Raw genomic sequence first — 70173 nt, 5'->3', positions numbered from 1 at the left:
CACGAATATCAAATCATGATATTGTATGCCTAAAACTAATATAATGTTACCTGTCAATCAGACCCCGATATAAATAAATAAATAAATAAATAAATAAATAGTAAGTGCAAAGGACTGTCAAAGTTTTGTTTGCCATATACTTACATAGCTTACTAGAAATCAAAAGGGGTGAACAAGCAGCCCTTTGCCTGGCGTGACTGTGTTCTGGGTGCAGGTGGGGAAGTGTTGGAGACCTGCCATGATGTGCAGCCTGCTGGTGTTTAAGGTCGCAACCACACTGCATGATGCTCTGGGGCAGCCCGCAGACCCTGTCCCAACTGAGTGTGGCAGCCAGGGTCCTTGCAGGAAAATTCCACACAAACCGGGGAATCCAACGTCTGCTGAGGCCAGGAAGCAGTCAACACACCTCATCTCCCACAGCGCCCCCTCTCCTGGCTCTGCCTCCTGCTGCAGCCACCCCACTCTCTGGAGGCTGTGTCCAACAACATAATTGTTTAAAACTAATTGCCTCCTCTGAGCCGAACTCCTCTGAGTGAATTTGGTGTCGTTAGTAACTGGGATAGACTTCATCACGCTCATGATGATGCCCTAGAGTCCCAGGTCCCACATCTCCCTGTGCCTAACAAGCCAGAACCACCCAACTTGTCATCAGCTGGGGCCTGAGAAGTCATGTCCCCCATTGGCTGCTCAGCCTCCGGCAGCCCACCCACCTTCTTTTTAATGATGCCCCTGGGAAGACAGTACTTTGGTCTCCCAGCTGTTAAAACTTCTCCCATCAAAGTCGGCTGGAACTGTAAACTTTGATTGGGTACCAAGAGGTTTATTAAGGAGTCCCCAATTGCCTGAAGAACACAAACTTTTTCTCAGAAACAGGGCTCAAGCTAAAACACACCCCCTTGGGTGAAGCAGGTCAGGCAGGGGGCAGAGGCCGGGCAGACAGCCCCAGCTCAGCATGAGCTGTGCTGTGTTGGAGAACAGCCCAGGAGGCACAGAAGTGTCACAGACTCAGTGTGCCCAGGGCCCTTGCTGCCTACGAGGAGCTGGCATCTCCTGGACAGCATCCTCCTGGGGAGGAAGCTGCAGCCAAGCTCCAAACTCAGTTCCAGCCAAGCTGTTCATTCTAAGTTCCTCTTGAGGGTGAGCACAGGAACTCTATGTCTACAGATCCAGGGTAGACAGGCCCCACATTGCCCCCTGGTCTTCAAAGAATTACTGAAATAGCCCCAAAGCCTCAAAATTCTCACCTTCAACCTAGGGCTTGAGTGATCCAGGATGCCCCACAAAGCACCTCTTCTGATGGCCACTCTCACCTGATGTGAGGTCACTCCAGAATTTACCTTCTCTTGTTCCACAATACCAGGCATTTTCCATCAAATGTGATGCTGTCCCCATAGGTTCACCTCACTTCCTCCTTCAGCTGTTGCCACCTCCTGGCTCCTTGATGGAGTATCAGTGTGTACTCTCTGCTCACCCTCTCCCAAGCCTCTGTCCCCACCACCTCACCCAAATTACTCTGTCACAGCCATGTGGCCTCTCCCACAGTGAAGCCAAAGGTCCAGATGAAGGTGGGAAGGCACTATCAGTAGCACCTGGCTCTCTGCCTCCCTTGTGCCTGCTCTTCCCGGTTCCCTGGGCTGGTGCCATCACGCTCTTGATCTCTTAGCATCAGAAGGGCTCAGGCTCATCATCCAACTTCTCTTTTCTCTCCTCAGCCCCTCCTCTGGGGTCTCACCCAGTCTTGTGACTTCTGCTGCAACATTCTCATATAAGTACCACTGTCCAGGCTCTCCCCGGAGGTCCAGATCTGTGTCCAGCTACTCACTGACCATCTCCACTCAGACATCTCCTCATCTCACAGACTTGCTGTGTCCAAAGTAGAGCCCCTGAAATTCCCTCCAAAATTGCTCTATCCACAGCTTTTCCCACCTCTACTGATGGACTCTATCCTTCTAGTTGCTCAGGCCAAAACCCTGAGTCACTCTTGGCCCTTCTTTTTCCCTCACATCCCAACAGCAGTTGTATTGGATCTACTCTGAGAATATATCTAGACCCCAGTGGCTTCTTCCTCCACCGTTGCCATCACCACCACCTCTCACTTAGATTATTGCAATGGCCTCTCAACGGCACTCCCTGTTTCCACACTACAGTGTCTCTTCTACATATTCAAAATCTCATCACTCCTCTACTCAAACCCCTAAGAGCTCCCAGCTCATTCAGAGCACAGTTAAGGTCCTCATCAGGACCTGCAAGGTTCTGCATAACCTGGATCCCCTCCATTCCTGATATCACCTTCTCTTACTACACTCTTCTATCACCTCACTCTAGACACATAGGCTCCGCAGCTGCTCCTCAAACACCTTGGAAACATTCCTTCCCTCTGTGGAAGAGGAAAGGGGGGAGGGGAAAGGGAAGGAATCAAAAAGTTGGAAGAAAAGGAGGGCTTGGGTGGGTCAACAGATGTATGAATATATGGGTGAATGGATGGTAGGCAGATGGCTGGCTGGATTAGTGGGTGGATGGATGGATGGGTGGATGGTACGTATGTAGAAAAATGGTGGGTAGATAGATGGTGGGTAGACGGATGGATAGTAGGTGGGTGATTGGACTGGTGAGTGAGCAGATGACAGTGCTAATGGTAGGGACACAGATAATAGCCACTGGCCTCTGTTCTCAAGGAGCTTACAGTGTAGGGGGAATCAACACTGACAGATAAACACTACAACATCCTTTTGCCAGGAAAAGGTGGCTTAGGATGGAGTCAGGAGTCACCTGAACAGCTTTAGGAGAGAGTGCACCTTAATCACAGGCTCAGAAATGGCCACCATGACCAGATGGTTGAAATAAAAACCAAATCCAGACATAGCCAAGTCCACAAGGCAAAGAGTCCAGCTCAAGATCTGGGTCACCCAAGTTGCATTTGGGTGGGGCTTTCCTCAAAAACCAGTGGAGTTCTACAGCCACAGGCCAACCTTTAGGGTATCCCAGAGGCAGATGGCATGCCATGAGCATGAGTAACCCTGATGTGTTAAGGGGCAGCTGACCCTGAGGCTTTTGGTTGCCTCGGGTGCCCAAGGAATGGACATGGGGCTCCTGAGAGCACAGGATGAGGGAGACAACCCAAGAGCTGAGGCCTGAAGAATATGGAGCCAGCACAAGAGGAAAGGGTGCTCCTGAGACTGGGGACAGCACATCAAGAACACAGAGAGATAAGGAAACACAGGTCACAGAGAGGAACCAGGACTCAGAACAACCACACCACAATGTTTGTACATATTAGTGTGACCAAGGTGATGAGAAAGGATGGGTTTCCAGAACTTTTAACTAAATTTGTTTGTTTTCTAGAAGAGGAAGGAGTAGTGAGCTAGGTGATGAAGTCTGAGGGTGAAGGTCTGGGTACAGCTTTGCAGACTGGCTGGCTGTGGTGACCTCTGCCTGGTCTTACCTTGTGTGGAAAACAAGATGATAAAACCTTACCTGGTCTACTTTTCAAGGAAGCCATGGGCATGAAATGAGATGATGTGATCTATAAAATGTAGTGACCAGACCACATGTAAGGGATTTTTGTTGTTCACATTCACTGGGTCGATAGCACAGCACAGGAGACAGACCCGCTCACACTGTGGGGTGTAAACTGACACAGCCTTTTGATGCAAGGCAGTAATTTGGCAAGGAATCAAGCATGGGTGCAAAGAGGCTCATTCGGGCACGTTATTTGCAGTGTCGTCTATAAAGGAAAAACATGGAGATCCTCTAAATGCCAATTAGTAGGAAGCTGGTGAAATAAATTATGGTATATCATTTACTTGGATGATAACTGCTAATTAAAAATAAGACTTAGAACTGTTATTTGTTGATATGAAAATATATAGTCATATATATATTAAATGGAAATTTCGGTTGCAAACTTTGGTGTCCTGTGATCATATTTTTATAAAAGTGAGGATATACTTAGAAAAGCATTTTAAACAACCTATACGAAACCATGGATATGGTCATTTCTTAACCACCCTTACAATGAGCATATATGCTTTACTAATAAGGAGAAAAAGGAAGGTTATTTGTCCCCTTAAAAATGTTCATATATCTATTAAAGAAATTGAATCAATAATTAATAATCTTCAAGAAGAAAAAGCCTCAGACCCAGATGGTTTCACTGATAAGTTCTACCAAACACTTAAGAAGGAAATGATTCCAGTTCTCTACAAGCTCTTCCAGAAACTAAAAGCAGAGGGAAAACTTCATAACTCATTCTATAAAGGCAGCATTACCCTAGTAACAAAACCAGACAAAGACATTACAGGAAAGAAAAACTATGGAATACAGGTCATGAACATAGGTATACAAATCCTCAAAAAATATTAGTAAATCAAATCCAACAATTTCTCTTTTAAAAAAAACTATACACCACAATCAAGTGGGATTTATTCCAGGTATGCAAGATGGAACCTCTAAAAACCAATTAACGTAATCCATCACATCCAAAGGCTAAAGACAAAAAGTCGTATGATCATATAAATGGATGCAGAAAATGCATTTGAAAAAATCCAATATCCATTCATGATGAAAACTCAGCAAACTAGGAATGGAAGGGAATTTCCTCAATTTTCCTACAAAAAAAACTACAGCTAACGCCATGCTTAATGATGAGAAACTAGATATTTCCCCTCCTGAAACTGGAAAAAAGGCAAGTATGTCCCATCTCACTACTTAAATTCAGCATCATACTGAAAGACTAAGCTAATGTGATAAGATAAGAAAAGGAAATAAAAGTATAGAGATTGGGAGGGAAGAAAGAAAATTTTTCTAGGATGACATGATTGTCTTTGTAGAAAATCCCATCCAAAAAATGACAAAAAACTCTTGTAATTAAACAGTAATTACAACAAAGTTGCAAAATACAAATTCAATATACAATTCAGTTTCTTTTATATATTACTTATATATCAGCAATAAACAAATAGAATTTGAAATGTAAGACACAATAGCATTTCCATTGGCAAAAATGAAATACTTAGTTATAAATCATATAACATATACATATAACAAAATACATATAAGATCTATATGAGGAAAACTATAAAGCTCCAATGAGAGAAATCAAAGAAAATCTAAATAAATGGAAAGATATTCCATGCTGATGCATAGGAAGACTCAATATTGTCAAGATGCCAATTCATCCCAATTTTAGTTATAAATTCAATGTAATCCAACCAAAATCCCAGCAAGTTAATTTGTAGGCATTAACAACTGATTCTAAAGTGTAGCCATCACAATACTGAAGAAAGACCAAGTCAGATGACGGACACCATCCGACCTCAAGACTTCTGTGAAGCTGAAGTAATCAGCACAGTATTGGTGAGAGAACAGACTAATCAATCACTGAAACAGAACAGACTCCTGTAAGTACAGGCAACTAATCATTGACAAAGGAGCAAAGACAATACAATGACGAAAGGACAGTCTCTTCAACAAATGGTGCTGAAACAAGTGGACATCCACATGCAAAAAAAAAAAAAAAAATGTAGACAGTGACCTTACACCTTGCACCAAAAAACTTAATTCAAAATAGATCCTAGAACTCAATGTAAAATGCAAAACTATAGAACTTCCAGAAGGTAACATAAGAGAAAATTGAGGTGATCTGGGGTTTGGTGATGACTTATTAAGGTATAACACCAAAAACACAAACCATGAAAGAAAAAGTTGATAAGTTGGACTTCATTAAGATTAAAACTTCTGCTCTGTGAAAGACATCCATTGGATAAAAGACTTGTATCCAAAATGCACAATGCACAAAGAACACTTAAAATTCAACAATAAGAAAACAGACAACCCAATTTAAAAATGAGCAAGAGATATGAGCAGACACCCCACCAAAGAAGATACACAGATGGAAAATAAATATATGCAAAGATGCTTATTAAGGATTGCAAATTAACCATGAGATACCACTATACACCGGTAGAAAGACTAACATCCAAAACACTGAGAACACTAATGCTGGCAAAGATGCAGAGCAGCAGAAACTCTAGTTCATTGTTGGAAGGAATGCAAAACGGTACAGCCACTTTGGAAAACAGTTGGCCAGTTTCTTACAAAACTTAAAACATGGCCTTACCATACTATCCAGCAATCACACTCCTAGGTATGTACCCAAGTAATTTGAAACACATCTAACAAAAACCTACATCTAGATGTTTATAGCAGCTTCATTCATAATTGCCGAAATCTGGAAGCAGCCAACATGTTCTTGAATAGATGAGAATAAGAAAACTGTGGTCCATCCAGACAATGGAATACTATTCCGTAATAAAAAAGAAATAGGCTATCGACTCACAAAAGGAGATGGAGGAAACATATGCATATTGCTTAGGGAAAGAGGTCAATCTGGAAAGGCTCCATCCTGCACAATTCCACTTATATGACATAAAACTATAGCGAAAATAAAAAGATCGGAGCTTGCCAGGGGTTCAAGAAGGAGGGAGGGAGGACGAACACGTGGCACACAGGATTTTAGGCAGTAAAACTGCTCCGTGCGATTCTGTAATGGCGGACACATTACAGGTGCGTTTGCCAAAACCCATAGAACGTATAACACTCAGAGTGAGCCCTGATGTAAATTATGGACTTTAGTTAATAATAATGTGTTAATATTGGTTCATCAATTGTAATGAACGTACTCAACACTAATGCAAGATGCTAATAAGGAAAAACTGAGGGAGGGGTATATGGGAGCTCTACATCCCTGGTCGATTTTTCTGTAAACCTAAAAGTGCCCTTAAAGTCTATTATCTTAAAAATCATTAAAAAAAAAAAAAAACTTTTCCCGTAAGAAGAAAGGAAAGGATTAAAAAGCAGGAAATGTTAAAAGCTGGTTCTCCTTCACTGACTTACTGAGGACCCTGAGACCCTCAGAGCCAAGACCGGCCGGGCCCAGAGGGCGGGGCTTCTGTCCGGGGCACCCTGTTGTGCTGACAGCGGCGCGGGTGAGTGTGAGCAGGGCGGGGACCCTGGCTTACACCGCAGCACCCGCATTTCAAAGAGCTTCAGGTTCAAACTGTTCCCTGAGCTGCTCTAATGTTGCTCCCTGACCCCTGCCCCCCTCCTGCTGGACCCCGGTTTTGAAACCCAAACTCCCCTGAGGAAGGTGTGTCCAGCACCAGGTCACTGAGGTGGCCTTGTCCTCGCGTGACTCGTTGGGTCACAAAAACTGCACAAAAACCCTTCAGTGATAAACGCATAGAGCACCTTGCGGGTATGAACCCCCACCCCCGACAGCTGGCGGTCCTCACCGTGAGCATCACCCCATTTGCCATGAGAAAGCCGAGGCTTGGGGAGGTCAGAAGTTGGACGGAGAAGCCCCAGCTGGAGCCCCCTCCCTGGTCCCCAGGACGCCCTGCACCCCTCTTCCCCGGGGAACCGCCGGAAGCGCTTCGTACCCACCAAGCCCACCAGGCCCGACCTCAGGCCTGCAGCCCGGCCCTCACACCGGCCGATAATGGAACACAGCATTCCCTTCAGGCCTCCAGAAACCGCCTAATTCCTAATCCAGAGAGGGGACGCCAAAGGATTGGCGCGTTCCCAATGAGGGGGCCCCCAGAGTGGCTCTGAGCCAGGAGGAGGGTGCCCCCCGCGCCAGGAGGAGAGGTGCCCCCGCGACTGGGGATCCAAGGCCGTGGCACCCACGGCCTGGAGGGGCGGAGGGCCGTCCCAGACCTGCTCTGGGGCCCAGCAAAGCAGGTGCGGACGGAGCGCACTGTCTCCAGAAGGAGGGGAGCTGTGCCGCCCCTGCTCTGGGTCTTTAGCCCAGGGAAACCCTTGACAGGGGCAGGGACAAGAAGTATTTGCTGGTGGCTTGATAAGGTCAAGCCTACATGGGCAAGGACCTCTGCCTGCGGCCACACCCAAGGCCACGCCGACCAGGGCATCCGCCTGGAGCGCTACCCGGGGCGGGTGAGGGACAAGCAAGGGCCAGAGTCCAGTTGCCTGAGCCGAGGACCCTCTGGAGGTTGACTGGCTGAGGACATGGGACCAGAGGGGAGGGACCAGAGGGGAGGGACGTGTGGGTGGGGGCGGTGGGGCACGGAGGTAGGGTGGGGCGTGGAGGAGCCTTGGTGGATCCCCTGCCCCGACTGGTGCTCTTGAAGTTCATCCATAGAAACAGCCTCTGCCTCTGGGGAGAAGCATCGACAGTGAGGCCTCGATGAGAGAGCAAGAGAACGAGATCCCCTCCAAGCAAGCGGCTGGCCCACTGAAGTGGTTTCTGGCTGTGCTGACCCTTCTGTGTGGCATTGAGGGGGTCGGTCAGCCTCTCTGGGCCTCCGATGCCACAGCAATGAAGTTACAGGACCTTGGCCCCCCTCCCTGCCCTGCCCCGGCCGGTCTCCCACCCGGGTTCCGCGGCTGTGGACACACCATGCTGACGTGAAGTGTTCTAACTGACCACACCCCTCTAGCAAAGGCATGAGCCGGTTATATGCAGACACGCTTTAATTCATGATTCGGAGATAACGTCACAAAAGCACAGGCTTCACGAGCATCATTAGCTACAGATGACCGAGTGGACGAGTCGGAGAGAGGCAGTATACTTTTACTCTGGCCCTGGGCCCACGGGGCGTCTGGGAACCCCACCTTCCCACTGTTGGGAGATGTCTCCTCAACCCCCTGGGCAAATGCTTACCGGTACTGTGGGCACAGGGTCACTGCAGAGAATAAACACCCTGGACGTGGCGTCCCTTGGCCTGCTGAGTATGGGTGCCACCAGCAGCACCTCCCGAGCACCTGCTCCCGTCGGGCCCCGGACACACGGGCTCCCCACATACTCCTCAGGGCCCCATGGGATTGCGCGTGCACAGTCTCCATTCGTAGACAAAGACACAGAGTCGTTATGTGACTTGCCCAAGTCACGCCGGCAGAGGGTTGGATTCGGAGCCTGTGCTTGCTGCTCTGAGAATATGTAATGATGGGCTGTCGCGTCAGACCAGGCCTCCCACAGAGGTTCCAGACCCCGAGGACCTCACACCACTGAGCCACTCAGAGGCCGAACCAAGCCCCCCTCCCTTTGACACGGGTGCGTCCCACTGTGCAGACCCCAGGAGGAGGTGAGCCCTGAGGGGGGTGCTCTGAGGCAAACCCACACGCTGACTCCAAACGAGAGTCTGTGTGCCACCAATGAGGGCAGACTCAGGAAGCCACATGTGTTAGCAGTGGGGAAAAACCCAAGGGCAGACAGCCCACCCCTCACTGACAAGACAGCTCTCAGCGCCCCGGGACCCAGACCGGGCTGGGGGCTCACGGGCTGGTCCAGCGCCCAGTACTGGTGGGCAGCGGCTATGTGCCAGGGCACATAGTGCTTCCCCGGGCGTCGTGTCCTCATTTCGCTTCCACAATCTGTGTCTGGACCCCGGGGGCACCCCCAAGCCTGTGAGAGGGGCGGAGACCCCCTGAGGCCGGGATGGGAGGGCCCCTCCCACACTGCCAAGCACCCTTCCCGAGCCCCCTGCCTCCCAAGAGCCCCCGCCCACACTGGGACATCAGGATGCTGTTTCCAGCCCGTGCAGAGAGCGATGCTGAGCGCTGGCTCCCACAGACGGGGCAGTCCGATGGCCCGGTCCCACTGTGTGGGCTCGGAGGGTTCACTTCCGCTGCACCGACCTCCGCAGAGCCTCCCTGACGTCCTTGTTCCTCAGGGTGTATATGAAGGGGTTCAGCACGGGAGTGACAACGGTGTTCAGCACCGTGACGGCCTTGGTCAGGTCCAGCGAGCTCTCCACCGAGGTCCTCACATGCAGGAAGATGGTGGAGCCGTACCAGATGAGGACCACGGTGAGATGGGAGGAGCAGGTGGAGAAGGCTCTGTGCCGGCCCCGGGCCGAGGGGATCCTGATGATGGTGGCAACGATGTAGGCGTAGGAGAGCAGCGTGACAAAGCAGGAGCCCAGGATGACACAGAAGGCAATGCCGAAGGCCGCCAGCTCCACACCCCGCGTGTCGCTGCAGGACAGCACGATCCAGGGCGCGATGTCACAGAAGAAGTGGTTGATGACGTGGGAGCGGCAGAAGGAGAGGCGAGCAATGAGGGCAGCGGGCACGGTGATGGCGGAGAAGCCGCACAGCCAGGAGCCCAGAGCGAGGCGGGCGGAGAGCCCAGGCGTCATGGTGCTGCCGTAGCGCAGCGGCAGGCAGATGGCCAGGTAGCGGTCGTAAGCCATCGCGGCCAGCAGGAAGTACTCGGTGCAGCCCAGCGAGAAGACAAAGTACATCTGCGCCGCGCAGCCGGCCAAGGAGATGGCTCCACTGTGCGAGGCGAACGTGGCCAGGGCCTTGGGCACACAGGCCGTGGTGAACCAGATCTCCAGGAAGGAGAGGTTGCAGAGGAAGAAGTACATGGGCGTCTGGAGGCGCCGGTGCGCCCCGACCAGGGAGATGATGGCCAGGTTCCCGGCCACCGTGAGCACATACGCGACCAGGAAGAGGAGGAAGAGCCAGGTCTGCAGGCCCCGTGGCCCCGGGAAGCCCAGTAGGATGAATGTGGAGAGGTTCTGGCTGCGGCCCCAGGCCATGAAGGCGGCCCGGACACGGACCACCCTCGCCAGTACGAGGGACCTCCTACCCCAAGCCCTCACTGAGGCCTAGGAACGGAGGGGCCCGGCCCGTTCCCCTCTCCCTGGGGTCCACTCACCTCGTCTCTAATCCCAGTATTCCAGCCAGGCCTGGTGTCCCTGTGGGAGCCCGTGGACCACGGATGACCGTGGACCTCGCCCTCTTGGGGGGAAGCCGCTCAGGAGACTGGACCCAGGTTATCAGTTGCTTGCCACCTAGGGAGGGGGAACATCTCCTCATTCTAGACTCCTTGTCACCTTGTGGGAGGGGTCCTTATTCTAGACTCAAGAGGCCAGGGAAAGGACAGGAATTGTCACGTTTTCACAAATGAAATTACGTATGGCTTAATTTTTAGCATTTTCATCGACAAACCAGATTGATTTCTAGGAAAACATTCTTACCTCTGTGCCCAGTAAAGCCCCCCACACACACCCAGCACAACAACGGTCAGAGGAAGCCCATGGGGACCCTGCTCTCCTTGCCTGGGGCTGTCACCCTGGATTATTCGTTAGCTGGGAACCCGGCAGCCAGGAGGCCCTGACGTGTAGAATTGCAAACAGCTCCATCACCAGCGCCCCCTCCTGGCAAGAAGCTGCAGGTGGCACTGTTGGGGGGGGGGGTGGAACCTGCTGGAGGGGAGGGGGCACCTGAGGGTGGCTGCCTGCATGAGAGAGTGAGGGGCTGCGGCACCAGTGAGGAGGGGGTTTAATGGGAACTGAGCTCGGCACCACCCCCAACCCCTCTCAACAGGGCTGGACTCTGCCCAGCCGGCTGCTCTGGGCCCACAGCACCCAGTGAGTGTCCGAGGGGGCAGCTGGGCAGAGGCAAGAAGTGACCGCACAAGCATGGAGCCCAGAGCAAGTCTTCTCCCCGACAGTGTCCAGACCCTGGGTCCACCCCGGGAGGACTGCACTCAGGAGTCACAGCGACCCCTGCAGTTTTCTGCCTGCGCCCCTCCTACCCCCTGCCATGCACAGGTGCACACACCACCCACACAGAATCTCACACCTGTGCACACCACACACACACACACGCATGGGCCTGTGCTCACACCTGTGTGCACACTCACTACCTGAACCAGCCCCTGGAACAGTCACCCTGGCTCCTGATGGGCTGGGGGTCCCTTGGCTGCGTCCCCTCCCCAGACCCACAGTGCAGTCAGCAAAGCTACCCCCAACAGTGCCAATCGATAACAAAGTGACCAAGCTCCAGCCACAGCCACAGGACACCTGGTCGGGCTGTAGCCCCCGCCTTTTGCAGCCATGCAGCTGTGTGGTGAACGTTCGGGCAAAAGCCAACCCCAGCAGACAGGCCAGTCCCCTCCCCACCCTCAGGTCCCAGGAGTGGGGCCACTGTGGGTCCTGGAAGAAGCAGTCTTCGCAGCAGGGCCCCCGTGACCCCATCTCCTGGGGCCCAGCGTGCTTTTCAGCTGCCACCTCCAGAGTTCAGGTGGGCACAGGCCGCTGCCAGGCTGCACCAGGGCCTGAGTCCACTGCACTGCTCGTGAGCCCTCACTCTGCCCCTGCAGCCCAGCACTCTGCCCGGGGCACTGGGTCCTGACCCGGAGAATTGGGCTGTTTTGCTCAGCCTTGACTCCAGGACAAGCCTCGTTTAGAAACCTTTTTCACTGCTCAAGATTACGGCTACAAAGACTAAAAAGAGACCTATCCGGGGCTCTCGCAGTTCTCCGGCCCCAAATCTCCCGCCTTCCTGTGCCCCTGGAGCTATGCATGCAGGGGCATCAGGCCCTCCCGGCTGTGCAGTGTGAGGACCACTCAAATCCCATGGAATCTTCCACATCTTGCAAGGGGTCCCATAAGGGCCAGAGAAGATAGAACTAAATAAATGGGCAGGCGGTCCCAAAATGAGTCTATCTTGGGACCCTCCCCCCTACAGTGGCCTGACTCTTCAAGAGGGACAGTGCGGGTGGGAGGGTCCACTCGCCCAGGTCAGCTCGCAGGGACATAGCATGATCAAGATCACTCACCCAAGGGGTGTGAGCTCGATCCAGGATTTCCCCCCGAAGCAGCCCAGAGACCAGGAGGGTGAGCTCGGGATGATTCCAAGGACCCTCCAGGCAGGGCTGTGTCCTGGGGGGCGGGGGGCCCCTGTGGTCTCCTGTTGCCTGACCGCTTGCTTCCCACCGCCCGTCTGCTGGAGACGCAGCAAGAAGGAACAGAGGTGGGGGTCAGGAGCTGCTGCGGATCTGCAGCTCCAGGGCGTCCATGGCACTGGCCGGGAGGCAGGTCTGGGCTGTCCAGGAAGACGGCCTGGCCATCCACCAACATGAGAGCGGAGTGCAGTCCCCAAGCCCCCTGTGGGGGGCCCCAGGCGTGAAAGGCCACTCTGCCCAGGCGACCCTGACTCTGGGTACTCAGAGTGGCCAGTACTGGTGAGCCCAGCACAGACCCCAGAGCACAGGTGTGGAGGCTGCCCCAGCCTCCGCCATGAGAAGGAAGCCAGTGGCACCTCCCCTGTTGTCCTTGGGCTGTTGTCCTTGCCTCAGATTGTGGCCGTGCAGTGTCCCCTCTTCCTCTCTTGCAGGACGGTGATTCCACCAAGCCCCGCTGGCCGTCAGCTAACACACAGCCCTGGCGCTCCTGTTCACAGCCCAAGGACCAGATGCAACTGATATAGGGCAGGGAGGGGGATCCCCCACACTGGAGAGCCCCCCGCCTGCCCACCCACCAATGGGGAGGGTAGAGGGTGAGCCCTGTGCCCTTCGACACTCTGGTTACTTCTGCCTTCACCCAGCCTCCTTCGGGGGCAGGCCTGCAAGGACCCACTTGTTAATGATGGAGCTGCAATGAGACTGGCTCTAGGGGCTGGCGAGGGCCCCAAGGGTGGTCCTGGGCAGCAACCAGCATCCTAAGCAGGGCCTCTTGCCCTTAGGCTGTGCCTGGAGGCCATTTCTCACCCACAGCTCAAGTGCATTTTCCCCATGCCAGGCTTGTCTCCTGGGGCCATGCCCTACACGGGATGCCCGCACCTGGGGACAGCAGCGGCCCCATGCACCCCAGGGCATGGGCTGGCTGCACCCTGGACACTGGTGTTCTTGGCAGGTGCTCTGTGTCTGGTTCTCCTGTCTGCAAGTGGGGCATTTTCCCCATCTGTAAGCTACGCCTCCATGTCCCCTCTGGAAACAGGGCGATGACGCCCCACAGGTTGACAGGCAGAGCAGGCTGCCCCACTCCCCGCCCCCACCCAGGCTTGCTGGAAGCGGCTGCAGTAGAAAGAGCCAAGCTGGGGGCTGTCTGCCACCAGGCAGCTTCCCGAGGTGGCGTCCAGCCCGGCGTGCCCTGTCCACAGGTGGCTGTGGCCATGAGCAAAAGCCCACCCTCTGCACTCTGCCAGCATCAACCTCGGGGACACCTCGGGGCACACCTACGGGGCTCACTCAGGATATGCGGAACTGGGGTCATGGCCATGGGAAGGTGGTCACTCAGGGCCTGGGCCTCAGTGGCAGGGACTCAGCCGCCCAGGGCAGGGGTCCTGGGAGATGGTGGGAGTGTGCTCCCCACAAGCCTCCCCCTGTTTCCCTCATCAGCATCGGCCAAAGCGGGTCCTGATGAGGCCCCAGGGACAAGGGGCACTGTGGCAGTCAGGACGTATGCTGACCCCTGCCGGCCTGCTCCGGGGCGACAAGTGTTACACTGCCCTGGGACTCCAGTGCCACACAGGTGTCTGGGCCGCCCCTAATTGGGAGTTCATTAAAAGTTGGCGCAGGGTGTCCCCTGGGGCAGGAGCCGTGCCTCATCAATTAGCGCCAAAGGCAGGGGCTGCCACTGGTCTGGGAAAACACGGAGCGCTGCTTTGTTTGATTCAATAAACACTTTTTCCAAATCTGGTAACACTCTAGGAATTTGGGAGATGTCGAAGTAGAAGAGAGATTTTCAAGGCACAGATCAGTGTGGAGATTTGCTACGTCTTCCCTTCCTTGGGATTATGTTTCCCTGTGTCACGGACAGGGACACACTTGTGCGCCCCCATTTCTTTTTTCATTATTAACTTATGGTTGACATACAAGAACGGTGCATGTGCTTCAAGTATACGTCTTGGTGAGTCTGAAGATACGCATACACCTGTGAAATGGTCACCATCATCTCAGAAAGTCTCCCTCCTTTCCTGCGCAGAAGGTAAGAGCCTCCCACTGAAGACTGACCCTCGGGCCCAGCGCCACACACCAGGCTTTCACAGGGACAGGGACATGCAGGGACAGCTGGACTCCAGCTCCTCCTATGAAGGGACGCTCTGACAAGCCTATGTTGACCAGTGTCCGTAGTGTAGTGGTTATCACGTTCACCTGACAAACCTATGTTGACCAAAAGCTTCTTCATGGTTCTGGTAATTTCCTTACAATAGAAGACGAGCAGTTCAAATCCCTAATTCCCCCACTGATAAAGCCACTCAAGAGGTGACAAGGTGACTTGTGCCCAGAAAGGCAGAGCCAGACCATGAGCTGGGCACCCCCTCTCGGGCCCCTTTCTCCGTGAAAGAGCGATGGTCTGTCCTGCTTCCTCTGCCCCGGAATCAAATGTGATCACGTGCAGAGGGTGTGGGGGCTCATGACCACGCTGACCAGACACCTCAGAGCCCCGCCTCCAGGGCTGGGCCGGGGCCCAGGACAGCCCCAGGGTGCACCAGGGCTCCTGTGACCTGGCTCACACCTGGGACCCCAGGACCATGGCTGCCCCACACCTAGCTTCCTTCTCAGTTTCTGAGCCTGGTCCTGACAGAATCACCTTCTGTCCCAGCCCACCTTCTCTGCAGACCTCCTGCCTGAGAACCTCAGAGTTTGAACCTCACCCTATGACCTCCAGCTGCCTGCACCAAGATGTCCACTGAGATGCTGCATAGTTGACATAGAAATTGCTGGGAGACCTGGTTTCTTCCAGGCTGGATGGTCCTGGGCCCCGTCCCCCATGCCCAACAGAGAAGGACAGGAGTGCCCCGCTGCCAGCAGGAGGAGGTCCCCCTCTTTGAGAACCATGGCATATTGAGAACAAAATTGAGGGGGGAGCACCTGGGTGGCTCAGTCAGTTGAATGTCCAACTCTTGATTTTGGCTCAGGTCATGATCCCAGGGTCATGGGATCAAGCCCAGAGTGGGGCTCCGTGCTCAGCACGGAGCCTGCTTAAGATTCTCTCTCTCTCTCTCCTCTCTCTCTCTCCCTCTACCCCTCTCTCCAGCTCCTGCTCTCTCTCTCTCTCTCTCTCAAATAAAAATAAAAACAAATTTAAAGAAACATATGGACCCAGGCAGGGCTCTGAGTATCACTGAGAAGCCTCCACCTGGGAAAACTACAAGTTTTACAAAGAAGTGAAAAACTAAAGACAAAAACTGAATACAATTAGTGACTAAAGGTCTGCCTGGGTGTAGTGGCAGTACCTTCTTTAAAGACAACCTCACAAGCACCATCTCTACAACAGAACTCGGAGAAACAGCCAAATGTGTGGTGTAGGACAGAGGAAGCCAAGCAGACAGTTGAGGGAGGAAAGCACTGTTCAGCACTGGAAAACTGATGTGAAATAAATGCTTATCTTAAACCATGCACAATAATAAACTCCAGATACAGATTTTGTAGGAAAGCTGAAAGACTTTGAAAGTGAAAACACAACGTACCAACTCGTGGGATGTAGAAAGAGCCGTGTGCATACAGGGAAACACGAGTGTAAACACATTTGTAAAAGAAGAAAATTCTCAAACTAATAAACTAAAAACACCTTTAGGAACTTGAAAAAGAAAAGCAAACTCAACTCAAACCCAATGGAAAGGAGGAAGTAATAAACTTTGAGCAGAGACAAATGAAATACAGGATATAAAAACAGAATCAACAAAACCAAAAATTGGTTCTTGAGAAGATCAGTAAAATTGACAAATCTCCCATTACACTGGCAAAGAAATGAGGAGAGATGCACATTAGTCAGAAACGAGAGCAGGGACATCACCACCGACCTCACAGAAATAAGAAGGGTTACCGGAGAATGCAGGGCAATACCAACAAATTAGATATCCTGGATGGAATGGACAAATTCTTAGACACACAAATGCCGAAAGTGACTCAAGAAGAAATAAACAATTTGAACAGACCTGTATCAAGTAAAGAAATTGATCCATATGCAAAAACCTCCCGGCAGAGAAAAGCCCAAAACCAGATGGCTCCACTAATGAATTCTACCAAACAAAGAAGAATCAACATGTTCCAAAACTTCCAAGAAATAGAAGAGGGAAGAACACTTCCTAATGTGAAGCCAGCACTGCCTGATAAGAAGGCCAAAGACACCACCAGAAAACTACATACCAATATCTACAAATGTAGATGCAAAAATCCTCAACAAAACACTAGAAAACCAAATCCATGGCATGTTAAAAGGGTTATACACCATGACCAGTGGGATTTATCCCCAGAATACAAGGGTGACCCAACACCCGAAAATGAATAGAATAGAATAGAATAGAATAGAATAGACCACACTAATAGAATGAAGGAGAGAAATATGGGATCGACTGAATTAATGCAGGAAAACCATTAGACCGAAGGACAGAATTCCACATACTTTCATGATACAAATACTGAGAAAACTAGGTACAGAAAGGAACTTCTTCAAAATGATTGAGGGCATTTATGAAAAACCCACAGTTGCCACTATTCTCAACAGTGAAAAACTGAAAGCTTTCTTACTGAGAACAGGAACAAGAGGAGAATGCTGGCTTTCACAATGCTACTCAACATCACACTAAGTTCTAGCCAAAGCAATTAGGCAAGAAAAAAATGATAAAGGCATCCAAATGGAAAGAAGCAAAAGTATCTCTATTCCCAGATGGCATGATTCTTTATACAGAAAATCCCAAAGCATCTATACCCCAAAAATAACTAGAACTAGTAAGTGAAGTCAGCAAACCTTCGGAGTATAAGATCAACACAGAGAATATATGGTGTTTCTGAAATATGCTAGAAATGAGCAATTCAAAGTATAAATAAGAAAAATCCATTAACAAAAGCATCAGAAAAGAATAAATAGGAATATATTTATAGGAATATATAAGAATAATATATAGGAATAAATATATAGGAATAAATTTAATCAATGAGGGGAAATACTTGTACACTAAAAACTACAAAACACTGTGGCAAAAAATTAATGAAGACCTAAATACATGGAAAGACAACCCATATTCATGGATCAGATGACTTAATATTGTTAACTTGGCAATGACACCCAAAGTGACCTATAGACTCAGTGTAACTCCTATCAGAATAACAATGGCCTTTTTAGAAAAATTTTTTTTAGAAAACTGACTCTAAGATCAATATGGATTAGCAATGGCCCAGAATAGCCAAAATAATCTTGGAAAAGAACAAAGCTGTAGCATTCATACCTCTTGATTTCAAAACTTACTACAAAGCTATTGTAATCAGAAGAGTGTGGTACTGGAATACAGAAAGCCCTATAGACCAATGGAATAGAATTGAGAGTCAAGAAATAAACTCATACATCTATGGTCAACTGATTTTTGACAAGAGTACCAAGACCATTCCATAGGGAAAGAACAGTCTCTCCAACAAATGGGCTGGAACAATTGGACATCCACCTGCAGAAGAATGAAGTTTGACCCCCTACCTCACACATTATACAAAAATTAACTCAAAATGGATCAATGATGAAAATATATTACTTAAAACTATAAAACTCATTAAAGAAAATATAGGGGTAAATCTTTATGATCTTGGATTTGGCAAAGGATTCTTAGATGTGACACCAAGAGCAACAAAAGGAAAAATAGATAAGTCAGAGTTCATAAAAATTTAAAACTTTTGTGCATCAGAGAACACTATCAAGAAATTGAAATGATAACTCACAAAATCAGATAAAATATTTGCAAATCTTATGTCCAATAAGGGTCTAGTATCCAGAATATATATTTTTTAAAACTCTTACAACCCAACAACTAAAAGACAAGCAAGATAATTTAGAAATGGGCAAAGGACTTGAATAAACATTTCTCCAAAGAAGACATACAAGTGGCCAACAAGAACATGACAAGATGCCCAGTGCCGTTAGTCATCAGGGAAATGCAAATCAAAACCACAATGAGACACCACTTCACACCCACCAGGATAGGCTATCATTTTTTTTTAATGGAAAAGAACAAGTGTTGGTGAGAATGTAAAGAAATTGAAATCCTTGTACATTGCTGGTGAGAATGTAAAATGGTGAAGCCTCGGTGGAAGACAGTGTGGCAGTTCCTCAGAAAGTTAAATAAGAGTTAGTATATGACCCAGCAATTCCATTAATAGGTATATATCCAAGAGAATTGAAAACCGGTATGAATGTACATAGCAATGATATTCACAATAGCCAAAAGTTAGAAACAACCCTAATGTCCATCAACAGATGAATGAAGAGATAAAATGTGGTATATACTTACAATGGAATATTATCCAGTCATAAAAAGGAATCGGCACATCGCTAAATCCCGCTGGACACATGCTCTCACTTGTTCATTATGTCATGTGAATTTCACTTCAGTAAGAAAAGAAAGGAAAAAGAAAATAATGTCAAAAAGAAGGAAATCTTTAAAACATTTCCATTTATATATAGATGAATATTATTCTGACCTCAGAGTAGTCAAGAACTTCCTTAAAAAATGTGAATCATAAAAGAAAATTTGTGGGATGCCTGGGTAGCTCAGTCGGTTAAGCATCTGACTCTTGGTTTCAGCTCTGGTCATGATCTCACAGTTTGTGAGTTCGAGCTCCACACCAAGATCTGTGCTGACAGCATGGAGCCTGCTTGGGCTTCTCTCTCTCCCTCTCTATCTGCCCCTCCCCCACTTGCTCGTGCTTGCGCGCGTGCGTGCTCTCTCTCTCTCTCTCTGTCTCTCAAAATAAATAAATAAACAAAAAATTTTTAAAAAGAAAATTTTGAAATTTCTGAAAATCTGTTAAAATTAAGACCTTTGGGGAGCCTAGATGGCTCACTTGGTTAAGCATCTGACTTCAGCTCAGGTCATGATCTGACAGCTGGTGAGTTCAAGCCCCGCATTGGGCTCTGTATTGACAGCTCAGAGCCTGAAGCCTGCTTCAAATTCTGTGTCTCCCTCTCTGTCTACCCCTCCCCCCCCCTCATGCTCGCTCGCTCTCGCTCTCTCTCGCTCTCTCTCAAAAATAAATAAACATTTTGGGGCGCATGGGTGGCTCAGTCGGTTAAGCCTCCGACTTCAGCTCAGGTCACGATCTCGCGGTCCGTGAGTTCGAGCCCCGCGTCCGGCTCTGGGCTGATGGCTCAGAGCCTGGAGCCTGCTTCGGGTTCTGTGTCTCCCTCTCTCTCTGCCCCTCCCCCGTTCATGCTCTGTCTCTCTCTGTCCCAAAAATAAATAAATGTTAAAAAAAATTTAAAAATAAATAAATAAATAAATAAACATTTAAATTTTTTTTTTAATTTTTAATTAAGATGTTTATGATGAATCGCTAAATTCTACTCCTGAAACCATTACTACACTACATGTTAACTAACTAGGATTTAAATCTAAAAAAAAAAAGAAATTGAACATAAAAAAAAATTAAGATCTTTAACACCTCACCAAAGAAGATATACAGATGGAAAATAAACATACGAAAGGCTGATCAACACAATATGTTACTAGGAAATTGCAAATTAAAACAAGGAGATGCCACTACATGCCTATAAAAATGGCTAAAATCCAAAACCCTGACAATGCAAAATGGTGGCAAGGATGCAGAGCAACATTGCTGGTAGGGAAAGAAAAATGATAAAGCCACTTTGGAGGGTGGTTTGGCAGTTTCTTATGCAGCTAAATATACTCTTGCCATACAACCCAACAATGACACTCTTAGGTATTTACCCAACTGATCTGAAGACTTATGCCCACACAAAAACTGCACAAGCACATGAACGTTGATAGCAGCTTCACTCATAGTTGCTCAAAACGAGAAGCAAACAAGATGCCTCTTAACAGGTGAATGGATAAAAAAAAGTCTGCATGCTGTATGATTCCAATTATATGATATTCTGGAAAAGTCAAAATTAAGGAGACAGTAAAATGATCAGTTCAGGGGAAAGGAGAGAGTGTTTAGCAGGTAAAGCTCAGAGGATTTTTAGGGCTGACAAACTAGCTGTATGATAGTGCAATGGCAGATATGTGATACTTGTTGAAACCATAGGACTTTACCACATAAGAAGTGAACTTTAATGTATGCAAATTTTAAAAACTCATTTAGGAGGTTTGGGGATCTGGGAAACAATCTAACCGTAGGGGTGGGTGTAAATGTGCTGATCTAAATAATGTTGGAAATAAGTGGAGTCTGTAAGACCAACAGCAAGAAAGCTACACAAGCACTGTACTTCAGCTGATAAAGCTTTTTCCTGACAGAGTAGATGTTAGCAATCCTGGTGCCACTATGCATGTATGCTGAAATTGAACAGCTGAATGAGTGGATGTTGGATTGTGGGAGACAGGGTTGTCACTGCCGGAGTGGACTTACACATCAGCAAGGGCAGGAGGCTGGAATGACCCATGTAGTGGTGGATGAGAGGTGGAGATGTCGGTGAGGTCTCGTGTTCAGCTTAATATGGGTACAGATGGCTACACACATAGTGTTCAGAGACACGTGCACATGCACAGGTTAATATCCACACATAAAACTCTTCGCTCTGTCAGCTGAGAGGACCTAAAAGTGACAACACTCCAGGAGCAACAAGCGGTTTCTAATATGTTTGTCTAACAAAAAGCACCAAATCTCCTTGGAGAAATCACTGAATTTATGGCTGGGGCAAGAAATTTACACAGGATGGGACTGGAACATATCACAGCACCAGAATTTTAATAAGTGTTCAGAAAGAAGAAAGCACAGTGATGGGGTATGTCAAAGGGGCCAAGAAGACAACTGTCTCCCCGGCCAAAGCTGAGACAGCAAGACAATAAAGACAGCAGTATTGGAATAACCCAAAGTGTGAAGTAGGTATCCATGACTCTGTACTGATATAAACAAGTGATTGGATAAATAAACAAATCAATGGACAGAACAGACAAATGTCCCGTGAAGAAGAATTCCAAATAATCTGTGTACATGTTCCTTTCTCCAGGAGGGAGAACATGACTTACAACCCCTTAAATATGGGCTGTGCATGGAACCTCCTTCCAAAGAGGGCAGTATGGAAGGGAAGTGAATGACAGTGGAGAAATCTGACACATGGCCTCAGCCAGGTGACCAACCATGATCATCCATGTGAACAGCATGTGCCCTGATGTGATGTGATGAAAACAGCACTTCACATCTGTGTCTTCCTCCAAAGCCCCAAAGCCCCAGTCTAATCATAAGAAAAACATGAGACAAATCCCAGCTGAGGACATTACACAAGATACATGACCAGAACTCCTCAAAACTGTCAAGGTCATAAAAAATAAAAACAAAAATAAGGAAAGTTTGAGAAACTCACAGCCAAGAGGCACCTAAGCAGATATGACAACTGAATGTAACGTGGGATCCTGGATAGGATTCTGGGACAGAAAAAGGATATTGGATAAAAACTAAGGAAATCCAAATAAAGTATGAACTTTAACTGATAAGAACATATCAGTATTGGTTCATTAATTGAACAAACGTACCATATTAATGTAAGTTATTAGTACTAGGGGAAACTGGGTGTGGGGCATATAGGAACTGTCTGTACTATCTTTGCAACTCTTCCATAACTCTAAAACTGTTCTAAAATAATTTTGAAAAATGTATAACTTCTGTTTCATCAAAAGACATCTTAAAGGAACTGAAGAAGAGAAGCTATAATCTGGAGAAAGTTATTTGTAAAACGTGCTAAAACTTACAAACCACTGATGAAAGTAATCAAAGATGGCCTAAATAAATAGAGAAATATACCATGTTCATGGTTTGGAGACTATTGTAAAGATGCTAATGGTCCCCAAGCTGATCTATACATTCAATAAAATTCTAGCAGAACTTCGTTATAGAAAACAATAAGCTGAGTCTAAAATTTATGGAAAAGAAAAGGAGTTAAAAGAGCCAAAGCTGTTTGGAAAAGGAACCAAGTCAGAGAACTCACACTACCTGTACCTGGTTGCAACACATGTAAAGCTATAGTAATCAAGACAGTGTGGTATTGGAAAAAGATAAACATATAGAAGTGGAACAGACTGGAGAATCCAAACATGAGACCCACACAGGATTGATTTCCACAAAGATGAAAGGTAATTCAATCTTCAGCAAATAGTGCCAGAAAAATCAGCTATCCATATGCAGAAAAATGAACTTCAATCTGTATCTCATACCCTACACAAAAATTAACTCAAAGTAGTTGATAGATCTAAGTATAAAACCTTAGACATATGGAAAAAATGTTTGTGAGGCAAAAATTTCTTAGATGCAACATTAAAAACACAATCCATAAAAGAAAAAATTTTAACAGGATTTGATCAATAAAGAACTTCTGATCTTCAAGAGACTACTAGTAGACTCAAAATACAAGCCATGATTTGGGGAAAAAACATTTACAAATCAAGTATCCGATAGAATATTTGCGTTCAGAATTTAAAATTCTCAAACTTTAATAGCAAAGAAACAATCAACTCAATAAACAAACAGGTGTAAGACTTGAATGGGCATTTCACCAAAGAATGGATAATAATCACATAGACAGGTCAACAGGAAACTGCAAATAAAAACCACAAGGAGGGAACCTGGCTGGCTCCACCAGTACAGCGTATGACTCTTGATGTCAGGGTCATGAGTCCAAGCCCCATGTTGGGTGTAGAGATTCCTTAAGAATAAAATCTTAAAAAAAAAAAAAAAAAAACACCCACAACACAAGGAGATACTACCACCAACTTCTTAGAACAACAGTTTTTAAAACTCACTACTGAGTGCCAAGTGGCATAGCCACTTTGGACAATGGTTGGCAGCTCCTTACACAGTTAAACATATACTTATCATATAACCCATACTTACATTCACACAAGAAAAACACACGCAAATGTTTATAGTGACTTAATTCATAATCAGCAAAAACTGGAACCAACCCAAAAGTGCCTCAGCTGGGGAATGGATAAACGGTGGTCCTTCCATAAATGGAATATTACCCACAATAAAGAAGAACACAGCTGATCTACACAACAGCACGGCTGAATCACGGAAGTGGTACGCTGAGGGAAGGAAGCCAGACTCAAAACAGGACACAGTCTTTTGATACTATCTATAGAACATTCTAGAAAAGTCAAAATCATAGGAACAGAAAACATATTTGCCAGGTACTGGGGATGGGAGTCTTATTTCCAAAGGGACACAGAGGACACTTTTGGAGGGATAGAATTGCTCTGTATTTTTATTGTGGTGGTGGTTACACAAGTAAACACACTTGTCAAAAACGCACAGAACCTATACACTAAAAAGAGTAGATGCTACTGTATTTAACTTATACCATAATTTTAAAATGTAAAAATATTTAAGAACACCTGTTCATCAAGACACCTTAAAGACAATGAAAACTAAAAGTTAAAAACTGAGAGAAGATATTGCAACATAGAGGAGACAATTAACTTTGAGATATATAAGCAGGCTTTCAGCCATAAAAAATGAGCTCACTCCAGTCTAGCCCTCCACCACAAACAACGACAAAATTAGACAAAATATATAATAGGATTATACTTATATACAATACTAAAATTATGTAAGTACTATAATTATAAAATACAGCACTATAATACATGTCTTTAACACTGTTTTCAGATGCTGGACAAGAGGCAGTGCAGGACTGTGACTCTAGACAGAAAGGAAACGGACAGGCTGGGCTCCAGGCATCAGTGCAGGCTCTGGAGGCCCGGGCTGCTGGTCAGCAAGGGGAGGAGACACAGACCGGAGCTCAGGGACACTGAGGCAGCTGTAATACAGGGGACAGACGCCCACATCCAGCCAGACAGAACACAGAGACGGGATTTACCCTCCCACCTGAAAGGAAACAGACAGAATATGGAAAACTGTGGATTTCAAGACCCTGGACATCAGGCCATGAAGGACAGTGACCCTGACCAGTGCGAAACAAATGCAGTGAGTCCTGGCTTATTGCTTTGGGAGTTTTCAAGCCACCACCCAGGGAGGGACCCACGGAGACAGCCAGAGACCATGAGCTGGGGCAGAATGTCACGAGGAGTCAAAATAAACGCCAGTCCAAGCAGCTTGCGACTCGTAATCTCAAGGTCTGAGTTGAAGCCCCACCCTGGGTGTGCAGCTGACTATAACAGACAAGAACCTCCTGGAAAGGACAGTGAGGCTGGGGGTGTACTCCGGACGGGTGGCAGGTAACAGGCAAAGACCTACTTGTCACTGGGGAGACAGGGGGAAGGCCTCACACCCTCCCTCCAGGGGCCCCAAAGCGCCCTCCACAAATTGCTCTGAGAGTCCCGCCCAGGTGAGAATTTGCAATTAGAAGACGCGGTGGGGAGCACGGCCACTAGTGAACCCGATCAAAATCACCCAGGGCCAGAGGTGGCAGGGGCCCAGTGAGCCGCGGCGTGTGTGGTGACAGACCCTCAGAGACCTGCGGGGACCCTGCAGAGATCCCGCGCTTCCTGTGAGGTGCGGTTGAGTCGAGGCACAGGGTCTGGGGAAGGTTGGAAGGACCGCGCCTGGGGCAGGGGCGGGGGGGGGGTGGGGGGGCGACAACACCCGCCGCCAGGCTGGGCACAGATGGCTGGGCACGGATTCCGGAGGCCCCCGACGCCCTCAGCCTGGTGGGGGGGGCGTCCAACATGGTCCCACCGGCCAAGGCCCCACCCTCTGTCCTGCAGACACTTGCAGACGCAGCCTCTTCCTGCTGCATCACCAAGAATTGGGGGCACAGCCCTCATCCCCTCCGAACTCTGGCCTGTGCCCCACCCCCAGCTCGGAGCAGCTCCCTCCTTGGGTGAGCAGGCCCCAGAGGACCGTGCGTCAGGCAGGAGTTACCCTGGTCCACTCTTGTCCACGGGGACAGCGCAAAGCGCAGCCGCTCCCCAGACCCCCGGGGGGAGTGGGCAAGGGTCCTGAGGCCCCCCCTCCTCCCGGACGGGCAGGAAAGCCTGGGGAGCCCCTCCCTGGCTGTGCCCCAGCACCCCCCCTCCCCGCAATGCGTCCATCCTTCAGACGCCTACCTCCAGGGCTGTCGGACCAGAGCCCCGAACCGTGCGGCCCCTTAGCGGCTCCAAGTGGACCGCTTCCACCCATCTCCCCCAAACAGCCATTGTGCTGCCCAGAAAACACAGGATAAGGACGCATGATCTACATGGGGACATCAAAGCTGGGGGTGAGCCTCCCTCCCCTTGCGGCTGGCGACTATGCTCAGCCCTAGAGGCCTCACTGGCCATCTGATGGCAGTGGTGTCCTTCCCCAGGCAAGAGGGGGCTCTGGTCCTGAGCAGAGAAAAACATGAACGAGCATTCTTCTGGGGGAGGCGATCTGGATGAGACCAGGAAAGTGCCCGGGAACACAGCCAGAGGAGGCAGCCTGGGTCTCCCCTCTTGCGTTTTGTACGCACCTAGGTGTGTGTGTGTGTGTGTGTGTGTGTGTGTGTGTACCTGAATGGATGGGTATGTGTGTGTGCACACCCAAGGAGGAGATCTGGAGGGGTGCACACCCGGGGTTGTGTAAAAAGTGTGCACCTGGTGCGTGTATGTGCATACGTGCACCTGAATGGATGGGTGTGGGGTGTGTGTGTGTGTGTGTGTGTGCACCTGGCAAGTCCAGACAGTGCTACAGGCCACACACGTGCCACCTTTTCTCAGAAACAAGAATGTCATTCTATTTAAAACTTGATGGGTCTAATGACTAAATGGCATACCCATACCTGGTGTTTCTGCCTTTCTTCTCTGGCACTTGGGTACAAAGGTGGATTGATCCGGCACTCTCCTTATTGGGCTACTGTCACTGCCAGGGTGAGCGCTGCTCACTTGGTCCCACGTTTCCCACACTCCAGTCACGCCCGTCAGGAACCCCGGTGTGATGTGTGGTGTTTGCCCTCGGACAGGATGCATGTATCCACAGATGTGTTGTATTGCTTTGCTTGTGAGAGTTTTAAGTTCATGTAAGTGATTTTGTGCTGTAAATATTCTCTTACTGGGGCAGCTGGGTGGCTCAGTCAGTTAAGCGTCCGACTGTTGGTTTCAGCTCAGGTCATGATCTCACGGTTCATGGGTTCATGGGTTCTCTCTCTCCCTCTCTCTCTGCCCCTTTTGCACTCGCACTTGCTCTCTCTCAAAATAAATAAACTTTAAAAAATAAAAAAAATATATTCTCTTACTATTTTGTTTTACATATTTTGAGGTCATGTCCTTCGTTAGGTACATAAAATTTAGAATTCTTTTGTCATCTTGGTAAACTTAACCTTTTATCATTAAGAAGTGTTACTCTTTGTTTCCAGTAATGCTTTTTGCCCTAATCTGTAAGGCTCGGTCTGGCGTTAAGAGAGCTGAGCCAGCTTCCTTTTCGTTCACTGTGGCTTGTGTGACATATGTTTTCATCTACACCAGTACTTACCAGCCTCTCGGCTTCTGACCTGTTGTCAGCTCACCGAGCTGCTCAGGAACTCTACAAACCACATTTCTGTGTTCTCAGCTGCTCCCTGTTTCTGTGGAGAAGTCAGCTTATTTTTACTTGTTTTAGGTATTTGGGTTTCCCCCCACTTTGGGAAGATTTCAAGATCTTCTTGTCGTGTTTGGTTTCTGGGGTTTGCTTCTTCTTCATATTTATCATGTTCGGAGTTTGTGATGCTTCTAGAGTTTGTGCCTTGCCTCCTTGGTTTTTGAAAACGGTCAGCCTGTGTGCCCATAAACACTGCACTCGTCACCTTCCTTCTCTGCTGTCCGTTCAGTTTCCCTGGTCCATGCAGGGGGTCTTCTGTCGCGTCCCCTCCGCCCCCAGCAGCCTGTTATGTACACTCTCTTCTTTTCTCTCCATGCTTTCTTCTGGATATTTCCTTCCGATCTTCCCGGTTACTAATTCTCCTTAGCCATATCTAATCTCTGTTTTTAAGTGTATTTTTTAGCTCTAGAATTTCCATTTGGTTCTTTTAGTTTCCTATCCTCTATCAAAATTCTCAATCTTGTTTATGCCCGTAGACATGTGTAAATTCCTCTCTGAGTCTGTCAGTGACCCTCTTGTTTGCCTGTACTGGTCTCTGTCTGTTCCTAGCCAACACCGGGCTGTTTTATTACCGTGACTTCCTATAACATCTTAACATCTGACGGGGTGAGTTCTTCTTTGATCTTGGTTTTCAGAATGAGTTACATTAGACCTTTACGTTTCCACGTGGACTTTAGAAACCCATAGGTTCTCAATTAGTTTACTCGGGCCACCGTGACAAAGTGCCACAGACCCAGCAGGGTCTGGCGGTCTGAGACAGGCATGGGCAGGGCTGGATCCTTCTGAGGCCTGTCTCCTTGTGAGAGGGACGGCTCCTCTCACAGACGGCAGCCTTCTCCCCACGTCCTCGCAGTGCCGTCCGTGTGCATGTCTGTGTCCTGATCTCCTCATTTTATAAGGACACCTGTCAGATTAAGTCAGGGCTTGCCCTATGACCTCATTTTACCGCAATTGCCTCTGTAAAGGCCCTATTTCCAAATACAGTCATATTCTGAGGTTCTGGGGATCAGGACTTCAACACAGAAATTAGGGAGTTTGAGCCTCTGGGGATCGAGAGGGTCTGATGGAAGGTAAGAGAGGTCACATCACGTCACAGTTGAGGTCATGGAGCCCACCTCTAAAGCCATCAAGAGGGCCTGGTGTCCCCAAGTGGAGTGGCTGGGGTAAAAGCCCGGTTGGGAGGGGAAGAGGTGGTAGGCGTGAGACAGACCTGGACAGCAAGATAGCACTCTTTCAAGCCCCAGAGCTGGACCCAGCAGGGACTGGAAAGGCCGGCTGGCTGGGGCAGTGGGGCTCCAAGTGGCCTTGCTGTGGGGTGGCCACCGTGAGGGCGGGAAGAAGAGGCACCCTGGGGACCTGGAGAGCCATCCTCTCCTCTCTGGGCCTCCCCGTGGAGAGCCCTGGACACCAAGATCTCGAGCTCAGGGCCTGCCACAGCATTCCGCGGTCCCCGCGTCTGGGACACATCACCTGGGGCAGAACGGGAGAGGGGGAGGAGAGAGGGGGAGGGGGAAGGGGGAGGGGGAAGGCGGGAGGCGGCGGCTCAGTTGGGCCGGGTGCGCACTCGGTGCTGGAGGTAGAGTGGGCGCACGCGTGTGGAATCGGGAGGGGGTGGGGTGAGGAGACGGGGGACGGGGTGCAGCGAGCAGGAGGGTGCTGGGAAGGGAGAGGGGCCGCGCGCGCCTCCGACTGCCGTTTTCTCCTCCCTTCCCGTCGCCCGGGGGATGAGCCTCCGCGTCTGCCCGCCCCCAATCCTGGGGCGGAGGCCTCGCGCAAATTCGGGGCGCGGCGCGCCGGTGCAGGGTCTCGGCCGCAGCCGGCTCCTTCCCGCTCCGCCGCGGCCCCCGGAGCGGCCCCTCCAGCCCGCGGTTCCCACCGAGGCCCGAGGCGGGTAAGGCCGCGCGGCGGGGTCCGGGCGCGCGGGGAGGCAGGGGACGGGGGCTCCGAGGGGACGGCGGGGCCCGGGAGGAGGGTCGAGCGGCCACCGGGTCCCTGCGCCGGAATTAGGCCCCGCGTCGCATCCGCGTCCCCGTCCCCCGCGCCAGCTGCTCCGCCGGGCGGCCGGGGTGGGGCGGGAGGGGACGGTCCCCCGGGTCCGGGCTGCGGGGGCGGGGTCTGCACTGTGTCACCACCGCGCTTCTCGGCGCCCCCGCGAGGCCAGAACCCGCTGCTCTGGCTCCGCGCCGCATGCGCGCTGCCCCAAGGGGTGCGGGCGGAGCCACCCGCGTGTGGCCTTTGTCCAGACAGTGGAGACTGTCCATCCCCGAGACTGTCCTTCAACACAACCCCCACCCCAGTGTGGCCTCGGGTCCCCGCAAGCCGTGGAGGTCTGGGCGGGTCCTCCCACCGCAGCCGGGGATGTGGGGGTCCTCCCTCATTCTTTGCTCCCACTCCACCCCCAGGTGCGCAACCCGCGCACCCGCCTCACCCTCTGTCCAGGCCCGAGTGCCTTACCCTCCCACCCCACTCCCAGCCCTGCGCGGGCCGTCCTCGAGATGCCGAGTCCCCGAGCCCGTCTCCAGGCCCTGGGGACCCTGGCCCCCTGACCCTCACAGAAGCTGAGGTCCTTTCTCCGTTGGCCGCAGGCTCGCCCCACAAGGATGAACTGGACGGCCGCGACGTGCTGGGCTCTGCTGCTGGCCGCCACCTTCCTCTGCGACATTGGCGCGGCCAAGGGCGGCCGTGGAGGGGCTCGCGGCAGCGCCCGGGGAGGGCTGCGCGGGGGCGCGCGCGGGACCCCGCGGGTGCGCGTGAGGCCGGCGCCCCGCTACGCGGGCTCCTCCCTGCGCGTGGCTGCGGCCGGGGCGGCGGCGGGGGCGGCGGCCGGCCTGGCGGCGGGTTCCGGCTGGAGAAGGGCCCCGGGCCCCGGGGAGCGCGGCCTGGAGGACGACGAGGACGCGGCACCAGGCGGCAACCGGACGGGCCAAGGCGTCTACAGCTACCGGGCGTGGACTTCGGGCGCGGGGCCCACCGGCGGCCCGCGCCTCTGCCTGCTGCTGGGCGGCGCCCTCGTTGCCCTGGGGCTCCTGCGGCCCTAGGCCTGGCCAGGCTCGGGGCCAGATCCGGCCCCCAGCCCGCGCCCTCCCCGCAGGCCCCCCGCCCCGGATCGGTCCCAGAGGCCGCCAGCGGCTGAGCGCCGCTTCCCACCGCTGCCGGCGGCCTCTGACCCAGAGACGCTGCCTGGGGGATTCCAGCCAGCCCGGGCAGGAGCCGCGGCCTCTCCTATGGGTGCCCACTGACGCCCCCGGTCCACCGCCCGGCCCAGGTCCCTCCCCAGCCTCCCCATCCTACCGAAGGACCAGGGCCCTTCAGTCCCAGGATGCCCCGCCTACCGCCTGGATGCCAGGGTCTCCCCCCCCCCCACCCCCTCCACCGTCAGAAAAGCAGGTGCCATCCCATGCTTCCGGCAGCATCCAGGCTGACGGCCCACCATCTCTCCAGAGCTGCCCAAAGTGATGTGCAAGACCAGGCTGCTCAGGCCATTCCGGCCCCCCTGAGGACCCTGTGGCCTCCCCCACAGAAGCAGCCAGAATGGACCAAAGGATTTGAGGACTTGGGGGAGAGGTTTCCCTCCCAGGTTTTAGTGTGCCTACCACCTGTCCGGAAGAGGCCGTCTGCGGACTGGAGCCCAGGCGGGCCCGTCACTCTCTGGAGAATCCCTGGAGCACCCCCTGCCACAGCAGCTGCCCCGGAGCCTGGCCAGCCCACCCTCAGGTCCAGAAGTGTGCCCCCTCACCAGGCAGACCCTCTCAAGGCCACTGCCAGGCGCCTCTTGGAGCCACTGTACTCTAACTTGAAACAAGTCACTTAACTCTTCTTGGGACCTGTTTGGGGGGGGGGGGGGTAGCAGGGGGGCACCGTCTAAGCTTCAGAAGCTTTTCATTTCCTTTGAGCTTTAGCTCCTGTTCTGGAATCGTGCCTGCTGGTACTCAGGGATGGAGAGAGCTCCCCAGGACAGCCAGCTGTGGCTCCGGCAGGTCTGCAGCTGCTCCAGGAAGGTGAGGGCCAGGTGTGAACGGCGGAGGCCGGGTCTCAAGTCAGAACCAACAGACAGACCACCAGCAGGTCCCTGGAGGCAGGCGCAGCAGCAAGTACGACCAGATGCGGGCTGCTCTGGCTGAGCAGAGGAAGCATGCAGGAGGCTGACCCCCGCAACACCACGGCGGCCATCCGGGCACCTGAGGGTGTTCTGAGGACAGAAGACACCCAGGGAAGTGTCTAAGGGTTTGCCTCTGGCACACAAACACCCGTCTGCAGACCAGCCCATTGCTTCTCAGGTGCCCGGAAGCCCATTTCCCTCCAGCCTCTGGCCTGGCTTGCAGTTCGTGAGCTCAGCCCTGGAGGCCTTGGCTCTTTACGCCCTCTGCCCCATATCCCAAGGCAGGACAACGCCCCAGGCCTGGATCCTCTGGATCGCCCCCTCCGTCGGTGCTCACTGAAAGCCTCACCTGCCGCTGGGCTGCCTCCCAGAATCTGCCCTCACCCCCCAGACTACGGGGCCTTTGGACTCAGCTGACAGAGGCCAGTGCCAAGACCAGCACCTCCGGGGGCCCTGCCACCTCTGCTCGCCCACAGCTGACACGCAGGTCTGGTCAGGGTGAGGGTCGCCAATCTACCAGCGGAGCCCTGGACCAAACGTTGTTCTCCAAAGACCAGGACACGGATCCGCACTGCCAGCATTCCTGGGGTACGAGCCCAGGTGCCTCTCCATCCATTCCAGACCAAATTTGATGTAACCAAAGACCAGCAGGCTGCGGCCAAGCCCTGCCCGGGGCCTCAGGCAGTGTGACCATTCTGCCACCGTACTTGCAGGCAGCACAGGGAGACCCATCAGGGCTGCACCTCGGGCCAACTCAGTTCTCCCTGCGGGGCCAGGAGCATGGGCCCAGCCTCTGAGCCGCCCTCACAGGCTGCGGGGCACCACACACCAGCCTGACTCCCAGAGCCTGTCCCCATCTGGTACAGTCACATGCTAGAGTACTTCCTGCCCTACTGGTCAGGGTCCCAGCAGGAGGCAGATGGCACCCACGGGGGGTAATCTCCGATTAGGAAGTGTGCGCCACCGTGGGCACCTTCAGGAGGGGAGGTGCCTGGCAGAGACTCCAACGCTCCAGGAAGGCCACACACACTGGACACAGAAGGGGCAGAGCTGCTCACCAGGCCCACCCCACCCCCTTTCCCTCCTCTGCCCTTTTCTGGAATGCAGGCTGGCAGGTACAGGTCCCTGGGGAGAGTCCCACTGTCCAGTAGCTACGGGGGGGAAGCCACACCAGCGACCCTCCCAGCCTGCGTGCAGCTGGCCGTGAGCAGGGCAGCCCCCGGGGCACCGAGGGAGCAGACAGTTCCTGGGTTTGGCCACAGCTCCTTGGCGCCTCTTGTCCATTTGTGTGCACATTTTCGTCATGTTGTGAAATAAACACTCCACTGGCAAACAGACTCTTCTTTACTGCAGGACCCAGGGTACCACCAAGGCCCCAATACATAGGCCTTACTCACTAAGCAGTTCATATCCCGTTTTTTGTGTCGTTTTGGAGAGACGTTAACATGTGAGCCCAAGGTGCTCCTGGTGCACAGCAAATGAGCCACCAGCAGAGACTGGCCTTGTGAGACTTTTAAATTGCAGACCGTACGTTCACGTCCTCCTGAGAAAGCATCATCTTCCCCCTGAGAGATACTTGGCACAGTTGAGACACCCAGGGACAGCTTAGGGACTTCGTCAGCCCTGACGTCCAGACCCCAGGCACAGTCCCCAACAACAGCTGGCCAGGCTGTGGGGCAGCAGGAGGTACAGGTTCCTTCCTGGCGTAGAGACCTGAGTGGATAGTGACGAGCATGGAGCTTCTGGAAAAGGGAGGCCCAGCATCAGATTCTGGGCTGTGGTCTGGGATGCCCTGGTGCCAAGGGCCAGGCAGGAGTGAGGCCCCTGCCAATTGGACCAGTTCAGGGCTCTGCCACGGGGGACCTCTGCAGGACATCCCTGTCCAGCATCACTGGGCCCAGCAGCCCCCTGCGGAAGGTCTGGAGGAAGTCTCGGGCTGCCGCAGGGTAGTTGGGCTGGATGACGTTCACGTCACCTGGGGGAGAGAAGAGGGTCTGGTGAGGAAGGCACCTCCCCACGGGGCAGGCGCAGGATTCAGACGCACGCCTCCCTGCCCGTCCTCAGGGACGGACGGTGGGCACCTGTGGAGCCTGGGCGCTAGCACATGTTCTGAAAGAAAACACAAGAGTCTGGGCTGTGGCACCTCGACCTCGGCAGGTTTCAAACCGGTGGGACGCAGGGTATATCCAGGGCCACGAGGCAGGGCCGCCTTGCCGTCTACAGGCTGAACCGAGAGCCCGCCCCTCTGCAGAACCTGTGTTCCCAGAACAGCCACATGTGCCCACAGTGTCCTCCCCCAGCACCAGGGGCCGCTCGATCGGCTGCTTCCCCAAGCCCAGCCGGAGGCAGATGCCCCCACTTCTCACCCGTGCCCGTGAGCACTTTCACCTTCTGCGTCTTCCCCAGTCTCACAGCCACCTGCTTCAGCACGCTGGCGATGTCGTCACAGGCGCCGCCCAGGCCATAGTGCCGCACGTACCTACACACAGACCAACAGTCGGGGAGAGGGAGCCAGGCGGGGACATGCTGGGTCACGCCCAGCTCCACAAGGGACCCCTCGTGCATGTGGCCATAAGTGCCCACTGCAGAGCTGCAGACGTCTGTCCTCCCACGTGGCCACAGCCAGCTGTCCTGAGGACGGCTTCCCTGCTGATGCCCGTGGCCGCAATGGCGGGACGACTGCGTCATCCGCCCCGTTCCCGAGCAGCCCGTAGCCTGGAGCCCTAGGTCAGCACGGCAGTACCCTGACAGGTGCTCCAAGCCTCTGGGCAGCCGCCCGAGGCAGGATCGCCAGGATTGCCAGCACTCTCTCCAGGGGAGAATGAGCAGGTCTGACTGGTGTTTTCTGTAGCCCACAGACCAGCACAAACCCACTCGGCGCCCGCCTCTGCCGAGAACTGTCCAGTAGCTCTTGTGGACGCCCCGTCCGTGACGCTGGCTCAGGGCCTGATGAGAAAGGCCAGCGCAGGGCCGGGTGTGTCTGACCCTGAAGGGTTGAAGGAGACAAGCCTCATCCACAGACAAGCACGTCCCCCACGGGAGACACAACTAACACCTCTGCCGGCCACTCGTCCCGGAACCAACGACAGCCGGAGCGACGGTGGGATTTGCCTCCGGGTCCACAGAGCAGGGCGGGGCTCGGCCGCGAGGCGACCCCACCTGGGTATCGGAGTGCCCATCTTGGAGGACATCACATCCTGAGGAAGGCAGGTCCCAAATCAAACTCGCGGCCCCTCTGTCCTGGGCACCCCACTACACACACGCAAGGGCCGCCCTGCAGGACACGGCTGCCTGTTCTCCAGAAACACTGGAGGACCGCGGAGGCCCACACAGACTCCCACGGAAATGAAACAAAATAATCAATTTGAAATCCTACTTCCATGCAAAATGGAGTAACGAGAACTGAACTTACCATCCACCTGAAACAACCAAAAACATACAAAACAATGGTTTTCGAGGCACCAGACATCAAGCTACAAAGGATGTAAACCAACAAACACCCAGCCTGGTGCCCGGAGGCCCCAGGGAGCCGCGAGGGTAGCTGGAGTGTGGGCCCAGTAAAAGTCACACGACAGAACCAGAAAGGGCAGAGCTGCCCAGAGAGAGAATTCTGGAAGCCTGCCATCCTCTGTATTTAGCAGAGGAGGGATCTGCACACATGATAAAGGAAGTTCCCCAAAGCCAGAGGCCAGGAAGGACCACCCTGGAGGGCACAGGGGCAGCAGCCAGTGCTCACGGAGAGCCAGGAGCAGACGGAAACCTCATGAGCCATGGGACACAGCGGAGGTGGGGGGAGGCCCTGCCTCAGTCAGGCCTGGAAGGAACTGTTTCCAGATAATTGTCTCCAGCAAAGCTCAAGGATGTGTCCAGGAGCTTAAAGATACCCATCTCCCAAGAAGGTAAAATTTAAAACACCAAGCATCCGAGCAAAAATGATCAGGCGTGCCCAGCAGGAAAACAGACTCATCGTGAGGAGGAAATCAGTCAGCTGAAAGCACCCCAGATGTTAGGACCAGCAGAGATGTTAGATCGGTCATCGTGACCACATTCCATGTGGTTACAAAGTTAAGCAGATGCACAGAAGATGGAAAACACGATCCGAATCGGACTGGAGACCCGTGCTGTGAGACACACACTGGCGGGCGCTAGCAGTGGGTCAGACACATGGGGTGCAGGCAGGTCGCCCATGGGGCAGCAGCCGTGCCCAGCAGGTCCTGAGGACGGGAGCAGGCAGGAACTGAAAACGCAGGAAGAAATAACGGTTGAAAATGTGATAAAAGCTACAAAGCCACAGATCTAAGAACTCAACAAACTATAAGCACAAGAAACATAAAGAAAACCACACGGGTCCCATTGTCATAAATTGCTCAAGAGCACGACAAAGAGAAAATCCTAAAGGCAGCTGGAGGAACAAAGACAACCGTGACAGATTCCTCATCAGAAACAGCACAGGTGAGAACAGGATGGGACAAAATCTCTCCACTCCTGAAAAAAAAACCATCCACCTAGACTTTCACACACAGGGCAAGTATCTTTCCAAAACGAACGTGAAACACAGGCATCGCTGGACAAACCTGAGGAGACAAACTCCTCACCAGCAAGCCTGCATTGCAATAGACGCTACAGGAAATCGTCAGAGGATGGCGACACCAGACAGAACGTGGATCTACACAAAGAAACAAGCGGTGCCCATGAACCATAAAGCCATGGGCAGACAGCTAAGATTACGTCTCACACTTGGGAGTCTCCATATGAGTGAACACAGTACATCTCAGGCTTACAAAATACATGAAAGCAAGACAGAACAAAAGCCCAAAGATCACGAGAAAAATGGAGATGCGCTATCGTAAGGTGCTTATGCGCCATGAGACGGGTTCTATCACCTAACCCTCCTCACACCGAGACAACCTCCTCCATACGTTACAGAAGGCAAGCTGACAAAGGGGAGAGAGGGGTAAGAGTATCCCAGTAACCAGAAAAGGCCAGAGAGACAGAGGAAGAGAGAGAAAGATGCAGAGAGAGACAGAGAGAAAGATGGAGACAGCACAGGCAGAGGCAGAGGAGGAGGAAAAGGAACAAAGGACGGATAGGACAAAGAGTAAGATGACAAACGTAACCCCAAGATCAATAATCACATTACATGTAAATGGCCCAAATACCCAAAATAAAAGACAGAAATGGTCAGGTTGGATAAGAAACAAGGCCTCACTATCTGTACACAGCCTATGAGAAACACATTTTATTTCATTTTAAATATTCATTTATTTATTGAGAGAGAGAGAGAGAGAGAGAGTGAGGGGGGAGGGGAAGAGAATGGCCCAATCCCACGAACTGTGAGACCATGACCTGAGCTGAAATCTAGAGTCGGATACTTAACTGACAGAGCGCCCCAGGCCCCCCGAGAAACACGTGTTAAATATAAAGACACAAACACGTTCCATGTGAGCACTCATCAGAAGCTACAGCAGGTGTGTAACTACCAGACGAGGTCGATGTCAGAGCAGGAAGTATTATGAACATCAAGAAAGGCATTTTGACTGATAAGGGCATCGGTTCAGGGGGACACGATGATCCCCGGGCTGTCCCTGCACCGCACAACAGAGCTCCGAAATGCGTGAAGCAGACGGACAGAGCCGCAAGACAGACAGACCACAGGCAGAGATTTCAGTACCTTCTCTCAAAAACCGATGGAAAAAAAGAAGGAAAACCAGCAAAGCAGAAATAATAATAAAGACTGAACGGTAATCAATGAAATAACGGAAAGACAATGGAGAAAGTCAATGAAACCATACCAACAAAACTGACAAAGCTCCGGCCAGGCTGTGGTCCTCAACGTGATAAAGGACACCCAGCAAACATCCTCAGCTCACGTCTCACTCCTGGGGGAATAACAAGGTGTAAATCTGCACCAGGAAGGAGCGACTGGAGGCACCACACAGAGGAATCTGAAAGCAGTCACACCGAGGACAGGAACCCCGCAAGACAGAGCACAGGACGTCCAAGGAAAGACAGAAAACAGATGGTCACCAGGATGTGGCGAGCAGGCTTTGGGGTCTCGTCTGTAAAATGGGAGCATGTAAAGGTGGGAAGGAGGAATTACCAAAGAGCACAGGAAATTTGAGGCTTTTCTTGACTGTGTAACAAACATATCGACCTGTATGCTGCAAATAACGTGCAGGCTGCTGGTCTAATCGCATCTTACTGCTGCTGCTTTTTTAGACTATGTTTGTCTAGAACGAGAGAGAGAGGCGAGCCACCTGCCCCGGACCCTGCACTCACCCAAAGAGCTGGTGCCTGTTGAGGGTGTAGAGAAGGTAGTCCGCCAGGGTCTCCTCCCCGACAAGGTGGTCTAACACGGTTCCTAGAATCAGGCGACCAGGGTGAGCCCGGCAAACCAGCCTGGCATCTGCACCCCAAGGCCCCTCCCTGTCTCAGCCCGAGGTGCTGCTGAGGAGAAGGCCCGGCTGTGGCCCTTGGACCTGACCCACAGACCTGCCTTGGCTGTAAAATGGGAAAAGGAAGGCACTCTCTCCAAGGAGGGCTGTGAGGGTCAGTGGGGTCACAGCAGTGCTTGGCCCACATGCGCCCCGAGCTAGGACCGCACAGGCTGCTTGAGACGCCCGCTCAGCACAGCATTCAAGAGTCTGCAACATCCAGGCCTAGAAAGGCAGGCACAAAGTGCCAGGGCTGGGGGCCCCGCACCCAGGCGGCAGGAGGGGGCACGAAGGGTGACCCCCAACTCACCACACAGGGCCAGCTTTAGGCCCATCTCCACGCTTTCAATCCGAGGAGCCAGCACCCCAGGAGTGTCCAGCAGGAACATCAGCGGCCGCTCACACACCTGTGGACACAGAGGACAGTCGGCCGCGCCGCTGCCTCCAGGCTTGCTGCTCGGCGGCCCCTGGAGCCGGGGTGTTAGGCTCCTGAGGCTCCAACGAGGCCTTTCCACCACACTCTTGGCTTCCCCACTGGGTCAGCTCCCACTGAGTCCAGAGAACAGGAGCAACAGGCCCCAAGGGCCCCAATCTTCTCCTCCCAGGAAAAGAAGGGAACGTGTGGACAAGCTGAGCTGAGCTGTGTGACCTTAGGCAGGTGTGTGCTCCCCCTCCATAAAACAGGGGTGACGAGCACGCCTGCCCGCAGCTCTGGTGGAAGGCTGGTGCAGTGCCTGGCGTGCGGCAGCACTCGGTGGGGCGGGTGGAGGCAGTGCCTCCCGAGTCCTCAGGAAGCAGCAGGCGCCTGCGTGTGGAGCTCCAGACCCAGCAGCCGAGGACCCTACCTGGATTCTGGACATCACGGCTCTGGTGATCCCAGGCTCGCCGCCCACCCTGGTAGCTTTCCCTGTGGGATGCAAAGGGGCTGTCGGACGTAGTGAACACAGAAGCCTGGCACACAAGCTACAGAAGAAGAAATGACACAGCCGGAAACCCATGAAGGCCCAGATTAGCTCGTGCTCAACTCAGCACCAAACCAACAGGGACCGAAACGCACCTCCCTGGTACCTGGGAGGGTGAGGAGAGGCCAGGGCCCGGCCGTGGAGGTCAGCACAGAGCTGCTGCTTCCCACACGACGGCTTCCTCCCTCCTGGACTTGACCCTGTGCCCCCGACACCGAGCCTACACCCGGCAAATCAGCCCCACAGCACTGATCACGACAGGCCTGTCTGTGAGCACAGCTCCCGACCAAGGGGCCGGATAAACTCAAGAATAGAGATACACGTATCTATCAGTGGACGAGTGGAAAAGCAAAACGTGGTATCTAAACATAATGGAATATTATTCAGCCTTGAAAGGGAACAAAATTCTGACACAGGCCACAGCACGGATGGACCTTGGGGACATTATGCTCAGTGAAATCACTCCAACAGAAAAGGACAACTACCGTGTGATTCCATTCATGTGAGGTAGGAGCTCTTCAGAGATCCAGGGACAGAAGGCAGATTAGTGGTGCCCAGACGGTGGGAGGGGAGAGGGGGCTAGGGTTTATGTTTATAGACTTTCAGTTTGAGACCAAGGAAAAGTCTAGAAATACTGTGATGGTCACACAGCACTGAATATATTTAATGCCACCAATTTTTTTTTTAAGCCACAATTAGAGAAAAGTAAACTTAAAAAAAAAGATGATTTGGGGCACCTAGGTGGCTCAGTTGGTCCGACTTCAGCTCAGGTCATGATCTCGCAGTTTGTGGGTTCGAGCCCTGCGTCGGGCTCTGTGCTGACAGCTCAGAGACTGGAGCCTGTGTCGGATTCTGTGTCTCCCTCTCTCTCTGCCCCTCCCCTGCTCACACTCTGTCTCTGTCTCAAAAATAAACATTTTTTAAAAAATTAAAAAACAAAATGATGATCTGACAATTCTCCAACGAGTACCAAAAACACCATCTGTAAAATAACAGTTCAGTGGAGCTCATGGTGTTTGGGTTTAATAAAGAACGCATCCTGGTGTGGAACACGAAGCCAATGTGGGACTTGGCACTGAACTTTAAAATACTTAATGGAAAAGAGTAATGACACAGTGAGTAAGTAGTGTGGGCACGTCTGTGTGACTCCAAATCCAAACGAGCACGAAACAAGGAGATAGGCCCGGGGTCTCCCCAGAATCTCCCCCGAGCAGTCGGGCAGGATGCTGTCTCCCAGCTGGGGCTGCCCCATCAACCTCCTGCTGCTTGTTATCAGGCCCCGTCTATCTGGCTACGCCATGAGTATGGGCATCAAAGAGATTTCCGTGAAGGGGAACACAATCACCAATAGGCAGGAAAGTCATCCACGTGTTAAATATCTTAACACTTCATGTTCAGGAGAGAGAACGAAGTAAAATGTGTGACAGGATAGGGGCGCCTGGGTGGCTCAGTCGGTTGAGCGTCCAACTTCAGCTCAGGTCATGATCTCACAATTCGTGGGTTAGAGCCCCGCGTCGGGCTCTGTGCTGACAACTCAGAGCCTGGAGCCTGCTTCGGATTCTGTCTCTCTCTCTCTCTCTCTCTCTGCCCCTCCCCTGCTCACACTCTGTCTCTCTCTCTCTCTCTCTCTCAAAAATAAATATTAATTATTTTTTTTTTTTTTTAATTTAAAATGTGTGACAGGATGATTCTGTCTCACCATTTAACCTCACATCAGTTATCCGGTGCAAAGAGACAACCCTGAGGGGCCATGAGGCTCTGGCTAAGGGCGAGGTTTTTCTCGGAGCCAGAGGAAGAGCGGCCGCTCGCCAGCAAACACCACAGCATCAGCTCACAACGGCCAGCAGTACCTTTCCTGAGGTGCTGTCTCCTGAGCGCGTTGATGAGCGAGGATTTGCCCACGTTGGGGATCCCAATCACCATGGCACAGTACTCCAGACTCTGCAGAAGCACAAGAGCAGGGAGTCAGGGGTCCACCCAGACCACCCACAGCCCCACTGAGAGCCTCACGTGGCCGATGCAACGGGACCCACAAACCCAGGCCAGTTCAGGTGAAGAAAGGTCACTGTGGAGGCCCCACCAGCAGGGCCACCCCCCACCCCTGCTCCAAACAACAAGACAGAGGGCAGCTCTGTGGGCTGGGGCAGCACAGAGACAGCCCCCAGGAGTTCTCGGGGCTTGGTGATGGCCCAGCATGGGGACTGGTCTACCACTGCTTAGCCACTGAGCCCAGGGCTCCTCAGCAGGAGGGACCACCCCACAGCCAGCACTGAGCCCCACCACCGACCTCTCCTCGATGATAGCGGCAGCTGCTCCCCACCAGTCCCGTGACCGTCGGAATTATCTGCAACAGACAAACCACACAGCGGCACACTCGCACAGAAACCGGCTTCCTCCTTAGCTTCTGGAGGTGGCGTACCCCATGCCCAGCATCGAAGAACCAGGGCTCTGTCCACATCAGGGCTTAGAATGCGCTGGGGGGGGGGGGGGTCACCTGCGCCCTGACCTGTCCCTCCACCATCAGCAAGCAGGTCAATCCCCCAGAGGGTGACGGCTGTGACTGTAGCCACCTTCCACCAGCCAGGGAAATCCTCAAAATACAACTGCGGAAAACCAGGCACCACACCCTCCAGAAGCTTGTCCAACAACAGCCCCGGGTACATGCTACAGCCTGGCACTGGGCCCTGCAGACCACCACAGGCTGCCCAGGGCCTACCTGCTCTCGACCAGAGATGAGTGTACCCCAGGAACCCCAGCCAACCCCTGCCTTGCCTCCAAAACTCTGCTTCTCACAAGAGCATAAGATAATCCATTTCTTTTAAATGTATTTAATCAAAAGCATTAGGGTGTAAAACAGAGAAGCACCTACCTGCTTGACATTCTCATCCTGTAAACAGTTGGTGAAAACAACATTTTTTAGGCCTTCTCCTTCTAAGTGCTGTATAATTTTCTGAAAGAGATATTCCCATTTTTTTTTCAATATATGAAATTTATTGTCAAATTGGTTTCCATACAACACCCAGTGCTCATCCCAAAAGGTGCCCTCCTCAATACCCATCACCCACCCTCCCCTCCCTCCCACCCCCCATCAACCCTCAGTTTGTTCTCAGTTTTTAAGAGTCTCTTATGCTTTGGCTCTCTCCCACTCTAACCTCTTTTTTTTTTTTTTTCCTTCCGCTCCCCCATGGGTTTCTGTTAAGTTTCTCAGGATCCACATAAGAGTGAAAACATATGGTATCTGTCTTTCTCTGTATGGCTTATTTCACTTAGCATCACACTCTCCAGTTCCATCCACGTTGCTACAAAGGGCCATATTTCATTCTTTATCATTGCCATGTAGTACTCCATTGTGTATATAAACCACAATTTCTTTATCCATTCATCAGTTGATGGACATTTAGGCTCTTTCCATAATTTGGCTATTGTTGAGAGTGCTGCTATAAACACTGGGGTACGATATTTCCATTTTAAAAACTAAATGAAAATATGGATGTGATATGCTAAGATCCAAGGATCTGAGATTGAAGCCCCACCCCGACCCAGGCCAGGCATGCTCCAGGCGAGAGGGCCCCGTGGACAGCACAGACCATAGAGGAGGCTCCAGTGTGAGCACAGGAAGGAAGTGCCCTGGGCAGGGGTCCACGAGCTGCAGGCTCCAGCAGGCATGAGGGCTCAGCACAGACACTGGCTGTCCTCTTGGGACACAGGTACCTCCACGGAAAATGAGCCACCTCTGGCTGCATTCAGTGATCTGCTTAGTCCTGAGTATTCTGATGAGCTCTCACAAAATGACCACTGTAAACCCAGCCTTAACCCAATCCAAGTACAAAGTACATGCAACGCTTTAAAAGCTCAAAAGTAAACTAAGGTTAATATGAATTTATTGGTCTTAACATTAAGTGAAATCAGTGTAGGAATCATAGTTTTTAATACCGGTTTGATATTGTTTGACCACGTACTGACCTAAAACATGGTCAATGCCTAAATGAACCAAAAGTCACTTGCTAACTTAATTTTCATTATATATTTTAGTTGTTTGTTATGATGATACAGATGAGGATACAGGCCACAACAAAGACATATTTGAAGCCACACTTTGAAGTGTATACATTCACATGGGATGTCCCCACCCACCCCCAGAGGCAGACATGAAGGGCCATCCCTGGGGCCTTCTCCTCTCCTCTCCTCTGCCCACAGCAGCACCTGAGAGGAGGAGCGCACACTCCTGCCACCTCCCAACCAGTTGAGACACCGCTGTCCCTATGTTAGGTCACCTTATGTGCCCAACACTCCACAAAGATTAGCACTTAAGGAAGGCCAGAAGCAATCGCTGGTAAGACTCAAGTCTCAACCAATGAAAGCAAAGCTTGTGATGCTAAGTTAGTACAGCGTGCGTGCAGTGAAGCCCATGAACACCTTGTTCTGGGGGCTCTGGAGCTGTCCACCCCCCGTCCTGCACAGCAGAAGGGATTTAAATGACCAGAGGTACCCGCACGTGGGTTAGGGGTGGCCTCTGCTCGGATTCTCAGCAAACAAAGAGCTCCTATATTTGATGTTCCCCTGGAAACCTTGTGACAGAGACTTGTGATTGGGGTCTAAGTAATTCAAACATACCACGACCAACTGAGAAGCCTGAATGCACTCTGCCAACAAAGAGGACGCTGCGCCACTAACAGCCTGAAAACTGCTAGGCTGGAATCCACAAGGGTCTGACACCTGCCCTTCCGGAAGGATTCGATAACACAGCAAGAAAAGCAGAGGTGAACACTCAAAAATAATATGCCCAGACCTTCATGTTTCTTGTATGCTGGGACACACGGGCATGCCCTGCACTTGGTCACTTATGTCCCCCGATCCTGCCTGCTTTGAGGACATTACTTTGGGCCTCCAGCGCACTTGGTGTCTGGAAGGCCATGGAACTGGCCAGTGTGGGTGCCTGGGCCAAATGCAGCCATCACAGGAGACCTCCAGGTCAGTACCTGTGGCCTGTGCCTATGGCCACCAGCCTCAAACAGCTACGGAAACTTATTAACTAAAATGAAATAAAACACGAGTATCGTGTCGGCAGCAGGAGCCACATCTCAAGCGCTCAGAGCCACATGGGGCCAGAGGCCACCCTGTGGGGCACTTGGCTCCAGCAGCAAAGCCTGGCCACTTCCTTTGGGAGGTGCGCTTTCTGGTCATTTGGACCATAAATTAAACATTAGAGGGAAGCAGGTCATTTTGAGAAATCAGGCGGGAATACCTCTGCAAACAAAGGGTTGTTTGCTAAAGCAAGCCTGCCTGAGTGAATCAACACAGAGTCTGCTTGCAAGGGTGACCCTAGACACAACCCTAGTGCTGGAGGTGCCCGGGACAGGGACCTTCACCTGCTGCTCTTTCAGATCCGCCAAGTCCATTTTGTTGAGGACCAGCACATGAGGCTTAAGCCCAAGGGTTTCTTGGAACAGAGGGTTGCGGCCTGAAAGTGGAATGTGGCAAAATTAAGGCAAAAACTCCTTTAATGCTTCACCAGACCATTATTTTCTCTCGTCTTGCTATGCATATTGGCACCACCTTCAGAAGAAAATCTTTTTTTTTTTTAAGGTTTATTTATTTATTTTTGAAAAAGAGAGCATGTGCACACAAGCAGAGGAGGGACAGAAAGAAAGGGAGAGGCAGAGAATCCCAAGCAAGCTCTGCACTGTCAGCGTAGAGCCTGACAAGGGACTCAATCTCCCGAACCATGAGATCATGACCTGAGCTGAAACCAAGAGTTGGACACTTAACTGACTGAGCCCCCCAGGCACCCCCAGAGGAACATCTTTAGAAGGAAGTGAGCAGAGGAGGAAGCCCAGTCTCAAAGCAAGTACATGCCAGCCAGCCCAGCCTCATACCCCAGTCCTACCCTCCTGGCAGAGAAGAAGGAAACGGTCTCACTGCCATGGAACCACCACATGCAAGCAGGGCAGTGGTTCTCACGTTCCTCCTCAAACGGGAATGGTGGCGGCAAAAACAAAAAACAAAAAACAAAGCTCAGGGGAAGGTCTTATTAATGGGTTCTTTGTTTAGTTGCCAAGATATGTGAGTTCAAAATGAATGATCTGATCACTCAAAAAAAGGGCCTCCCATAAAGTCCTAGCTAGTATACCTCAAACCAATGCCACCCTCTGGTTACTGCCAAGGAGATGAGGGTCCCCCATGGAAACCACCACTGAAGGTTCTGCCTCCTTACTAGCACTGCCACGCCCTTCCTCCCTCAGCCAGGGACCCTTGGGGATCACGACAGGTCCCACCTCGTGGAACCCTAACGCAGGTAGGAGGGGGGGTGCCCATATATCTATCTTCTGAACACTCAGCCCCTTCCCGGTGCTTCATCTCCTAGTGAGTCCAGGTGTGAAATTCCTGAGGCCTTGGGCACACCCTGGGTCCAGGCACCAGTTAAGCTGCCTACTCTCTTCCCTAAAGGGTTAACCAATCCTGTATAATTCAGACTCCATCCTCCCAGGGCCGCAACCCAACGTAGGTATTCTTGCTGTCCTGGAGAAAAGGGCAAACATCTAGAAGCCAACAGGACAGGTGTCCTCTTACAGAGCACTGAACAGTAACTACAGGTTCATCACTTTTGATAATCGTAAGACTGCCAGCAAACACTTCTGGCCAGCATGAGATATCCTACAATATTTTGCCTACGATAAATAAACTCAATACTTTCTTACAAAAGTTCCAAGTCTTTGAAATAGTGAAAATTGTCCCTCATCTGCTATCCCTGAGGTGGTAAGAACTCTCAAACCAATGCCTTTACCACATAAAGAGAATCCAAGCATAGCTCAAATACAATAAAAAAAAAGGTCTGGAAAGTACATGGTAATGAGCAAGATCGCCAGACCCTGCCGGTTCCCGCCTCAAGCGTGGAGGAAAGCCAGCTGGCAGGAACGTCGAAATGAAGGTTGCACGCCCCACCTCGAGAACCGACTGCTGGACTGAACTGGAAGGCCTGGGCAAGGCAGGCAGAGGTCAGAGACAATGGATGCTATCTACCTATCAATGAGGAGGCTCGAAAAATACAAGGCCTGGACCCCCACCAGAGATTCTGATTAACCGGTCTGGAAAGGGACCCAAACCAGGATTTTTAAAGCCTCCTGGGGGAACTCTGTCATGTACTGAGGGTTTAGAGTTAAATGCCAGTAACTCTGAGAGGTGAGGCTGCCAGGCACTGTGAGAGCAGACTGGACCAGAGCAGAGACCAGACACAGGAGGAGGACCAGACAGAGACAAGGCTACAAAGCAGGAATGCTTCCTGCTGCCTTGAGCACAGCCTGATTCAGGAAGCAGGGCCTCTCCTGTACCACTGCAATTCCACACCCAATTCCAATAAAGTTGGGGGTGGGGGAGGAGGACAACACCAAGCAATTCTGCGACACTACCAGGACGTCCTACAAGTTAACTCAACTCTGACACTATCTACCTGGAGGAAGAGTCAGACCCCACAGGTTAATGCTCAGTCCCACAATGTGCCACCTCCCCACCCTGCCCCCTCCAGGTGCCAATCCCAAGTCCAGTTGGTCACCGGTGCCTCTGACCAACTTGTTACAGTTGGGAGGTTCCCACAAGCCCCTCCTCAGATTCAATTAGCTTGCTAGAGCAGCCCACAGCCCTCGGAGAAACATCTTACTTACTAGATTACTGGCTTATTATAAAAGGATGTAACTCAGGAAGTCAGACAGGAGAAATGAATAAGGCGACGTATGAGGGAGTGGGGCACAGAGCTCCCATGCTCTGAATGTGCCACTCTCCCTCTGTATCCACGTGTTTGCCAACCCAAAAGCTCTCTGAACCCTGTCCTTTCAGGTTTTTCTTGAGGTTTCACTATATAGGCCTGATTAATTAAATCAGTGGCCATTGGCAATCCATCCAACTTCCAGCCACTCTCACCTCCCCTGGCAACCAGCCCTGGAACTTAGGTGACTTAGTGGCTTTCCAAAAGTCACATAACAACAGACACTTTTTTACCACTCTCATCACTTAAGAAATACCCAGGGTTTGTGGGGCCTGGGTGGCTCAGTTGGTGTCAGACTTCAGCTCAGGTCATGATCTCGGTCATGATCTCACAGTTCATGGGTTCAAGCCCTGCGCCGGGCTCTCTGCTGTCAGTGTTCTCGCTCTCTCCCTCTCTCTCTGCCCCTCCCCGGCTCTCTCTCTCAAAAATAAATAAACTTACAAAAAAATGCACAGGATTTTAGGAGCTCTGTGCCAGAAACAGGGACAAAGCCCAAATATATATATGTGTATACACACACACACACACACACACACACACACACGTGTATACATACACACACACATATATACACACATATACAACATATACCTACATGTGTGTATATATAGATTTCTTATCATAAATCACAGTATTACAACCACTAAAGGATATCCGGGCATCATGGACCTCGATGATACAGTCCACCAACTTTAGGCTGCTCTGCATCTTCTTCAGCCCTGGAAAACAGAAGAAAGATGCCTAAGGGAAGGCGTCTATGGCTTTTCAAGAGCGATTGGGTGACGCTGAAGGGTCCAGAATGACACACCACCTAGAGAGAATACACCTGAGTGCAGTGTCCTAAGTCACCATAACTGATACACCCTTGCTGAGGGCCTCTTCCAAGTTCAATAACAGTGTCTCCAAAAAGAAGAGGTCCTGCCTGAAGGGCAAAAGCATGTCTGGGGTGGAGCCACTTGGAGGGCTCCAGCTGCAGTATTGAACCTCCTATGGGTGTTGGTCTCGGCCTTAAAAGGGTAACTCGGACCACCCGATTCTCTGGGCCCTCCACGCTGTGGGGACATGCTGCTGCCTAAGTTTCAGCCACTCGCACAGCAGTGAACTCCCCCTTAACCATTAACCAGGAACAACACCCACAACGAAAGTAACCACCCCCTCCCGCGCAGTGTCCCTCAGCACGGTGACCCCCCCCTCCCCCCCCGCTCAACCGGGTCCTCCGCATAGCCTCGGACGTCCGCGTCCCGAGGGCGGACACCGACGCACCGCACTCCGCAGGGGCCGGCGCGGCGGGCACCGGCTCACCACTTACGCGGAGGTCAGAGGGCGCTGAGGGGCGCGGGAGCGGGACCCGGCGATCGCTGACACGGAGGACCGCGCCGGCCCCGCGCGTCTTCTCGGGCCCATTTTTACAAATCAACAGTAAGAAACTCCTCGAGGGCTTCAGGCAGAAGACAGCAGTGGCCGTGTCTTAAAGGTGTTGCAACGATAATAGCTGAATACTTCGCAGTTCGGCGAGGGCTTTCCTACCACCATTTCATCGAGTACTCAAAACAAGACTCGGGAAAGTACGTCTCTGTGGACTCAGATGTGGAAACGGAGGCTTGGGGGAACAAAGTGGCAGAAGGCACTTGCTGGGGCTCGGGGCTCCGGTCCGCCCCCGGGCCGCCGCCGCCTCCCGCCCCGCGCGCGGACAGCCTGACGAGCGAGCGGGCGCCGGGGCCACCGGGCCGCACCGCGCAAACACCGGCCCCTCCAGGCCCCGCTCACCCTTGGCCATGTGGCCCGGGAACCAGCGCGCCACGTCGCGACCGCCCAGGGGGAAGCTCTCTCGCCAGGCGACCCCGGCGGCGCCGCCCAGTGCTCGGAAGGCTAGCCTCATGGCGCCGCGACCCAGAGCGCCGCGGGGGAACCGCTCCCTCGACGGACCTCTCCGACCGGCCCACCATCCGGCCCAGTTGTTCCGGGGTTCAGGAGACGGACGCGCGGCCCGCGCGTGCGCACTACGCTTCTTTGTGCGCCGGAAGGAGCCCAGGGGGCGGGTCTACGAGCCCACCTGGGGCCTGTGCACTCTGGAGACTCTCAGGGGTCCTGAGAATTCGTGAATACGTTAGTGTTTTCCAGTTCTTCCCTAAATGTATTCTGAGTATAACTGTAATATAACTTAGCTGTCCCGTGCCAATGTTTGACCTCTTTTTACAAACTTGGTTAAAATTTTCAAATATTTTAAATGTGCCCTATATATGTAATATCCTTTTTTTCAAGTACTCCAGGTTTTAAGCAAAGCGTTTGCAAATACTGACTGCAGTTCTGCTACATTAAGCCTATTAATACACTGAGCCTGGGATTCCCACTGCCCGGGTACTCTGTGTAAATGTAGTCAGGTTTTAGCTTTTTTTTTTTTTTTTTAATTTATTCTTGCGGGAGAGACACAGACTGCGAGCAGGAGAGGGACAGAGAGGGAGACACAGAATCCAAAGCAGGCTCCAGGTTCCAGGTTGTCAGCACTGAGTCCCACACGCAACTCCAACTCACGTGTGGACGAGATCGTGGCCTAAGCGCAAGTCAGAGGCCCAACCAACTGAGCCACCCAGGCGCCCCAGGTTTTAGCTTTAATCTGAGTCCAACCAGCTACTCAGCGTACACTGGGTACAAGAGTATTACTCTAAATGTCATTTTTGAAACAAGTTCCTAAAATTGCAAAAATGCTTGGATTCTCCACACAAAAATGTCACTACTGTGATGGTCTTAAACCTCCTAATTCTCAGCACTAAACATTCCAGAGATTGAGAAACAAATCCACCATGGGAGACGAGCCTTCCCAGGTGGCCTCCAGATGAGTTAGGCACCAGAAGAGGACCCAGCCCTCAGCCCCCCATCACAGAGCAGCCATCCCACCAAGAGGACAGCCTTTGTCACTCTGGATACAAGAAATGTCTCCCCAAAGCACGTGGCTCAATGAACTCTTGGATGGATGTCAACAATACAGATCATTGCGCCTGAGGGAAGCTGCAATCTCTCATAGACCTAGGACTGTAAAACTAAAGTAAAACCCTGTTGGGGCACCTGGGCGGCTCAGCTGGCTAAGCGTCCAACGTCGGCTCAGGTCATGGTCTCACAGATCGTGAGTTCAAGCCCCGCGTCAGGCTCTGTGCTGATGGCTCAGAGCCTGGAGCCTGCCTCAGACTCTGTCTGCCTCTCTCTGCCTCTCCCCCGCTTGTGCACTCGTTATCTCTCTCTCTCTCTCTCTCTCTCTCTCTCTCAAAAATAAACATTAAAAAAAAAACAAAGCTCACTGGTAGGTGTCCCGAGCAAAATCACTCCAGTGACACACAGCAGTAGACACACATACAGAGCTCTAGGGTGGAGGCAAGGAAGACCCCTTGGAGGGGCGACCTGATCTGGGAGGGGAAGGTATGAGAAGGGCCTGTGCAGAGTGTGCTGGGGCCGAGGGCATGTTGGGCACCACTCGGGATTGGAGAAGAGCCCAGACAGGCCTGGCCCCAAAGCCCTTCTTCCAAACACACATACACTCACCCCTGGAGCCAGGGTGCCCCACCCCAGAGCAGGACACAGACTGCAGCCAGAGATATGAGGACAGGCACAAGCCACTGACTTCAAAGTGGGTGCAGGGCCAGCAGCCCCACCGCCTGCAGCATAGAGTCCAGGCCTCTGAGGCTCCTGCCTCAGAGGCACCCTCTGAGGGTGGCCAAAGGGCCTCCTCCAAAGTGCCACCCTCCAGCCACACCTGCCTCCCCTCAGGGCCTGTCCTGGGACGATGCCCAAGCTCTACGCTGGCAGTCGTGAGACTGGACAATTACTGAACTCGACCTCCAGGTATTTTGTGCTTTCCCCAGCTGTGAAAATGGAGGTACTTCGACCCCCTCGCTGGGACAGTTTGAGGAAGGGAAGCTGAGGTCAGCTGAGCAGAACACCCAGGGCATCCCCACACTATCACCCCAACACTGCCCACTGCACTGGCATGCTCCCACTCACCCTGACACACCAGCTGTCCCCCTCCTCTGCGTTCGTGAGGCCTTGTTGTTCATCCACTTCCTCCAGAAAACCTCTGGCCCCAAGTCAGGACGGGGTGCCCCGTGCACTCATGGCTCCCTCCACCTGGCCGTCACCCAGCCCAGCAGGCCATGGGTGTCTGCTAAGGTATCTTGTCAGCACGGTCCTGAGCACCAGCAATGAGAGCTCGGGCCACCAGGAGATGCCTGGGACCAGGGGCGACCACAGCACCCAAAGTCCAGGGAACTCAGGGGAGGGGGCACCGGGCCCTGCAGGGACCCCAGCCTGGGACCAGGCGAAGACAGAAGCGACAGATGCTGCAGCCCCGAGGTGGAAGGATGAGGACACACGGAGGCTTTAACACACTTTATGTGCACGCCCTCAGCAGCAGTGCTGGCGCCTTGCGTCACACTTCTCCAGGAAGACCTCGCACTCAGCTCAAGCTCGGCCCTGACCAGACTCCATGATACACGCGAGAAATGAGAGCTGTCCCCAGTCGCCAAAAAAAGGAAGGCTGTCATTCATATCCCCAAATCTTGGCCAGGCCAGACGCTGTCAGAGGAAGGATGGTGGCAGCCTCCCCGGCACAGGAGGGGCAGAGCCCAGCTCGGAATGGAAGGAGCAGGGCTCAGAGCCGGGGCTCGGGCAGCTGCGCTTGGGTGTCCCACAGAGCGATGAGCCGGTCGGCCTCCCTCCAGCCAGACAGCAGAGCCCCGTGCGTGGTGGAGTAAAACGCCCGATGTGTGGCTTCCCCTGCAAACAGGACCTGCAAAGAGAAGCCGGGGTTAACACGGGGCACAGGAGTCAGGCTGTGGCCACACGACTGTCACCGTGGCCACAGAGCTGGGGGCAAGGGCGTGGCTGTATTCTTCACTAATCCCACGGAGCCCCAAGACATCCGGAAACATGAGCAAACACGCCTGGAACCAAATGTTACTGCAAAATGGAAAATTCAACAGACCATTTGCGATGCAATGTTAAGAACATCGCCCAAAACGCAGAGTGACAAACCAAGAGATGGAAATTAGGAGGGAAAAAGATAAGAAAATTTGAGGACCAGTCCAGCATCCAAACAACAGAAATCTCAGCAAGAAAAAGAGAAGAAAAAAGAACAGAGAGAAGAAAGCAAATCTAAGAGACTCTCCCAGCTGACAGCAGTCGCAGGGTGGAAGCTCCGTGTGGCGCGAGGCAAGGTGCAGGGTGGCGTCAGTGACCGCGTGTGGGGGGGTGGGGCAGGTGCTTGGTGAGAGCAGGGCCCTAATGTTCTTCCAAGCTTCCTAGGAGGTAGGAAAGAAAGGAACCTGAATGTCCCCGGACTCCCCCACTGCAGCACCGGAGAATGTCTTCCACACCTGAGGGCAGTGACTCTCGAACTAGGGTCTACACCCAGTGTGTGGCTCTTACACGGCTACAAGTTTTTGGAGACGCCTCCCACTGAAAGGTAGGCTCTGCGTCCCGCCCCGGGAATCTGGGCAGGCGTGTGACCGCGCTGGGCAGTGGAGTGTGGCCCAGCCGCACCGTCTGGCACCCAGCAGCGTCCTGCTCCCGGGCACACCTGTGCTAAGAGTCGTGGGCACCACGTGGGCAGCCTCATGAGGCTGCCATGCTGTGAGGAAGCCAGGACCACACAGGCCACGGGCAGGCACTCCAGTCAGGGTCCCCGCCCAGGGCAGCTGTGCAAGAGAAGAGGCCTCAGATGACCCCCGCCCCAGCCCTGCGTGATCCCCGTACGTCGTCTTCCCAGCTGAGACCCCAGACATCATATGGCAGAAACACACGGTCCCTTGTGCCCACCTATAGGATCTGTCATCATAATAAAGTGTCTGTTTTGTACCAGTGGGTTTTAGGGTAGTTGGTTCTGTAGTGACAGGACTGGACCACCTAAGTATAAGGGTAGAAAAAAGACATTTCCACACCTGCAAACTTTCCCTAAACATTTACCTCCATGCACCCCCTCCTCAGGAAGCTACTGGAATAAATGCTCCAACACAGTAAGGGTGGGGCTGGGGGCAGGCAGGCAGGGTGTGGGCTCCGGGCAGGTAGGGCATGGGCACGGGGCGTGGGTGGGGGGCAGGCCACAGCTGTGCCTGAAGGGGCTGGAGTTGACTCTGGCCCGAGGGAAGGAAGCGGGAGACAATGTAAACAGCAGAACCCAGGCAAAGAAAATGAGCCTGCACACTCTCTCTCACGCTCACATACACGCTGCACACACTCACACTGAGAAACACGCTCACATCTACAAAGAGGCAGGAAAAGGAGCCGCAGCTTCCTTGCACCCAGGGGTGGACAGGGCCTCACCCAAAGTACTGCTGCACACATGGGGAGCTGGGGGGCACAGGAGTGAAGAGAGCTAACACCTTATGGGCCATAGTGAGAATTCAGTGATGCTTAAAAGTGAAAATTCAAGGAGCAACGTTATCAAACAAGCAAACCGAAAAGAGATCATAAAGCACATGGAAAACTGAACAGTGTTGGACAATATGGAGGAATTAGTGTAAATTCGTAACTGCGATAACGATGTTATAGTTACACATCTTCAGAGGGCGTCCCTCATCCTTTAGAGACGCACACGGAAATATGTGCAGGAAAATGATGTCACCTGTGGGGCACGCTTCATGATCACGGGGTGGGGGGGAGGGGGGGGAGTGACCGCCGCCACCCGACAGCTCGGAAGTTGGAGATGGAGACCCAAAGGTTCCGCCTGCTTGCGCACACATTCCAAGTGTTCCACGACTGCATGCTTTGGGGCAGGTAGACGCGTTATTTGGAGATGTGATAAACCTGGAGAGGAGACTCCGCCAGAATAGGCTGGGAAGGGGGTGTCGGGCCCTCCACCAGCCTGCTATATCTCGTGTTATTTTATTTTGTTAGCCAGCACTGCCGAACTCTCTGATGCTTCAGTCTATGCGCATGTAGAATTCTGATAAAATAATACATGCGTAATAGTTCATAATTTCAAGAAGCCCACGGACTCCGCCCACCCGCCGCCTCACCTGCGCCTCCGCACCGTCCGCAGGCAGGGGCTGCGCCAGCAGGTCCACGTCGTCCCCGGAGCTGCCCACCGCCACGTAGCTGTAGGAGCCCCTGGTGTACGGGGTGCTGTGCCAGCGCGAGCGCAGCACGCTCCTGGGCGCGGGGAGCTCGGCGTTTCCTGAACCCAGAGACACGTGTTACCCCTGCACCGCGGGCCGCCTGGCCCCGGCCGCTCTTCCATTTAAGACCCCGCAGCTGGAAAGTCAGGAAACTACCCGGAACGAAACCCAAGCCACGAATGTATTCATCAGAGGGCTGTCTCTGTCTTACCCGCTTTGCTTAACTCAGAACCCCCGGAAACAGAAAAAAGAAGTGGAAAGTGTTGGCAAAGCCATTTCGGTTCCTCAGAGATGAACACTCGAGTGACCCCACTAACAGAAGGGAGGACTGTCCTAGAGGCTCACAGCTCCAAGTTCAGTTCTGCACAGCTGGTGCCCTGGTTGCCCTACAGAGTTCACCAAGGGGCCCAGGTGGTGCCCTGGCCGCACGCGTGCTCGGTACCTGTCACCCTGCGGAGCACTTGGGTCAGAGACAGAAGCACTTCCTCGTCGGACAGGGTCTCCATAAACTCGGACTCCAGCCCAGCGATGAACCCACAAAGGACGTGGGCAGACCTGGTGGGGAGACACACCCCTGACACGCCTGGCCACCGGCCAGCTGTGGCCACAGTCACCTGTGCCGGGCAGTTCTGCAAGTGTGGGCCACAAACTCCAGGGTTCTGTGAGGTCAGAGCTCGTTTCACAGGGCGCCTGGGTGGCTCAGGCAATTAAGCATGGACTCTTGTTTTCCCTGGGGTCACGATCTCACGGTTCGTGGGTTCAAGCCCAGCACCGGGCTCTATGCTGACAACTCAGAGCCTAGAGCCTGCTTCAGATTCTGTGTCTCCCTTTCTCTCTCTCTCTCCCCCTCCCCGGCTCACTCTCTCTTTCTGTCTTTCAAAAATAAATAAAATGTTTTAAAATTTTTTTTAAGAAATACAGTTATTTTTCATTTAAAAACGATATTTATGTTAACATGGTATAGGCTTACCATTTAAAAATAACAATTTTTAAACTTCTCAGTTTTAATCTCTAATGTGGTAAATGCACAGATACAACCATATAAACAAAAGCTCTTTGGGATCTTCGATACTTTTAAAGAGTATAAAGGGGGTTCCTGAGACCACAAAGTGTGAGAGCCACGACGTGTCCCCAGGACTGTCATCCCCACCAATGTCCTGAGCACAGAGCATAGGCCAGAGAGCCAGGCGTAGGGAAGCTGGCCGGGCCCCCCAAGCCACCGCTCCACCACCCATCCACACAACCACGGCCACATTTCTGAGCCCTGGAGTCAGCTTCATCCTCAGTGCAAAGGAGACATGCAGGGTCCCTCGTAGGCTGGAGGAGCCCGTACATCCTACTCTCATGACCACTGGGGATGCTCTATGCCGGCAGGCATGCCTGTGTTTTGTCCTCCAGGCCAAGACCATGGTCCCCGATCCCACCCCGTCTGTGTGGAAACTGGACCACAACATACTAACCACGTCTTTTGATCTTGCTGGAAAAATCAGCCCCCCCCCCCAAATTATTCATGGTCTTATTTCTGAGTAAACACCGAGTCCAGAGTTGCCACATTATTTATGTTTTATGGCTGGGCCACACAATTTAGCCACTGATGGGTCTTTGATTCCATGACTTGTAAGGGTATGTTGCTCAATTACTGCAACAGGTTTAAATACTGTCTTCCAGCTCCAGACACATCCATGTTTCAAATTCCTCCTGAACCCTACACGCCCCAGCTTCCTGGAGATTTCAAAAATACTTTCTTACTGATGGAACATTCCTGCCAGGCCACGGGCACATTCCAGGCCCCCAGGCCCAGAGATACGACAAGCTGCACACAGCAGGCTTCTGTCTGTCCCTGCAGGGTTGGCCCCCTGGTGTCTGTCATCAGGCTCTGGCTGCCCTTGGGATCCCACCCAGAAATCCTCCAGAAACACCTCCCAGTGAACCAACACACCGCTGATTCTCAACCAAACTAAGGCCAACGAGCCAGCCCCTTCAGAGCTCACACCTGAAGCTTCCTCAGAGAAACTCAAGAAGCATACGTACTTGAAGGAAGGCAGGACTAAAAAGCCAATAAGCTTCTTGAACCAGACGTGCTGGAGCTCGGAGGCGCCGTCCTGCAGGGGCGACGTGTCTTCCCACACCACCTGGATGAACTGGCAGTCTGGCTCCCAGAAGGGCTCCTCAAACTCCAGGAAGATTTTATTGTTGGTCCCAAAGCCTATTTTCCTGATCGCTTCTGCCTTCTGGGTGGGCAGCGGGGGCTCAAAGAAAGTGTCCAGACGTTCTTTAAGAAAACCTGGAATTCATAAGTGGACCCAACTTACACCACATCTCTTAACCTGGAGGCGAGAGTCACACCCCGACCCCCGTCAGAGGAGTCAGAGAAGAGGCCTCCAGGGACCCACACCAGCCCCAGCTCAACTGGGCTCCCAGACGCCGGGCTGGCTCTGGCCATCTCTGGACTCAGCCTCAGCGAGCAGCACCACCATGGAGGGACACAGAGGGCCCCGTGGCCAGCTGGTCAGGCAGGGGCCGTTGGCACACCCCCGAACCGTTCTCAGGACAGTTTCCCCTTCTAAACCTTCCACCTCGCGATGTCTACAGTCCACGCTGACGTGGATTGGTTTGGAGGAGACAACAAACAGGCTTTATCCAGAAGCTACAGAAAGAGTATCTGCGTGACAAAAAATTATGTCTTGCCCAGAGTCAAACAACCAGGTGAGATGTCTGCAGCACAAGCCAATCTCCTTAAGACAGAGATATCTTGAAAGGCAGTGAGTAAAGGACAAACAGCCCAACAGGAAGCAGATCCACAGGGGGGTCACGTGGCCTCCGCCACAGTCCCCGTCTGCCCAGCAGTTCCTCTACTGCAATCCATGCCACAGATACGTTCGCACATGTGTTTTGTTTGTTTTGTTTGGGAATTTTATTTGAGAGAGAGGGAGTGTGTGTGTGCGTGCATAGGGGAGAGGGACAGAGGGAGGAATGGAGAGAGGAGGGAGGGAGAGGGAGAGAAAGAGGAGAAGAGAGAGAGAGAGAGAGAGAGAGAGAGAGAGAGACACTCAAGCAGGCTCCACACTCAGCACAGAGCCCGACACAGGGGTCCATCCTACGACCCTGGGATCATGACCTGAGCCGAAATCAGGAGTTGGATGCTCAACCAACTGAACCACCCAGGTGTCCCACACAAGTGTTTTTAAATGCACGTGGGAAACATTACGTAGAACAGAAAAAGTGAAAATAACCTAAACTTCCACCGATTTTAAGTAATATTGAGTAATGACATCTTCAAATAAGAAATAACTATGTGGCTATGTGACAGGTGTCCTGGCTCCTTGTGAACAATATCAACATTCACAGTAATGCACCTGCTGATTATAGCAGAGGCTCAGCACACACCACAGCAGTGAATGAACACAGACATTGGTGGGGGGAAAAACCCATGTCACGGATCTATATGGGCTGAGTTGGAAACACGGACACAAGTTGTATTGACCAAAAAGACAGGGTTGGCAAGAGAGGAGCAGCCGAAGACTATGCTAATATGTCCAGTACGATTCCACATGTGGGAGAAAGGACTAGGTGGTCAGCAAGCTGCGTCCTGAAGGGACCCCAGGGGGCAGGCTGTAGCCACCGGGCTGGGGGGCTCTTCATCTTACAGCAGCTCTGGCTTTGCTAGGCTGGTGAACTTGGACAACTAAGTGTGGGGAGTAAGTGAGATAGCACAGACACGGCGTGGCTCCCAGACACTCCCATCCTTTGTCGAATTTCCAACTCCCACCAATGGCTTCTGTCTAGGGCGTCAGATCTAGAATTAAACGGAACCCTATACTTGACTCCTTTCTCAATCATACAAGGACTGAACCTGAGACCTGGCTGTCACACCCTTTGCCGTGTCCAAGAAAGCAGGGTTTGGGGAACCCCTGGAGGCAGTCCCAACCTGTCCATAAATGACCTCTGAAGAAGCAACACGTGGGCTTTCTCTTACTGTGAAACTCAATTCCAAAGCATGCAGTTGCTACAAAACACATTAGAATAATCCTGTCCAGGACTACAATGAAAATACGAACTTAGCGGCCGAACAAACACCACAGAGCCAGCTGAGGTGGGAGACAGCCAGAGGCCGGGGCACCTGGGATGGGTGACCAGAGGGAAACCTGTGGGGGAAAAGCAGCTTTACCTAAGGGCACAGTGACAATGACATGATGTGCAGGGAAGCAGCCTCCGTCCTCACACTCCACCAACACCGGACACGTCTCCCCAGGAGAAGAGGCTTCCCGGAAGGACCCATTCCAGTGAATGGTCTTCACAGGCTTGTTAAAAACTACCACGTCCTCGGGCAAGGAGGCCATTATGCGGTTTGTGAGCCCCTGGTAGCCCCTAGGAGAGACAGAAGCGCTGGTGTCTTCAGAGGAAGCCGCTGGAGGAAGTGCCCTGCAGGGAAGGAGGGAGGAGGGCAAGGGTTCCCCCCACCCCTGCCCCTGGTGGTTTCCAGTCCACCTCAGTCGGGGCAACCAGGAGGAGTCCACGAGCATGAGCAAATGGAGGCAATCGTGGGAGAAGGCCTCCTCCCTGCCCGGCCTGGCCCCCTACTTCTGATCACAGATGCCCTCCTCTGCCAGGAACCTTGAGGTGAATGCCCGGACAGCCCAGGCAGACAGAGCCCAGACGGACAAGCCTGCGAGGGTCTCTGGAATGCTGGGGGGGGGGGGGGGGGAGGGCAGGACAGCCACCCACCACAGGGGTCGGCTGTCTGTCCATCACAGGGGCTGAAGCCTTCACACAGCACTTAGCACATAAGGGGCCTCGTAAACACGGGCAGAAGAAAGATCTATGAGACGCACTGCCTTCTTCTAACCACCTTTTCTTGAAAATAATTATTTTTCCTAAATGAGCAAAACTAGAGAAACAAGGATCTCTCTAAAACAGGGAAGACTAATGTCCCCCTGACCCTGTCACCCTCCCCTGCTTCCCAGCTCAACCTGAGGTAAATGGAAGAAGTCCCAGGGTGTATGGAGCGGGCCTGGGTGTGGAGGGACAGTGGGGGGACACGGGGGGCCTGGGTGGGTGGAGGGACAGTGGGGGTACATAGGGGCCTGGGTGGGTGGAGGGACAGTGGGGGGACATGGGGGGCCTGGGTGGGTGGAGGGACAGTAGGGGGACATGGGGGCCTGGGTGGGTGGAGGGACAGTGGGGGGACATGGGGGGCCTGGGTGGGTGGAGGGACAGTGGGGGTACATAGGGGCCTGGGTGGGTGGAGGGACAGTGGGGGGACATGGGGGGCCTGGGTGGGTGGAGGGACAGTAGGGGGACATGGGGGCCTGGGTGGGTGGAGGGACAGTGGGGGGACATGGGGGGGCCTGGGTGGGTGGAGGGACAGTAGGGGGACATGGGGGCCTGGGTCGGTGGAGGGACAGTGGGGGACATGGGGGGGCCTGGGTGGGTGGAGGGACAGTGGGGGGACATGGGGGCCTGGGTCGGTGGAGGGACTGTGGGGGGACATGGGGGGGCCTGGGTGGGTGGAGGGACAGTGGGGGGACATGGGGGCCTGGGTGGGTGGAGGGACAGTGGGGGGACATGGGGGCCTGGGTGGGTGGAGGGACTGTGGGGGGACATAGGGGCCTGGGTGGGTGGAGGGACAGTGGGGGGATATGGGGGAGCCTGGGTGGGTGGAGGGACAGTAGGGGGACATGGGGGCCTGGGTGGGTGGAGGGACGGTGGGGGGACGTGGGGGCCTGGGTGGATGGAGGGACGGTGGGGGGACATGGGGGAGCCTGGGTGGGTGGAGGGACAGTAGGGGGACATGGGGGCCTGGGTGGGTGGAGGGACGGTGGGGGGACATGGGGGGGCCTGGGTGGGTGGAGGGGACTGTGGGGGGACATGGGGGCCTAGGTAGGTGTAGGGACTGTGGGGGGACATGGGAGGGCCTAGGTGGGTGTAGGGACTGTGGGGGGACATGGGAGGGCCTGGGTGGGTGGAGGGGACTGTGGGGGGACATGGGGAGGTGGAGGGACAGTGGGGGACATGGGGGCCTGGGTGGGTGGAGGGACAGTGGGGGGACATGGGGGGGCCTGGGGGGGCGGAGAGACTGTGGGGGGACATGGGGGGGCCTGGGTGGGTGGAGGGGACTGTGGGGGGACATGGGGGCCTAGGTGGGTGTAGGGACTGTGGGGGGACATGGGAGGGCCTAGGTGGGTGTAGGGACTGTGGGGGGACATGGGAGGGCCTGGGTGGGTGGAGGGGACTGTGGGGGGACATGGGGAGGTGGAGGGACAGTGGGGGACATGGGGGCCTGGGTGGGTGGAGGGACAGTGGGGGGACATGGGGGGGCCTGGGTGGGCGGAGAGACTGTGGGGGGACATGGGGGGGCCTGGGTGGGTGGAGGGACGGTGGGGGGACATGGGGGAGCCTGGGTGGGTGGAGGGACAGTGGGGGGACATGGGGGAGCCTGGGTGGGTGGAGGGACTGTGGGGGGACATGGGGGGGCCTGGGTGGGCGGAGAGACTGTGGGGGGACATGGGGGGGCCTGGGTGGGTGGAGGAACTGTGTGGGGACATGGGGACCTGGGTGGGTGGAGGGACTGTGGGGGACATGGGGGGGCCTGGGTGGGTGGAGGGACTGTGGGGGGACATGGGGGGGCCTGGGTGGGTGGAGGGACAGTGGGGGGACATGGGGGCCTGGGTGGGTGGAGGGACAGTGGGGGGACATGGGGGGGCCTGGGTGGGTGGAGGAACTGTGTGGGGACATGGGGGCCTGGGTGGGTGGAGGGACTGTGTGGGGACATGGGGGGGCCTGGGTGAGCGGAAGGACTGTGGGGGGACATGGAGGGGCCTGGGTGGGTGGAGGGACGGTGGGGGGACATGGGGGAGCCTGGGTGGGTGGAGGGACAGTGGGGGGACATGGGGGGGCCTGGGTGGGTGGAGGGACTGTGGGGGGACATGGGGGGGCCTGGGTGGGTGGAGGGACTGTGGGGGGACAAGGGGAGGTGGAGGGACAGTGGGGGACATGGGGGCCTGGGTGGGTGGAGGGACAGTGGGGGGACATGGGGGGGCCTGGGTGGGTGGGGGGACGGTGGGGGGACATGGAGGGGGACTGGGGGGTGGAGGGCTGACTGGGCGGGTGGGGCAGGCACATACCCAGGAAAGGTGCAGTCCAGCCCCGGCAGCACGGTGTATTCCCCGAAGGGTGCAAGGGCCACCAGGTCCATGCTGTGGGTGCCGCTCACACAGCACTCCACGTTGAAGAAGCTGTTGAGGATGGCCAGCTTGAGCTTCCTGGTCTCCTCGTCCTCCGTCCAGCCAGCTGCATGCTGACTGATCTCCCTCTTCAGGTACTCCCGACACTGGGCACTGGGGCGTCCGGCAGGTGCAGGAACTCCCGAGTCTGGTCGATGAGCCCATAGAACAGACCAGCCATCTCCACCACCAGCTCATGGCTCACACTTACCCCAGAGCTAGTGTAGGACACGGAGGGCAAGCCCACGTGGCCCCCAGTCTCAATCAGCTGGTTCTCCTCTGACAAGTCCTTTTCCTCCAGCAGCTGGTACCTGGCTGCCAGCTGGAAGACGGGGTTGCCCTGGGAGGGCCCGTGGATCCAGTGAGCACCTAGCTCTACCACGCCACCTGGGAAGGGCAGGAGATGCCACCTTGAGATTCTCTCTCCACAAAGGCCACCCCTGAGCCCTTCTCCTGGACCACACGCAGCCCTGCCCTCCCCAAATAAGCTCTGAAAACCAGCCCAGGGCCATAGAGTCCCTGAAAGATTACAGTCCTTCATGGCAGCACCCGCTCAGACCTGGTTTAAGGGGGACACTTGAGGAGGGGGTGCTGGCCTGCACCTGCCCTGGGAGGACACGTGGTGACCAGGCATGGGGGCAAAAGGGACACCTGGGAGTGGTCCCGAGGCTGGGGGGGGCGGAGGGGGGAGGGGAGAGGAGGGGGACGGTGCTACTTGTGGGACACAACGGGGGCGACTGCAGAGACATGGGTTACCCTCCCCCGCAGGGGCAGGCCCTGCCAACCAGGCAGCTGAGTTTCGGGGACCATTGAACTTTGGCTGATTAAGTGGGGTGGGGCGGAGATTCACTCAGGGGACCAGGTAAGGCTTCTGAGTCGGTTAACCCTGGGCGCAGGCCGGACCAGGAGCGGCAGAGCTCGGGCGACACCCGCTGGGTTCCAGAAAGGGGGTCCGGAAAGGGGTTACGAGAAAGGCCGTTACCGAAGCTGCGCTCTGAGCAGATGCGGCCGCCGGCGCGGGAAGTGGCCTCCAGGACCCGCAGCCGCCGGAAGGCCGGGTGGCTGCAGAGCCTTTGCGCCGCCCCCAGCCCCGCGATGCCACCGCCCACCACCAGCACCCGCGGGCCGCGACCCGGGGCCTCCGCGCGGCCGCCACTCGACTCCATCGCGCCGTCCCGAGCAGTCGCCGCGCGTCTCCGCCGCTCTCGAGTGCGGAGAGCACCCAGAGGACCGGAGGCGGGGCGAGGGGCGGGGCGAGGGGGCGGGGCGGAACTGGAGGTAAATGGAAGTTGGAGTGGGAGTGGGGCGGGGTGCGGCTGGTGGAAGCGCGGCGGGCGCGGTGGGCGCGGCGGGCGCGGCGCGGGACTGCAGGTGGATGGGGGGCGGCGGGCGAAGGGCTGCGGGCCGGAGGCCAGAAGGCGTAGGCCCGGAGGTGGAGCAAGGAGCCAGGGGCGCGGGGCGAGGCCAGGCTCAGGCGCCAGCCCCACCACGAGACCCTGTGGGCTGGGCTCAGGGTTCCCGGCCATGTTGGTGGCGCAGAAGTGCAGGCCGGGCAAGGGCGAGCGTGGCGCCGCCCGTGTGTGTCTCCAGCCCGGTTGCAGGCGCCGAAGCCCCGCTACTGGGCCGTGTGGGCGAGTGTCCCCACGGGGGGAGGATGCGGCCGGCGGCCGGCCAGGTGGCTCGTGTCTCCTTACCAAGGAGACGTGGGAAAGGCGACCAGGAGGCGGAGGAGACGCCTCTCTCCTGCCTCGGAAAAGCAGGTGAGCGCCTTCACCTTGGGGCGTCGTGGAGCCCGTAGGTGGAAGTCGAGGACGGCCGTGACGTCAGGGTGGGACCGGGAGAGCTTAGCACGTACAAAGCGGGACTGCGCGACAGTCTTTCGGCGACGACACTGTTCTGTGTGTACGTGGTCACGTGTCTTTATACACACGTGTACCACACATCAAGTACGAAGTTCAAGATGTACCAAGTTCAAGATAAACGAAGGTAAGTGAAGAACTTTCTAGCACTTTCCCCCTCCCCCCACTGGTCCCAGAAGCCCTTTAGTGCTTAATCAAGCATACCGGCCTCTCTAGAGAATTCCCCTAGTTCAGGAAGGTCTTGCAAGAATTAGAAAGTTCCTGCCCTCTGCCCAAAACTTTCCTGTAACCACGTGTTAGCGCATGTCATTCCTTCTTAGCCACGCACTAGTCCACCCGGAGGCTTCCGTGGGCTTTCTGTGGCCACCTGTGCCCGCGGGCGAGGGTGGCCAGGGACAGGAGGCTCTGCAGGCTTCAGCCGCGAACTCCTTGGTCAGCTCCAGTCTGGGCGGATGGTCTGTCTGGGTTTCCCCCGTCCATCTCCGGAAGGATTCCCTTCTCTCCACCTGTGCTGGCCGTCTCCAGCCATCTGGTCTTCTTTTTCCTTGATTCACTCACCTGTTTTGGTGAAGCTGAGAAAAGGTGTCTGGGATATCTTTTTTTTTAATGTTACTGCAGACCTGAAAATGTCTTTGATTTGCCCTCACACGCTCTAAGCAAAGAATTCTAGGTTAGAGGCTTCTTCCTTCAGACTGTGAAGGCATTGTCCCCTCGCTTGTTAGGGGTGCTGTTAAGAAATTCACAGGCTTTCGAATTTATAATCCTTTACCACAGTGGAGGCTGGTTCCTCCCTGCAAATTTTCAGGATCATCTATTGAAATTTCACAACGTGGTGGCTCCAAGTGCCTGGATTTTCTTTCACTGTGATGGGAACTCAAAGAGCCCTCAGTCGGGAAACGCCTGTCCCTCACTCCCGGGAACTTCTTTCGTAGGCTGTTTCACTAGTCAATCATTTCTACCAATGACTTGTTCCTCGATTCCACATTTCCTCTTTCCAGGATTCCTATTTGAGGGGGTGCACGGCTGGTGCAGTCGATGGAGCATCGGGCTCTTGATTTCGGCTCAGATGGTGATCCCAGGGTGGTGGGAGCGTGGAGCCTGCTGGGGATTCTCTCCCTCTGCCCCTCCCCTGCTCATGTGCTCTCTCTCTTTCTCTCTAAAGAAATTTTAAAAAATTAGAATTCCTGTTTTAGGATGTCAGAGGTCTGAGCCTGACCCTCGAACGTAGTCGCTCCTGTTTTCCGTCTTTACCCTTTGCTCTGCTTTCTGAGGGATTTCTCCCATGAGAATTTTGTTTCTGCTGTCACAGTGTCTAATTTCCAAGAGCTCTTTCTTCTTCCACTCATGTCAGTGTTTAGAGAAATGCTGTTCTTGCTTCAAGTGAGCAATGTCTGAGGGTATGAATGAGAAATACTGCAGTATCATTCTCCTGCCTGGTATGTTTGCTCTGAGTTATCTCTTTGCTGTTTCTTCCGTTCCTACATTCCAGGAAGACGCTTTACATGCCGTCAGGTAATGTTTGTTTGCTCGTGAGGAGGAATATACCAGAAGGCTATTTGGAAATATCAGACTTGTAAGTGGGACTCATCAAATTTGAGTTTGACTCTGGGGTGCTCAGGGGGCCTGTTGATTGGGGAGCCCCCCCTTCAGTATCTCTAACTCTTTCCTCTGGGCTGGCCAGTCTCCCCAGCATCTTCCGGTGTCCTGCGTGCAGCATGCATGCCTGCCTGCTAGTATTTTGGAGCCAAAGAGTGGAAGAGAGTGCAGACGGTCAGTATTCTGGGTGCTGGAGACACACTCCCAACTGTGCCTCTGTGCAGAGACAGACTTCCAGGCTGCTGCCAGGATGGCACCAGACAGTCACCAGGGCCACTGCCTATAATCTTAACAGTTTCTTAAACATGAGAATACCTATTCAAATGATACAAGGTGCAGAAGACTCATCCCTGAATAATGACCAAATAGTGGCAAAATCCCAGCCCTTGTGGAATTCAGAAAGTAGACATAAAAATATGAGTAAATATGTGACTCTCAATGAAATGTACATGCAAGCAATACATGCACCTTAAAAGAATGATGTTGGGAGGGGTGCTGCCACAGGCAGGAAGCAGTGTCTGAGAATTCTTGCAGAGTGCCCAGACCACAGGCTGACCTGTCTCCCGACACTGAACAGTTTCTGTGGCTGGTCATATAGGCAACCAAGCAGGCCGGGACACCCACGAGTGACTGCCAGGAACGATCTCTGCCCCTGGGGACCACAGTGGTTGGAGGGCAGCTTTTGTGCAGCTGCATGCTGGGCAGGTGGCCCTGGGCTCCTCCCTCCCTCCGTACCTCATCCCTGCTCCCCAATAGGATCCTTGACAGCTGTCTGGTGCAGGGAAAGGCGGGGATAACACAGCGTGTCAGAGGGTGCCGGTCCCTAGAGGTGCACCCTCTGACTGGAGGCGCTCACCTGACCCCTGCACAGCCCCTGGCAGGGACATAAAGCCCCAGGAGGAAACCGGAGGTTGCAGGGAACCCAGAAGCAGTGCCAGGACAAGACCAGTTCACAGAGCTGACCGCCAGACCCCTGGCCTTGTCACTCAGCCTGACATCCCTGCCGATCTGATGAATCCAATGAAACATGTTTGGGGTACAGTCACCCTGACCCTAGTATCACCTGTTTTCTGGAAGAGAGAGCTCTCCCTTTGGGGGAAACTTTACCCCTGACTGTAGCACCTGGAGTAAAGCCGCTGGTTCAGGGGGCTTCCTCCTCAGAGGTTCCCCTATATGCCCTGGGGTTCCCCCAGGGTTCAACTCAGCAGGGTCACTGAGCTGTGGTCAATGTCCCAGACGTCTGGTCTACCACTGAGGACACTTCAGCCCACAGATTAAAGACTCTTGGTGTCCCAAACTCCAGAAAATGGCTGCTGGTCTCTGGGTCTCCTACAGGTATGCCCGTGGTGAGAGCCCTGATGTGACCCCTGAAGTCAGGCTGGTGGTGGAGCCCAAGAAGCCCATCTGTTATCAAAGTGGCTAGTTCCTACTCAGTACTGTTTGCCAAATAACCAAATAGTATTTCGTGGCAAGCCGGTCATTTATTCAATGACCAGAGAATAGAGAAGGGGAGCTTGTGCTCTAAAGGTTCCGTCTCCTGGGTCAGGTCTCAGGGTCAGGGTTTTATGGCGTCAGGGTACTTAAGGGGCTAGTGAGCAAGCTGGCAGGGTTTTTCAGGGAAGAAGGAGGCTTTCTTGGAGTCAGCGCAACCTCTGTTTTCCCTAAATGGGCACAGTGGGTCTGTCAGGGTGCTAGCGAGTGTTTTCTGTTACAATCCCAAGGTCACCTGGAGGGTTAGCCCGCTGCCGGAACTGGATCAAACTGGTCAAAAACTGGGCCTTGGGGGCTTGTTTAGAGCTCGTGGCTTCTGGCCTGGGCCTTAGTTTGGGGTGGCAAGCAGCCTCTGTAAGCAGGGCTAGAAAACTGGGTCATTGTGGCTTGTTTGGAGCTTGTTAGAGAGTTTCTAGTGACACGCCCATTGCCCCTGATGTGGCAGCACAATGCCACACTCAGGACACGACCCATGGGGCTGTGAGGCACACGTCATCCTTCAGTGAGGGGGACCTCCTCGTCCGGGCCTTGGTCACTCTGGGCAGACTAACTGGCCAGATGTCAGCCCTCTCTCCAGGTGGCCGGCTGTGTCTCACAGCTGCAGCCCCATTTTCAGGCCGCGTTGTCACTGCCCTTGTCCTGTCAGCTGGCTCTATCACCCTTGAAACTACCCGGTGCCATGTTTTCGGTTATCCTGTCCCTTTATCGTCTGCCAGTGGCTGCCCAGAAACAGGTATTTGATGATGTCCATACCCCAAGCATCTGGCACCTCATGAGTGGGGACTTTCTCCTCCTCCAGCAGCCAGCCTGTTCTTTCTGGTGTGAAAGGTAAAATGAGATGGAGTCACGTTTGTCAAGGAGTTTTTCAGATGGAGCCAGGGGGCCTTCAAGGGGACAGTCTGTTCACGCCCTCACCAGGTAAAGCCATGAACTTTGAACTGGGCTCCAAGGACTCTGCCCAAACACCGGCAACGCAGCACAGAAAGACTTTGCTTAGTGGTAGCCTTAGCAATCGATTATATTCAGCCAAGATTAGTTTTCTACTGCCCACACCAATCAAAATTCTTAGTAAACAGTGCCTACAAGCATTCCCTTTGGTCTTTAAAAAGCCCTGACTTTTGGGGTGCCTGGGTGGCTCAGTCGGTTGAGCATCAGACTCTTGATTTCAGGTCAGGTCATGATCTCGCGGTTTGTGAGCTCTGTGCAGTGTGGAGCCCGCTTGGGGTTCTCTCTTTCCCTCTCTCTCTGCCCCTCCCCTGCTCTTGCCCTCATTCTCTCTCAAAATGAATAAATAAACTTGAAAAAGATAAAAATAAAAAACCTTGATGTTTTTTCCCTAGGAGGACACAATTTGGGCTGCTACCCAAATCTCTATTCCCCAAATTGCAATTCTGAGACCCCAAATAATGCTTTTGTTTTACTTCAACTCTGCCTCTTTTCTCAGTCAACACTGGTAAGATCAGGATCATGAGGGGCTGCAGGGGCTATTTAGGAAGTTAGATTCTGCCCTGATCATTCCTGGATAAGAAGCTGGCCAAAACAGGGTCTGGGGGACTCAAACTTAATTCTGGCCCACTCCCCTGGATCTTCTTGTTTGACACAGCCCTACACCTTGAAGGCAGGGACCACTTGACTGAATACTTGCTCCATGTGTACCCCTGCCCCCAGCCCAGTGGTGGCCCATGCAGATGACATCTGAATGGAAGGCCTGGGTGCATGTAGAGGGTGATTGGAGAGAAGGCAAAGTTCACAACCTGAGTTTATGGCTGGGGAGAGAAGACAGCTAGGTTGACACCTGGGGGGAGGGAGCACCTTAGTCCCCAGGCTGTAGGAAAGGACATCTCCTGCCCCTGTGTCCCTTCACTGTGGCACCACCGCCTGAATCAAACTATAGCTGCAACCAGCACTGTGACCAGTAGCTGGGTCTGTCATCCTCGTCCCACATTCTTGGAAACAAAAGTCCCATGGCCACGACCGGGGCTGGACTACTTGGCTGTGTCTGAGGCCACCAGCAGCAGCTCGAGCACACACAGGACACCCTTGTTTCTGTCATGAGCTTCTGATCAGCCCGAGGGCCACCCCTGGCCATCGAGGCTGCAACTACTCAGTGATGTTGCCCATGGGACCTAAGCAAATCAGGTTGTCCAGTTGTAAACAGCTTTACTGATCACAATTCACATGCCATATAGTTCACCCGTTTAAAGCGTGCAATTCCCTGGTTTACAGTATGTTTACAGAGCTGTGAAACCATCACCACAAGCAAGTTTGGAACATGCTCGTCACTCCAAGAAGAAACCTCCTTTTTAGCAGTGCCCCACCACACCCCTTCTGCAACCCCTGCGATTACTAATCTGATTTCTGCCGCTATGGATCTGCCTATTCTGGACATTTGTGTAAATGGAGTCATACAATAGTACAGGGCCTTCTTCACTCAGCATATCGTTCACCCACATTGTAGCAGGTGTCAGTACACCTCATTTTATTGCCAAATAACATTCTATTGTATATTCTAATCCATTTTAATGCATTCATTGTATAGACATATCACATTTTTACCCATTAAGGTGATCGGCATTTGGATTTTTTTCCCACATTTTTGATACTATGAATAACACTGCTATGAATATTCACGAACAAGATTTTGTGTAGACCTATGTTTTCATTCTCTTGGGTATATAGGCAGGAGTAGAATTGCTGGGTCATATGGTCACACTATGTTTAACTTTTTGAGGAACTGCCAGACTACCTTCCAAAGTGACTGCATTATTTTACATTCCCGGCAGCAGTGAATAAGCCTTCCAATTTCTCCACATCCTTGCGAACCGTTACCATTATCTGTCCTTTTTGGTTATAGCCATTCTAGTATGAGGTGATCTCTCATTGTGGTTTTGATTTGCATTTCCCTAGTGACTACAGATACTGAGCACCTTTTTGTGCGCACATTGGTCATCTGTATATCTTTATTGGAGAAGTTTCTGTTCAAGTCTTTGCCCATTTTTTGGTTTACTTTTTAGTAACCGCTACACCAAACGTGGAACTTGAACTTACAACCCCAAGATCAAGAGTCACACGGCCTTCCAACTGAGCCATCTAGGCACCCCTCCTTTGCCCATTTTTTAATGGTTTGCCTTTTTATTATGGAGTTGAAAGTGTTTTTATATATTCTAGACACAAGACCCTTATCACATCTTTTATTTGCAAAAAATTTTTCTCATTCTGTGGGTTGTCTTTTCACTTTCTTCGTGGTGTCCTTTGGAATACAAAGGTTTTAAACTTTGCTGAGGCCCAACATACGTGTGTGTGTGTGTGTGTGTGTATGTGTGTGTGTATATATGTATATATATGTGTGTGTGTGTATGTATATATATATACATATATGTGTATATATTCATATATACACATATGTGTATATATATATGTATGTATGTGTATATACACACACCACAATGAGAAACCTCACCAAAATAGAGTCCCGAGGCCAAAAGGCGGAGCCATACCACTCCATGTGGATTACAGGAATTGTGAATTACAGACCCAACATAAGAATCCTTGGGAATAAAGGATCATCAATTACAGGCCCCTACAGGAAGAGATGAACATTGCATGTGCACAAAAACAAGGACCACTCCTGCAACTCAGCCAAGAAACGCTCATCACCAGGAACTCTTGCTTCTCTCCAAAGGACTTCAGCTTGAGGCAGTGCCTCCCAAAGTCCTCCTTCTGCATAAAATAAAGTTCCTCTCCTCTGTTGCACTGGACTATAGCTGGCATGTCCCTAATTGCTCTTCTCTGCTATTTCCAAATAAACCCATTTTTGCTGGTAAAGTAAGTGACTTTTATTTTGAAGGTTAATACATTTGTTCTGTCACTTGTGCTCTTGTCCTCATGGAGGACAGCAGGCACCCTCCTCAACACCAGCCCTGGGGTCTCAGAAACTTCTCTCATGCTGGAACCATTTCATTTTGTGTGCCTGTTCCAGCCGTGTAGCCCACGCGGACACAGTCTCCTTTAGCACAGAGTTGGCAATGTTTCTGTTTGCATGAAAAGGTCTTTATTCCACCCTTAGCCTTGAAATAAACCTTGCCGAGTATTCGGTTCTGGTTTGATTTTTTATTTACTTAAAACTCCAATTGTACTTTTCACTTGTAGACTCTGTCTTTTGTCTCCATTTGCAGAGCCTGCACAAGATACAAATGGAAGCCTGGTGTCTGAGCACTCGTAACTTACAACCAAAAGAATTTAAACTTACAAGGTCATTCTTAAAATTTAGTTAAATATCACTTTTATAAAGCTACCCATAATCTAGTATTCAGTAGCTACCTGGCCGCCAGTGTAAACAATCAGTACGGTGACGCACGCACGCTGTCTAGACCTACAAGTACAAAAATTTCGCTGCT

The 70173-nt window shown here is 52.9% G+C and overlaps 4 protein-coding genes across 7 annotated transcripts; 1 reads left to right on the top strand and 3 right to left on the bottom strand.

Moving 5' to 3' along the window:
• Positions 1–9635: 9635 nt before the first annotated feature.
• On the bottom strand, positions 9636–10562 carry LOC102968553 (olfactory receptor 287). The gene has a single exon (XM_007079712.3). The coding sequence runs from the start codon at positions 10560–10562 to the stop codon at positions 9636–9638; it is 927 nt and encodes a 308-aa protein (XP_007079774.2).
• Positions 10563–28920: 18358 nt separating this feature from the next.
• On the top strand, positions 28921–32682 carry SPRN (shadow of prion protein). 2 transcript variants are annotated; one of them, XM_042960350.1, is made up of 2 exons: positions 28921–29141; positions 29836–32682. In XM_042960350.1, the coding sequence occupies exon 2, from the start codon at positions 29851–29853 to the stop codon at positions 30286–30288; it is 438 nt and encodes a 145-aa protein (XP_042816284.1). In that variant the 5' UTR covers positions 28921–29141; positions 29836–29850; the 3' UTR covers positions 30289–32682. The 2 variants fall into 2 exon arrangements, with proteins under 2 accessions (XP_042816284.1, XP_042816285.1); XM_042960351.1 differs by lacking the exon at positions 28921–29141 and adding an exon at positions 29420–29577.
• Positions 32676–48504, bottom strand: MTG1 (mitochondrial ribosome associated GTPase 1). 3 transcript variants are annotated; one of them, XM_042960347.1, is made up of 11 exons: positions 48272–48503; positions 47159–47223; positions 44115–44219; positions 41615–41695; positions 41033–41089; positions 40596–40686; positions 38629–38690; positions 38094–38190; positions 37629–37710; positions 33716–33828; positions 32676–33324 (listed from the first exon to the last, which is right to left on the bottom strand). In XM_042960347.1, exons 1-11 carry the CDS (start codon positions 48381–48383, stop codon positions 33191–33193), a joined length of 999 nt encoding a protein of 332 aa, XP_042816281.1. In that variant the 5' UTR covers positions 48384–48503; the 3' UTR covers positions 32676–33190. The 3 variants fall into 3 exon arrangements, with proteins under 3 accessions (XP_042816281.1, XP_042816282.1, XP_042816283.1); XM_042960348.1 differs by lacking the exon at positions 48272–48503 and adding an exon at positions 47814–48242; XM_042960349.1 differs by having other exon boundaries at positions 33236–33324; positions 33738–33828; positions 48272–48504.
• Positions 48505–50868: 2364 nt separating this feature from the next.
• Positions 50869–62068, bottom strand: PAOX (polyamine oxidase). Its single transcript, XM_042960736.1, is given in 8 exon segments — positions 50869–51281; positions 53509–53666; positions 54050–54162; positions 55639–55891; positions 57776–57975; positions 60732–60930; positions 60933–61217; positions 61813–62068. Coding segments are annotated over 8 exon segments (1530 nt in total). The 5' UTR covers positions 61997–62068; the 3' UTR covers positions 50869–51143.
• Positions 62069–70173: the final 8105 nt, after the last annotated feature.

Source organism: Panthera tigris, chromosome D2, assembly GCF_018350195.1.
Source record: "Panthera tigris isolate Pti1 chromosome D2, P.tigris_Pti1_mat1.1, whole genome shotgun sequence".
Lineage (NCBI taxonomy): Eukaryota > Metazoa > Chordata > Mammalia > Carnivora > Felidae > Panthera > Panthera tigris.
Note: the sequence above shows the minus strand (reverse complement) of the source record. Positions and strands in the feature narration are given on the sequence as shown.

What these genes read in the sequence shown, in the direction of transcription:
- MTG1 (XM_042960347.1), bottom strand. Translation starts at nt 48,383, where the DNA reads ATGAGGCTAGCCTTCCGAGCACTGGGCGGCGCCGCCGGGGTCGCCTGG. An exon ending in GAGACAGCACCTCAGGAAAG is followed by an intron (nt 38,691 to 40,595) that starts GTACTGCTGGCC and finishes TGCATCCCACAG; the next exon opens with GGAAAGCTACCAGGGTGGGC. An exon ending in CCGTGATGTCCAGAATCCAG is followed by an intron (nt 38,191 to 38,628) that starts GTAGGGTCCTCG and finishes CTGTGTCCACAG; the next exon opens with GTGTGTGAGCGGCCGCTGAT.
- LOC102968553 (XM_007079712.3), bottom strand. Translation starts at nt 10,562, where the DNA reads ATGGCCTGGGGCCGCAGCCAGAACCTCTCCACATTCATCCTACTGGGC.
- SPRN (XM_042960350.1), top strand. Translation starts at nt 29,851, where the DNA reads ATGAACTGGACGGCCGCGACGTGCTGGGCTCTGCTGCTGGCCGCCACC.